The 72,089-nt window shown below is 26.8% G+C and overlaps 5 protein-coding genes across 9 annotated transcripts; 4 read left to right on the top strand and 1 right to left on the bottom strand.

The window, feature by feature from the left end:
* Positions 1-9,680: 9,680 nt before the first annotated feature.
* LOC113557919 lies at positions 9,681-12,199 on the top strand. The gene is made up of 4 exons (XM_026963456.1): positions 9,681-9,716; positions 9,867-10,095; positions 10,157-10,275; positions 12,143-12,199. The coding sequence occupies exons 1-4, from the start codon at positions 9,681-9,683 to the stop codon at positions 12,197-12,199; spliced, it is 441 nt and encodes a 146-aa protein (XP_026819257.1).
* Positions 12,200-14,489: 2,290 nt separating this feature from the next.
* On the top strand, positions 14,490-18,264 carry LOC113559435 (hydroxymethylglutaryl-CoA synthase 1-like). Of its 2 annotated transcripts, none has more exons than XM_026965261.1 (2): positions 14,490-14,581; positions 16,583-18,264. In XM_026965261.1, the coding sequence occupies exon 2, from the start codon at positions 16,629-16,631 to the stop codon at positions 17,994-17,996; it is 1,368 nt and encodes a 455-aa protein (XP_026821062.1). In that variant the 5' UTR covers positions 14,490-14,581; positions 16,583-16,628; the 3' UTR covers positions 17,997-18,264. The 2 variants fall into 2 exon arrangements, with proteins under 2 accessions (XP_026821062.1, XP_026821063.1); XM_026965262.1 differs by having other exon boundaries at positions 14,504-14,585.
* A 3,740-nt stretch (positions 18,265-22,004) lies between these two features.
* On the top strand, positions 22,005-26,256 carry LOC113559436 (farnesyl pyrophosphate synthase-like). The gene is made up of 8 exons (XM_026965263.1): positions 22,005-22,235; positions 22,383-22,551; positions 22,652-22,792; positions 24,979-25,182; positions 25,421-25,585; positions 25,672-25,749; positions 25,811-25,945; positions 26,031-26,256. The coding sequence occupies exons 1-8, from the start codon at positions 22,138-22,140 to the stop codon at positions 26,229-26,231; spliced, it is 1,191 nt and encodes a 396-aa protein (XP_026821064.1). The 5' UTR covers positions 22,005-22,137; the 3' UTR covers positions 26,232-26,256.
* A 2,748-nt stretch (positions 26,257-29,004) lies between these two features.
* LOC113557954 lies at positions 29,005-42,150 on the top strand. 2 transcript variants are annotated; one of them, XM_026963493.1, is made up of 7 exons: positions 29,005-29,150; positions 39,087-39,225; positions 39,946-40,056; positions 40,630-40,707; positions 40,794-40,911; positions 41,108-41,235; positions 41,307-42,150. In XM_026963493.1, exons 1-7 carry the CDS (start codon positions 29,096-29,098, stop codon positions 41,407-41,409), a joined length of 732 nt encoding a protein of 243 aa, XP_026819294.1. In that variant the 5' UTR covers positions 29,005-29,095; the 3' UTR covers positions 41,410-42,150. The 2 variants fall into 2 exon arrangements, with proteins under 2 accessions (XP_026819294.1, XP_026819295.1); XM_026963494.1 differs by having other exon boundaries at positions 29,022-29,150; positions 39,065-39,225.
* Positions 42,151-60,664: 18,514 nt separating this feature from the next.
* LOC113558836 lies at positions 60,665-66,438 on the bottom strand. Of its 3 annotated transcripts, XM_026964405.1 has the most exons (8): positions 66,314-66,438; positions 65,597-65,748; positions 64,146-64,242; positions 61,755-61,832; positions 61,633-61,692; positions 61,021-61,092; positions 60,900-60,959; positions 60,665-60,808 (listed from the first exon to the last, which is right to left on the bottom strand). In XM_026964405.1, exons 3-8 carry the CDS (start codon positions 64,216-64,218, stop codon positions 60,741-60,743), a joined length of 411 nt encoding a protein of 136 aa, XP_026820206.1. In that variant the 5' UTR covers positions 64,219-64,242; positions 65,597-65,748; positions 66,314-66,438; the 3' UTR covers positions 60,665-60,740. The 3 variants fall into 3 exon arrangements, with proteins under 3 accessions (XP_026820206.1, XP_026820208.1, XP_026820205.1); XM_026964407.1 differs by lacking the exon at positions 65,597-65,748 and having other exon boundaries at positions 66,314-66,428; XM_026964404.1 differs by lacking the exons at positions 65,597-65,748; positions 66,314-66,438 and adding an exon at positions 66,002-66,237.
* Between the last annotated feature and the right edge of the window lie 5,651 nt (positions 66,439-72,089).

The following is a 72,089-nucleotide window of genomic DNA, read 5'->3' as shown; positions in this document are numbered from 1 at the left end:
TTTGATTTGAGTGGTCAGATATTATCTTAAAATATTTAAGTACGCCTTTTTTATCCAATCGTTACTAGGTTGGATAACTGTATGGGATGATACCAATTATGATGTATTGGAAATTACAAATGAACCGATAACGAACAACAAGCTATATTTAAAACACGTCAAATTAGACGAGCATTCGATAACTACTATAATTTGTAACCAAAAGTATTTACCACAATTAAGAAGTTTTTATAACTTTTTTTAATGTACTTTTTTTCAGCCATATAATAACAGGCAATACAAACGGTGATATATATTTTTACGATAAATCATTGTGGGTACAATACCACTTGAACATGTTTATAGGCGATCCCATTTTTTCCATAGCAATGCTTGACAATCAAATTTGTATAGAAAATGGTTTGTACTAAAATGAACTGATTTTATGACATATTATATTATGTTTCTGAAGTTATATTCCTAGGTGTAATATAGTAATACTTTACCCTAGCGAAAGGTAATTCAAGTACGTATGACAATTCAGAAAAAGTAACGAAAAACAAAACCTGGCCTGATGACGACTCTATGTCGTCGTGTGACAATACCCCAGAAGTCGGTGTCGATTTCACCACTGGCCAAGATTTTAAATGCAGTCCATTTTGTATAAGTACTGATAATTGATGTTTAAATATACGCTCTGCGTAAATCAACCGGAAGAAATTATTACTCATTAAATTGCTCATTTATTAATGTGTCTTCATTAGGCACGAGTAACTGCAGAATTTATTACATCGATATTTTCAACAAAAGTGTTGATTATATATTTGAACAATGTGAAGTAGAATTCATTACCGCATTGGAAACACACCCAAACCGGTAAAGGGTTTTTGATGTGTATTTATTATGATTTTTAACATTTATAACTGTACTCACAATGCTGTAATAGAAATAGTATTATTCGTTTTATAATAGAAATGAATTAATAATGGGCAATTCAATTGGAGGACTCGTTACGTTTAATTATCGAAAGAAGACAATTATCAATAGGGTTGTTGGAAATCGGGAGACTAAAGAAGACCAACAGGTCACCTGTATAAAATATTCCTCAAATGGCATGTATTATTTGAATGAAACAAACTAAAAAATTACTATAATGTAATTATTATTATATAGTTTTATTATACGAATGAGATGCTCTCTTCTTTTAGGAAAATATCTTTGTTACGGTCGTGTAGATGGATTGTTTCAGTTTATAGATACTAATAGCTTAACGAATACAATGGAAAACACATCATTCAAATGGAACAACTCAGCTGTTAAACACATAACGTTTAACGAGTCTTCAACACATGTTGTTTACACTGTAAGTTTTACTAATGTAAAATTTTATCTAAAATACAATGTACACTGTACAAACTAGTAATTACATAATATAACAAAGTATAAGTATAAGTTAATTATAGGTTGAGAAAAAGTATCCATCACAATAATATTTAAAATATAATAAAATTTTATGTATACCTATTTATATATGTGCATTGTGCATATTATTATAATTTTCATGAACTTATTTACAAGTATAAACATAAGAGCTTAATAAATATTATAGTTACAAACATCAATCAAATATTAACCATTTTGAGATATGGTTTTTAATTATTTTTAAAATCCATACATATATAGTATAGGTGGATATAATAGGGCAGTTATAATGTAGATACGGCTACAACACGTTTGGGCACAAAATCACAACACGTTTCGGCACTCTATATCCCTAAAAAGATACCACGTTTGGGCACTAAAATGTAAAATGTACATACCTTTGTTTAAAAAGTATATAAAATATATACTTACATGCATAATATATATATACAAATATACATATAATCAAAATAATATAAGTAATATAATGTAATGTAAATAATAAAGTAATATAAGTAATAAAAATATACAATAATGTAGCTACAAAGTGTTATAAAATACGTGAGTTATTTATACTCGTGTTAAATAAAAATAAAAATAGTAATATTAAATTAATCAAAATAATGAAGGTATACAATTTTATATATAAAAAAAAAAAATAATAATATATTATGTAATTATAATATTTATATTTTATTTCCTTGATAATGACTTCCCATCTTTTTTAAGTATTCAATTAGTGCTATGTCTCCTTTGTCATAAGCATTCCAATTATCATTCAAAAATTTCCTTTTAAGTTCAGCCTCTTTTCTAGTGTAATTGAATTGATTTTTTTTTAATACTATTTATTTTTAATGCAGTTTCTGCCTGAATGTTAGTTAGAACGTCTACTACATGGTGTATGTTTGGATGCGGATGGTAAAATAGTGCATTGAAATGTTTATGGAAAGCTTCGGGTCCATTGGTTGTCCTAGTATTATTTATGGGAGTTTCTGCCCAAATATTTGGTGGAAATTAAGACTCTTTATTAGTATAATTTTCTAAAATATAATCAGTAAACGTATGGTTATCCGTAGGAGGTATAGAAATGAACCCAACAAAACCATCATCAAATTGTTCAGCTGGTAAGAATGCTAGACCAAAAAAATATTTTAGCCATAACCCTATTTCTGTATTATTTTTATACTGATTAAGTAAATAATTATTTGATTGGATTTTACGATACCAGCTTTGACCCAAATTAAATTGGCACGCAATAATTTGTACAGTTGGAAACGATTCTTCGATTGCAATATGTGCACTTTTTTCAAAATCCAAATGTATTTTGTTAATTTGTATTTCTTTGTTAATTAATTTTTTACAGAGTTCTTTAATTAATGTCGTCCACATTTCCTTAAATTTATCAGTTGATTTCGAATTTAAAAAACAATAAATCAAAGGCAGATAATAATTGTTTTGTAATATGTGGATTGTATATAGTTGATAAAAATATGACGACAATATGTAAAAGTACCATCAGCAAAAATTTCACGTACTTCACACAACATAACTAAATTTGTATAACAAGTGAATATTGGTATGCTTTCATTATTTTTCATAAAACAAAATTGTTCGTTATTATTAGCAATGATATCGTTTTGATTTGAAAACAGTTGATGCTTAGCCTCGTCTATTGATTAAGGAATAGTTAATATTAGTTTTCGACTAGCTTCATATATAGATTTCCTGAATAAACACACATCTGAATGACTTATATCAACAGTAATTTGATCTTTAAGTACTTTTCTGATTATTTTATTTGGTTTAGTATACACATCATCAATGTCCTTTCGTTTAAGTGTAGACATTATTTTTTGTCGATTTAAAATATTTTCAGAAGTGGCCGGATTTGTGATAATTTTTTTGTGAAATTATTAAATCAAGGTTCTCACCAATGATGTTACGTTACATTGACGATTTGTACATCTGAAGTGAAAAGTTCAGACCTTCAATTGTTTATTTTCACTTAGCTTATTTCCCTGTATTAGAACACATCGTCTTTCTCGTTTTGTTACAAATATATCATCTATGGAGTTTATGGTAAGAATATTTACATAAGTAACTACGGCACTACACATTCCACAAGCGACTACGGACTGATTGTCTGATATGAATTTATGGTGAAATAAATATGGATAGGTACCTATTGCATTTTGTTACACTATTAATACAACTTTGGAAATTACAGATAAATAGATTTTTCGATATTTTCGATAACGTTTGTGATTTCGCATTTTATCGCTTTCTACTATAATATTTATTATCGTTGGAAGTCCCGAATGCGGTTATTATTGTCGTGCACGTGTAATGTATGTGACCGCTCCGCTTTTTTTTTTTTTACTTAGCTTCACGGCACTACCGTCGCGCTGGATTAAAGGTATATACAGATATACAGTATATACATACCTATATGATTTTGATATATATGTATATTTGTATATATATATTATGCATGAATGTACATATTTTATATACTTTTTAAACAAAGGTATATACATTTTATATTTTAATGCCCAAACGTTGTGTGGATTTCAAATACTAAACAGGTAAAAATGCCCTAACGTGCTGCACCGTGTAGATACATGTATAATGTATATAATGTAGATAGTAGGTATGTATTAAACATAAATATATATATTCGGTATATCTTATAAACATATTATATAGAATATAATTATGTGAAAATATGTAAAATTTCTTCAGATTCATTCTATTTATTATGTTTGGATATTTTTTGGTCATATTTATATATAGATGGTATTCTGTACGTTTTGTATGTCGTATTATTACTAGTGCCTACCTCTATCTATTACCGTGTTTCACGACCTTTCTATTGTGGCTACTGGTGACGTATATATTTATGGTACATTTTATATACGTGTATTAAATGATCACTAAAAATAAATACTAATAATACGATACTTAATATAGTACAGTGAAACCTCCCTTAACAGACACCTCTAAATAGCGGACATTATTTGGGGAACGGGGAAATTTTTCTATAGGAAAATCTCTAAATACCAGACACTCTGCAGAATTTTATAGCATTTTAACTTTTGATTTTAATCATTTCTATCGTAAATTTGTAAAATTAGAAAATGCATTAACATACGAAATGACTTTGTGTCAAAATACGAAACAATCTAAAGTAATTGATTTATTTAATATATATTGATTTTAATTTTTATATCAACAATTTTTTTTATCTTTTTACCTTCGCATTTTTAAAAATACGTAAAAATAATTAAAATAGAAATAAATTAAATTTATTATGTATAAAATATTAAGCTAATCTACTTAAATAATTTTAGCTATTAACAGGGCTAATTATTGGGGGGGGGGAGAACAAGGGGAACTAACCCCGAAAGTCTTGGTGGGGAGCGCAAAATTACCTTATTACATTGACATAATAGACGGGGGCTAAATTATGAGAGCGAGCTAATTTTATACTCTGCCATGGGTAAAAAATATGCTACATCCGGCCTTGGCTGTTAAACTCCGTTAATTTGCTTTATCATAAATATAATATGTAAGCAGTAAGCACATCTTCAAATAGCTATTTTTAAATTAAGATTCTTATTGCCTTGTTGTTGTTGATATCTGAAACGATTCTGTCTATTCTTGGTAAAGTAGAATTTAATTTGTTACACTGATTATTGTATAATTGTAGAATTTATTCACCATCATCATTGCTCGAAAAAGCTCAAAAATCAAAATAAGCGGAAGAAAGCCCTACAACTTAGATTTTCTCATTTCATCATAGCATTCCTCACACATTGTTTAATTTTTTTTTTTTCATAAATTTAGCAATTTAAGACACACCCATGAATCATGATATACTATAAACATCACTAAAATTAAGTTAAGAGATTTTAGCATAAAGCTACGTCCTTACTTAATATAATTAATTTTGTTATTGTTATGTGATATTTTATTTGTAAAAAAACATATATTTTTATATTTTGAACCCCAATTGGCTTTAGTTAGAATATATTTATTAATTACATTGTATTATTGACTCTAAACAAGGCTAATAGATAAAATGTTTGCGAAACGGCCCATAATAAATAACATAATAAGCCGAGCCGAAATGTTATAAAACAATTATTTTCACTGTAAAAATTAAAAAAGTTCTCTTTTATAAAAATATAATTCCAGTACAATACTATAATTTAAATTTTAAATGAAATAATTTAAAAAATATAAAAATGTTTATATGTACTTTATTTTAAAAAACAAATCTTAGGAGGGATGCGTTATTCTAGACAAAATAAGTGGAAGTATGAAATATGTAAGTTTAAAAAAGTAAAAATATGTCATCCCTCCCCCCTTCGAGTATTACGCACGATATAGAATTAGCGTGAATACGTGATATATTTTATTTATTATTGAGATTTCTACTTATTTCATATTTGTATTGTTTTAAATCATAATAGTGTATACTAGTCGCTGGTAAACGGTATTCCTTATAATAATTAGTTGGTGACTCCTAACTGGAATGAGCAATACTAGTTTAATAAGTACATCTTAAACATATTACAAATTTAAAACTTAAAACATATTATTGTAATGCTGCAGGACAATTTGTGTGGTATATATCTATATGGCATTATAGAACAGGAGGATTCGGACAAATTCATAGTTGAATACTACGGGTGTTACGAAGTCCACGAGGGTATCATTCGAAATATTATAATAACCGAGCACGATAATAATCTATTGATTTACAGTCTCGGGGCGGATCACAGAATCATCGCATTGGATTTCGATAAAACGTAATTGTTATAATATAACATATTACATAATTGTTGTAATAATTGGGCGTTTAAAACGAGCTTATTTAATAGCTCGATTGTAATATTGATGATATAATATTGATTGTCACCATAATATTACATTATTACCATATCAATTCTCAGATGTGAACGTTTTGGCATTTTTACAGAAAAGATAGCGAGCCCCCCAAACTGGTAAAAATGATGAGAACAGAATCGTATAACGAACCTCAATGTATGATGGAATCGACCATCTACAGAGAGGAAGAATTAAATTTTATTATTAGCGGCAATGATGTATATACTTACATGGCGTTTAATCTATTGACTGTTATTTGTTATAAATTACTTTTTTTAATTTATGTTCCTACGGTTTTTTTATAGTTACGTATATCCTTATGGGACGGCAATCGATGCATACGTACCACTCTAGGAGTCAATCTCGAAAAGCCGATTCGAGTAATGAAAGTAAATATCATACTGATAATATAAAAAATATTTATTTATTTATTTATTATTTTTAATATCATATTAACAATATTCAAACGAGCATAATATGGTATCTACATAGGTAGCAGTGTCGAACACACAAAAAAATCAAGTTTATCATTTTTTAAATGATGTTTATTTTATTTCTCAACATTTTTCGGAATCAATAGCAATCATCACTTATCGAGTCACTCCTGGTATTTTTTAAAAATTATTATAAATATGATGATATCCCATGTTAATTGTATTTCATTTGTTTAATCGTCACTTCAATTGCATCAAGTGCTTTATAAAATTATCTGATCTCAGTATTTTGAGACCACAAATTAAAAATAACACTCGTTTTTGTTCGTACATATAATTTTTGAATATTTCATGTTGTTTTTAATGTTACAGTAAGATGCATATCATTATTATTCAATTTAAAATTTGCTATAAAATCTTATCCCACGCCATCATTCTTTTAAATCGTTTAAATCTTATTATTTAACTAAAATTAAACAATTTATAATAGTATTATGTTAACATTTTATTTTCACAAATTAAAGTAGGTATCAAAAATATTTACAACATATTCCTTTTTTCCCCAATCTCGTAATTTCGTAGGTAATGACCGATTTTCTCATAAATTCGCCATAAGTGGGGCGCACTCACGCGTGTAAAATATTATGTATGTATAAGTTCAACTATACTAAGTATAATAGGAAAGAGCTCAGAAATATGTATATAAACATAATTATTTATAATTGTCCCAATCAAAAACCATTCGAAAGTCTACCCGATCGAGCGAATGTTAATATTTTAATAATAAACCTATTCTACCACTGCAAACTATTCGATATGGTTACTTATTATCAAAGGATTTAATGTTGATAATTTCGGATATACACCGATGTTAAAAAAAAAATTATATTTCCAGGAGTTTCCCAAGTTCAACCATAATATATTTTTTTGCACTGACACAGATATTGGAATTTTACGGCAGCCCATCGATGGAAACCCGTATAAAAACGCGGCAGTGCTCTGTTCCGGAACAAAAGTCAGTTGTCCTGTCATAATTATATTCATTTATTTCTACATGCATTTTGAAACTATAAAAACAGTACCTATTATAGATTTCGTGAATGGAGCGAATGTCCATGTGATGCAAACCATTTAAGTCAGTGTTTCCCAACGGGCGTAACACGTTTCCACCAAAAGTGTACCTTTCCTTTTTCCACCAATATCGATTTCCGCCAAATGAGATCCACTTAACGACATTTTTACCAAAACAATTTGTATACTAAGACTGGTTTGAAAAAATAATATATATTATTATGGTATACTTTAACTATATATATTGTACTCATATATATGATTGGTTGATATTTTTTATTTTAAATTGTAGAATATACTTTTCATGAGTTTTTTGGATTAATGTAAAATGTATACACATATATATTATAATATTTACACTATACAGACATATAAATGTATAATCAATGTATATTATACGTTTATCGTGTATTTGATAATATGTTAAACCGTTTTCGTACTTACTTTTTATGTCGATTAACCAAGATAATATTTTAACAGGACAATATTTTATGAACAAGTTAAAAGGTTATACACAGTTTAAATTATGCATTACAACTGTGTATGTTAAAATAAAACGTGTTATAGTTTTAATATAAGCGTAGTATACAAACGTTTTGGTGGAAAAGGGAAACGTCCACTTTTTGTGAAAACTGGCATCGCCCTTGCCAACCTCTTCTATTATACGGTTTACAACCCCTTTTAAGATTTTCAAAAAGCTCACGCCTTTTTCATATAAATTGAAAAAAATTGAATATATTTAGTATAGAATTAAACAAATACAAATTTTACTTTGTAATGACAGCTTGCACCTCCCAACAATATGCACACGCTCCTCAGGTTGGGAAACACTGATGTATATAGTGTAATATTAATAAATTATATTGGTATTTGGTTGCATTGTAGCTACCAATTACAGGCTGTATGTTTTTTGAATTAGCTATTATATGATTAAAATAAACTGTAAATATGTAAAATAATTAATAATTTTAAACATTAATATTATATAAAACGTATTATGTATTTTGTGCAACGAATTTTTTTTTTTTTAGATTATCAATATTGATACTTCAATAGATAGTAATTATATTTTTGTAATAAACGAAAATAGCCCTTCGATGATAATTTGGTCTGTGAATATGAGGTAATAAAATAAATTCTAATAAATAACAATTATATAAGTAAAAATACAAAATTAATTGAATATGTATGCGAAATACATTTAATAACTATGAATAAAAATATACATTTTTTTATTTATTATTTAGTCATTAGTACTCATTACATATATTGTTATACATATTTTGCATTTGAGAGAAATTTGTTTTGCATAATACTTTTATTTTTTCCATGACTTTATAATTGCATCGAATAGATAATTTGGTGTACTCAGTTAAAAGTATGTAGTTTGAAAACATAATTTTAATAGTTTTCATAACTGCTCAACAATGTACAAAATAAAGATAGAAGAAATTTAAATAAAGCATGATAATCATAATCTAAATGACAACCTTTACTTAATTTCCATTCTTAAAATCATTTTTCAAATGTTAATGCAATCATTTACCCCCGTTGCTTTCAATCTTTGTATTTGTACAAATACCTATATACGACTGATACATGCAAGTTAAATTTAATGGTTGACACCTTTTCACATATTTTTGTGAAAATTCTAAAACATGTTTAATTTGTTTTTGTTTTTTGTTAAGCTATTTAGATACATTAGAGAAACACGGCGGTGTTGGTTTAAAAGCATACACTTCTCTTCTAGAAGGCGGCGAAAATGGACCGGAAATTACAGAGTTAAAAGAATATTTTTCTTGTGTTCAATTAGCAAGTAGTCGAAATCCAGAAACCACAGTTATCAGCGATTATGTGGACGTTTACAATGTATCTTTTCTCATGAGAGCAATGGGATATTTTCCTTCTGAAACAGAAGTAAATTTCATCATGGTCGCAGCTCCTATTATTGATTATAAAAAGTCCACATTATAGTGTATCGACTTTTATAGTTTTATCAATTGTTTTTTGTTGTACGATAGCTTAAATTATATAATCGTTTGACACAAAAGTATTGGTTATTTTCAGTTGTCAAATATGCTATACGAAATGTTCACCAGAACAAACGATTCTACCACAATGGCATTCGAAGAGTTTGTTATTTTGTATTTGAATTATAAGCCACAGTTAAAAATTAAATGTGAAGAACTTCGTGTGGCGTTCAACGAATTAATACAAAATGACCAATTTGTAAACGCTTACGGAGAAAACAATATACTGACTAGGGAATCGTTTGTACACATGATGAAAAATAAAGGTCAAATAACGATCATTAGTAAATGTTTTGCACTTTTAAATACGTTATCGTCATAATTTAGGTGAAAAAATCAATCCTCGCGAATTAGAAATTATTTTGAACACATTACTAAAAACAACAAAAGACATATCGTCAGGTTTAAATCATAACGCCGACTTGATTCACTTGATTTTACCGTTCGTACGTACAACGTATATTTATTAAACGCATTTTAAAAATTTCAATATTTAAATTACTATAAGTACCTATGACTATTTGGGTACCTTGATTCATACTCTTCATGCCAATATACTCTATTTAATTATAGCTTATTATCGTTTATTTTTTAGGTACCTAATATTGATCATATTTTCTGGCATAGCCATTCCTTTGAGGCAGGCACGTATTTGAGGGGAGGGAGTCTATCTTAGAATATATCTTATAACTTATAACTTATGTGTATAGGGATGAGAAGTTATAGGAGGAAAAATTGTCAAAATATGCACAAAAAAAACATAAAATATACAAAAAAAAAAACGAAAATATGCCAATAAAATCGAAAATATACTTACAGTTTTTAATTATAAATAAAAATGAAAAAAAAATTAAATAAATGAAAAAAATAAAAAATAAAAAATATGCGTCAAAATGTTAGCACCTAATCGACAATTTCTTGTTTCAACGTCAAAAAAAATTATAAATTTTTGTAAATATTGTGACACTCACATTTAGTTTTTATTTATTTTTCATACCTGTAAATTTGTTAAATTGGACAACTAGAGCTTTTTTAAGACTGTAAATGTGTAATCAACGACGATTGACCAAGAGGATATTTTTATATTTTTATTTAAGTATAATATTTAATTAAAATATTTAATTTAAGTATAATCTTCGATAATATTAACTAAATATGCATTTTTGTGCTCAAAAAAACGTTTAATACCTATGTTAACCTTATAAAAATGTACCCAAATATGCAAAAATATGCAAAAAAACAACAAAAATAAACACGCTAGGTTATGAAACGGATTTATAGCTCACATATAGCTATATAAATAGAAGACATATATAAAAATATACAAGCCCTATAACTTCTCATCCCTAGTTATTAATATTTATTATTAATTATATATAATTAGTCACCCTTTGTATATAAGAGTACACCGGCACAAATGTATTATGGAGGATTTGGACTATTCCTAAAAAAAATAATCGCTCTTCCCAAGACGAGGTTCTAGATATGTGCCTGCTTCGAGAGCATAATATTTCAAGCTATTTGCTCTACAACTTAATTAGGTACTCTTTGTATGTATATTATATATATACCTGTACCAGATTTGTACAGAGCCACATACTAATAGCGGTCTGACTAATGATTAATTGTTAATTATATATATTTTTTTTTTCATACCAGAAATTTAACTTTCAAAGATACATTTTATAATTTGTCTTGTATAGTAATAGAAAATTAAAAACTATTGATTTATATAATATTATTATTGAGCCATATATTTTAATGAATTTACGTCAATAATGTTCGTATATATGTTAAAAATTAAAATACACTATTTGTATAAATAAAGGAAAATATATATTACAGTATAGTGGAGCGTCGATTATCCGCACTAATTGGGACCGAAGGCGGTGCGAATAATCGATTTGTGCGGATAATCAAACCATTGAAAATTTTAATATAAAGTTAAAAACTAATTTACTAGATATAATACTAAATATATTATTCATACATAATATAAAAAATATAATGTATTTATTTGAAATAATAATTAATTTTTCGCCGCCAACCATTTCATAATATAACATTAAGTATATATATATTTATGTATAATATAACATTATAGTACATGATAAAACTAAACTAAATTAAACTAAAAATAAATTTGTTCGCAAAAATTCTGTAGTGCGGATAATCGACGCTCCACTGTATATATTTCCAATTTTTTATAATTACCTAATATTAAACTTTATGCTAAATTCATTAAAAATTTATAATTTAATATAAAAATTGTAATCTATTGAATAATTACATTAGTTTATATTTAAATTACAGACATACACTTTTGAAGAAATGTTCTCAGATTTATTAGGATTCCAAAGCACAGACTGAACAAAAAACGATAATCAAAACATTTCGTACTTATTTATACAATATACACAATTCTTAAATGCATGGTTGTAATAATGATTGTTTTATTTTAATAAATTTTAATTCGCAAGGCCAGAAGGTTTATGCACTAAACATTATTGAAATATATAGGCACTTATGTGCTTAAAAACACTGATATATGCCCTTGTTTTTTTTTAAATTTATAAATATAAGTAAAAAAAAACTTTTAATACAAAAATTGTTATTTCAATTACGTTGACTGGTAGTTAAAAATATTATTTTATTATACGTTTTAAAATTAAATTAAAAATTTCAATAGATAACTTTTAAAATAGAATAAAATAGTGTGATATGTAAACTTTAAACGTAATGCACTTTCCTTGAAAATGCAAATATTGGCTAAAAAACGATATTATATGCTACAGGAGCATTTCAAGAAATATTTTTTTCAATAATAATTTACAATATTATTGTTTTTTAAGACTTGGTTTGGGCTTTTATTGGAAATCATGCACATATCATATACAAAGATTCTATTATATTTGTTGTCTGACAATACAATATGTAATATAAGCAATTAGGTATTTTATAACTAGGTACTTATCATGTTTACAGACGCACAACAAAAAAACATCATTGTAAAATCAACGAATGCATCAAATATCAATCTATTTAGAATCTAAAATTTGAAAATGACTTATTTTAGACGCTCGTGAAAAATATTTGTGGAATTACACTAAACTTTTGTTTTATTATGGTACCCGCCGTTTTTCCTGAATCGAAATTTCCAAAAGAACTTTTCTCGATTAGTATTTTATCCGAAAATCCGAAAACCCTAAACATTTTTTCCCGAACGACTTTATCCCGACGGTTATTGTTCGCGAAATAAAAATGTTGTTATAACTTGGAGCTAAGTGGCTATGTATGCATTATAATTTATCGATTTTAAAATATTTAATGATAACATTACAGTATTTATTATGTTATTATTAATTTTATTTACTAATTTTTATTTTTTATATGCATTATAATTTATCGTTTTTAATATCGATTTAGGTAAAAGGTGTTCGGGAAAAAGTTATTTTTGGAGGGAGGGGGTAATTAAATAATTAAGTAGAGGCACGGGTCCTAATTTTAAATGTCCGACCGGGCCATTTTTTTAGATCCTCCTCTGATCAATGATTTTAGTTATTTTTATATATAATTTTTATTATACATTTATTGTATTCATTATTATAATTCAAAATATATTAATAATTTAAACTTATAATAAAACCTACGTCCTACATTCATACAACATTACGTATTTACGTTTATTGTTACTTACAATATACAATAGAATGTTTAATATATTTAGTTTAATGTTAAAAATATTTATTATTTATACTACGAACCTAATCACACCGGCGATACATGGTACGTACATCAGTTTATTGACTTATTATATTCATAAATTAATAATGGTTAGTAATATCATTTTAAATTGGTAATATTAAGATAATTATTTATAATATCATTAACTTGACGCATAAAAATACATATTGTAAACTGTTATATTTACATAAATAAATAAAAAGTAACATATTAATAGATGATATAAGATGAAGAAAAATAATCAATGACATAACAAATATGAAGAAAAGACCGAACATTCAGTAATAGAAAATCTGCAGTATTATCAAATTAATGATTTTATTAAAATTCAATTACATGTACAAAACCTAGCTGAGTATAGATAGATACAAAATTATAAACTCATAACACGTCAATATTTTGTAATAATAATAATTGGTACACCCGATGATCAAAACATAATTTCGTTTTACTATGTATTTAAAAATGTATAAAACAAATACACATTTTATATTATGGTGATATTACTGATATTCTAAATTATTAAAAAATTTAAAATGATAATCTAAGTACCTAAACTAAACTTATAAAAAAAAAAAAAAAAAAATGATTTTGCATCCGGTATATACCTTAGTGTAATATATTATACCTACTTTTGTTTTATATAAATTTAATATGTAGAATTAACGAATAGGTAAAATAATAATAAATAATATAATAATAATATATAATATATATATTATATATTATTATATAATTGTACGTGTATTTTATTTTGATATATCGCATAATATAAATTTACTTCAGTGTAGCCGCAGCTTAATTGTTGTGCAGGTATCTACTAAAATATGTACATGATCATAGAATTTATTATTTTTATTTTTATTTACTGGCTTCTTCTATTCACAATTCATTTTTTCGTGGTGCACTTTACATTTGAAGTTCAAACTGTGAACATATCTGATTTTTTTTTAGTGAGTTTTCAATTCTTTTACAATTTACTTAGTGAATAAAGAGCTAAATAACCAAGTAGGTATATTTGTATTATAAATTGAATAATTATTAAAAATAACCATATGATGTATTACATTAAGTATATTTTTTTAAATGTTTGTAAAATAATAAAATAGTTAATAAGAAGCTATAGTAATATTGATAATTTTAAGTAAAAAATAATTATATTCATTATCTTTTCCAAGTTTGATAACTAAGAAATAATTGATTAAAATAAATAAGATAAAGTGATTAAATATTATTAATTTTATTAACTAGTAACGAATAGCTGGGTGATTAAAAAACCGGGCTTTATTATGTTTAGAACGTTTAGCCGTTTAAGTACTTACTTAAGTCTAATAAATACTTCATTACTTTATATAATAAATTCATTTAAAATAATTTTATAGGATCTTTAAAAAATATTAATAATTTAAATTGAAACTTTGAACGTTTGAACTATAATAGAATAAATGAATAAACTTAACTATATAATTTATAACTTCATTTTAAAAAGTATTGAAAATATTAACTAATTTATATTCAATACACGTATTAATTTAAAATTTAAAATTTATTATTTAATCGTAATTTTAACTATAGACAACTTTTGATAAAGTAAAGGAAGAATTAAGAGTTCGAGATCATTTTGTTAGAAGTTATCCAAAGGCTTCTAAAACAATTCATGACGTAATATAAATATTATACTTTCCATTTTTTTCGTAAACACAAAATTGTTTATGTTTTTAATACACTTATCTACGTTATATAAACGTATATCACACTTTATAATTGTATATATTAATTTAATATTGACACTATTGACGGGTATACTATAAGTACAAAATACAAAATTTATTTTTTAAATCTTAATTTTAATCATGTACGATTAGTTGAAGTTAGGTTAGGTTATATGACTAACTTGACTTTTTAAACAAAAAAATATTTTGCAGCTATTATTAAATCGTAATTGTGCATATTATAATATTTCTATTTTTATAAAGCGGAATACAACTTATGTATGGTCATTTTTAATACTTATTCTTATATTTTTTTTTACTAAAAATGTGTTAGATAATTATTAGGTATTCTGGTATTCATTATTTTCTTGATTGAATAACACCTTGCACACTTATTGACGTTATAACTTTCTAAAATTGCTTGATATATTTTAATTATATTTAATGTTTATTTTTATTGTTTAAATACTGATAAAAGAATTTAAAAAAGTCTACATATTTATTTTTTTCAATATTTATCATACACTTTTTATAAATATTTTCTGTTAATTTTTAAATAATATATTCTTTTTGCTTTTACACAAATATAAGTTAAAATAAAATTAAGTAAAGTAACAATCATTAAATAATATGTTATTTATTATAAACGATACATAATATATATATATGTATATAAGTATTTATTTAAAATGTAAAGTATTGCATAAGTTTAAAATCGAGAATAGTTCATCAGTGAATATTGAATAATATTGGGTTATAATAATAAAGGTTTAATGTATTGTGATCGTATTTTTCAGCAATCGAAATATATTATCTATTCTGAATCTATAATATATACACCATGGTTATTATAGACTATGGTTGTAAAGGTTATATCCATTTAAAATTATTATAAACTATATTTTACATGAGAAAAGAAACACATTTCTACTTTCTATAGCTATATTGTGTGTGTGTGTGTGTGTGTGTGTGTGTGTGTGTGTGTGTGTGTGTGTGTGTGTGTGTGTGTGTGTGTGTGTGTGTGTGTGTGTGTGTGTGTGTGTGTGTGTGTGTGTACTTACGTTTAGAATATTTTAAATATTAAGAATAACAAGGTGCTTGCTTTTTTACTTACAAATTGAAACCTATCATTATTCATTATATTGTACGCAATGGTTTTGAAATATGTGTATCTATAACAATTGTATATATTATATAAAAATCTCCTTAAAGCAGTTTTATTTTTTGTTAAATAAGTGCGAACAGTGTTCGTTAGTGCAGATTGGCCTCGTTAAAGTTTATTTTTGTTTTGTTTTAGTCGGCAGGTAAATCGATATTCTAAGCGATTTTATATTTTCATCGCGATGGACCATTGGCCAAAAGATGTCGGGATACGCGCTATCCACGTCGTCATACCGTCGTTGTACGTCGATCAAACCGATTTGGAACGATACGACCGAGTGTCCGAAGGAAAATACACCGTCGGTCTGGGCCAAAAGCAAATGGGATTCTGCACGGACCTCGAAGACGTGAACTCGCTGTGCCTGACGGCGGTCAGCCAGCTGATGGAGAACAACGGGCTCAGCTATTCGGACATAGGTCGGCTGGAGGTGGGCACCGAGACCATAGTGGACAAGTCGAAAAGCGCGAAAACCGTTTTGATGAAGCTGTTCGAGGACACCGGCAATTTCCAGGTGGAGGGTATCGACACGACCAACGCCTGTTACGGCGGCACGGCGGCCCTGTTCAACGCCCTGTCGTGGACGGAGTCGAGCGCGTGGGACGGCAGGCTGGCCTTGGTGGTGGCCGCCGACATCGCGGTGTACGCGGAGGGCGGCGCACGTCCGACGGGCGGCGCCGGCGCCGTGGCCATGTTGATCGGCCCGGACGCCGCGCTGGTGGTCGACCGGGGCCTGCGGGGCACGTACATGAACCACACGTACGATTTCTACAAGCCCGACCTGTGGTCCGAGTACCCGGTGGTGGACGGCAAGCTGTCCGTCGAGTGTTACCTGAACGCCCTGGACCGGTGCTACGAGTCGTACCTGAGCAAGTGCCGCGACGGCGATGACGACGCCGTCGTCCGCGGCCTCGGCCGGTTCGACTCGTTCGTGTTCCACGCGCCGTACTGCAAACTGGTGCGGAAATCACTGGCCCGGTTGTACGCCAACGATTTCGTCAACCGCCGCGGCGGCGCGGAGTACGAGAGCGGCTGGCCGGGGCCGGAACTGCGGGAGCGCCTGCGGCTGCGGCCGGCCGCGCTTTTCGACCGGGACGTCGAGAAGACGTTCGCGGAGCGCAGCGGCGCCGTTTTCGCGGACAAGACCGAACCGTCGCTGGCGCTGGCGTCGCGGGTCGGCAACACGTACACGGCGTCTGTGTACGGCGGACTGGCCTCGTACCTGATGTCGGTGCCGCCCGAACGGCTGGCCGGCAAGAGGATCGGCGTGTTCTCCTACGGGTCCGGTCTGGCGTCGTCCATGTACTCGGTCAGGGTGGTCGACAACGGTCTGTCCGTTCTGATCGGCAACCTGAAGAAGGGCTTCGACCGTCTGGACCAACGGACGCGCCTTACGCCCGAACAGTTCGCGGACGTGCTGGACGTCCGACAGAAGTGCCTGCACCGAGCGCCCTACGTGCCGACCGGCGACAGGGACCGGCTGTTCCCCGGCACGTGGTACCTGTCCCGTATCGACGAAATGCGCAGGCGGTACTACGAGAGAAAAGAATAATAATGACAATTGGCGTCGTCGTCGTTTAGAGTGTCCCGTGGCGATCAACACTTTTGTTTTATCGAATAGTTTCATTCGCCTTTATTTTCGTGTGAATTATTTACTGATGTACCAAATTCGGATTCAAACGAGTCGATTCTCAAAAATCAAAATATTTCCATTTTTTTAAATTATAAATGTCGTCAATTGTCTTCCAAACCCGTTGTCACGAACCTATTATCCTATGTTAAATAACTCAAAAAGTTCTTGTTCAAATTTGTAACATTTTCAAAAAAATTGTGCCTTAGTTCGTTTTAGCTTAGATCTGCAACTATACATTTATCATTTAAATGTAATACTTTGTTTCACTTTGAACTAGATATTTTATAATTTTTATTGTAATTGAAAAAGTAAATTCTCGTTTGAAAAACAGAAGTCAGATCTCGACAGGACACACCTTCAGTAGTACAAAAAATGTCGACAGTTAAAAAATACGATCTTCAAGTATACTTAATAATTTTAAAAATTCAGATTTTAAATAACAGCACTGTTAAAGAAAAAATGGATAAGCATTGAGCATGCTTAGTGAATTTCTCTGAATAATAATGTAATATACCCATATACCTTTATATATTCCTGAAATTAAAATGTATTATAAATAACTGACGATAGTCGATATAAATATTATGTAAGTCGAGTTATACTCTACAATAAATTAAGCAAATAATGATTGGTGTTGGTACCTACTTTTTAAAATACATATATAAACATATTGTAAATTTTAAGTAAATCTTGTTAATTTTAATCTTTGTATACGTTTCGATGTTGTATTGGTTTTATATTTTTTTCATATACATATACAGTAGAGATAAGACACATTTAATATTGTTAACTATGTCTTATTTAAAAGATTATTCACAGGTTTTAAAAATAAAATACATTTATATTTCATTAAACTGTTAAATAAATAATATATTCGTATATATATATAAGCGAGCAGAAATTTGTATTTTAAAATTATATTCGTCATGGTCGATTTCAACTTTATAATTCCATAAAAAAGTGGACAAGTCACTGAAAAAAATGTGTTACATTTGAATTCAATGATAAATCATTGCATGCCTATGAAATACGACTGAGCGGGTCTATCACACTTCACGCGGTTATCGTTGTATAATACTACTTGCGTCCGAGATCATTATCAAGAGGTGAGTTGCGTTCTACTAAAAAAGAGTTCAATAAAGATCATAGCTTATTTATAGTGACGAATATTAAAACTATACGCCTATTTTATGAAAATTGGAAATAAAATTAATGTTTTACATATAAAATAAAAAGAGTAAACTAAAAATTTTCAAAAAATATTTTATATTCATACAAAATGTTAAAAATTACGATGCAGAAAATAATTTTTAATTTTTTAGTTAAATATTAATGTTATTGAAATTTGAGTGAAACGTTTTTTAAATATATTTAAGCAGAATTTGTTTTTCTCTAAGTTTTAAATTTCCTTATTTAAATAATCAATGTTTTGGTATAATTTTTTTGATCTATAATTTTTTTTGTTAGTATTTATATTTTATACTATTCATACACTTACAAATGAATACATATATATAAATCTTAATTTTAAATGATTTTAATACATTTATAAATTGATGTATATTTCAATATTTGGATAGATATAACTTACAACTTATAGTATAAATCAATATTATTGTAACATATAATATTTATGGACTCAACTTGGTTATAACTATTATAACAAGTGGGAAAAATAACATAATCTAGTTGCGTTCCCAAAATGAGACGCAAATTATTCCTACTGTATTTTACTAAGTGTCTACAAAATATACTTTTCTGGAACACAAGTAGTATTCATCCCTCTATATTACTAATAAGTAATAGTATATTTGGTTAGGTATTTATTTATATTGCTATTATTATTTTAATATACTGTAATTTATCATGCCTATAAATAGCTCAAAAAGAGTTAAAATATTTTGAAAATTGTATCATATTATACAATAAATATGCACATCGCACGTGTATCTACATGATTTTTTAAGATGCTTTCTTTGGCTAGCCAAAAATAAAACGAAATTGCCAATATATGTTATAAATCTGTTTTGAATCTGCAGTATTTGGTATTTAGAATTTAGATTTTTTTTTAACTTTTTATAAATACATTTTTGCTGTGGCTTAACAATTGAACCATATAATTAATAACTACCAAGAGAAAATGTTAACATGTATTATATATTTTTATATTGAATCTTATTATAAGAACAATAATTTAGAATAATAAATTATTATTACTTATAATAAAAAGACAATTTTTACATGGTACAGTGTTGTCTTTTTTACAAATTACCATCATGTAACATGATTACATGAACTATAAGTCCTAATTGTTAAATTTTGTTAAAAAGAAATCACAGAATAAGTAATTTTCTATTCAAATATTTAAAAAAAAAAAACAAAGTCAAAACATTTATTGTCTTCAATATATTTTGTATTTTAATTTTTTTCACTTGCCTTTGCCTACTACATGACGAATGACGATACACTAGTTTTGGAAAAGATTTAAAAACATTTTAGAACCAACAACTGAAAACCAAAATAACGTGATTAGTATATTTGTATAATAATAATAATATACTATACTAGTCATGTTGAATGAGAATTATAATGTAGATTGACAAAAGATAAAATAAACAACACAAAGTAAAATTATACTTACGGTAACAATAAATAATATTTCACTATAACTAAAACACAAATCTATAAATATGAAAGGTAAATCATCTTTTATAGTACAATACAATGTAAGAAATATGCTCATTTATTACGAGAAATTCATGAGGTAGGTACACATAAACACAATACTAAAATATACAGTTACAACAATGTGTACTTTGTTCGCCTCATTTGTATACAAGTCACCTTACGACCCTATTATTGAAATACATAATCGACAGTGATTTACATTTACAATAACCACGTAATTCAATGTGGTGTCGTATTTTATAATATTTCACAGTTAACTAAAATATTTAATTTAATAAGTAGGTAGATACTATGCGATAAATTCTTTACGTAAAAAAAAATATCCGCGATGCTAATAACCGTTGCTAGGAAATATTGAAACCCAGCTTCACTAATTATCATAGGATTTTATTCTGAGTCTCAAACTCCGTAGTAGTAAATAATAATACTTATATATAACTGTATAATCCCAATAAATATCATTTTTTCTTACCAGAAATATTCCGTGTATCATTCATATTATTTGAGTGATACGCTCTTAAACCTATGGTACTTAACCCTCAAATATTGATCGAAATTGAATTTAGACAGACGGCCGTGGCATACGTTTGCTGTTATGAATTCTCATTTGGGTTTAAACCTTATTATTACCATTATGTCATAATGATAATGATACCCTGGCGCTGTAAAGCCGTAAAATCTCATGATGACCATCATAATGTCATATTCCGGCGCTACAAATTTGTAAAGACGGGACGTCAAACGGTTATAAAAAATTCGAACACAACAATACGATCGCAAACATATGTACATTAATAACACAATATAATGTATCAAATATAATTTCGAAGTCGCCAAAAAGTCTTCTTATTATAATCTTACATTTTTGTGCACGGAATATGTATAATTAAAATATAGTTTATAAGTTAAATTTAATAATGTATTGAAACATAATATGAACAATACCCATGAACATTTTTATTTTTTCCATAAATTGTCGGTCTATAATATTTCTACAGTATTATAATATTATGACCACGAGTCGTAACGCAGCAGGTGAAGACGAGCGCCGCGTATTGGTTGCCCTGCTGCCGCACGCACATTCCCCCGAGAAATTCGAAAACACGAGTGGTTAAATGACATATTTTTGCCGCACTGCCGCGACGCAACCAGTTCTGCCGCGGCCGTCTGGAGTCTGCATTCCTGAAACTTGAACCGGTTGAACGGGGTGTACGACGGTACAGTCGTAATCTGGTCGTCACTCGTCTCGCACCGTACTGCAAGATACGAAAAGTGACTCCGCACTGTATCATATCGAACTTCGATATAAATCGCTGGTATTCATAGACGAATAACGTTCCACATAGGTGTGCCATTTACCTCGATATAAAAGATGAACAAATTACTGAGTACGTTCACGAGAACCCTGAACCGGCCGACCGCTATTTTGCTATTCCGCGCGGCTACAGCGAATCGAGATAATCACTTTCGGTAAGTCTGGAAGCTGCCTCGGTACATAATTATATATTGATATATTATATATATACAAACATCGTAGTGATTATTCGTAGTATAACATAATATATTATACTATAATAATAAATATATATTTTTAAAACGATTTGTCCCATTTTTCAGATCTATGAGCGTGGTTCACTCACCGCCGGTGAGTCCAGTTTTAATTGGTACATCGATCAACAAGGACGAGCTTGGAGATTTCATGGCAGTATTTCCAGACATTGTCAAGGATCTGACGGACAACGGCCTTAACTTGGACGTTCCCGACGTTAATAAGTGGCTCGAAAAAGTATGTGCCGATGATTTTGTTTTATAGTTACATATTATATGTATGTATATATTGTATTTTATGTATATATTATTAATTATTACGTTATCTTGTATTATAGCTGTTGCATTACAACGTACCCGGCGGTAAGAATAACCGAGGATTGACGTTGGTACTGTCATTCAAGATGTTATCTTCGCCGTCCGATCAAACCGATGAAAATCTTAAATTATCCTATATACTAGGATGGTGTGTCGAAATTGTAAGTAGTTTTGGATTGTAAATGTAGAAAAAAAATACTATTTATACCTATATACCATATACCTACTGTAGAAATAATGAATTATTAATTATTATATAAATTCATCTCTGTTGAAGTTGATTAAATTATTTAAATTAGATACAATTTATAATGTTGACTAAATATTAAAAACTAATTTAAAACTAAACAAATTTAATAATGTGACAACTAAAATATTTTGATAATTTAAAATGTGTGTAGATGAGATCTGATGGATCTTAATTTTTAAGATGTCGAAAAATAACTTCCCTGAAATAAGTTTTTATTTCTACAATACCTTCATATTATTTAAGTTTGATTAAAAATTCATTACATGTTATTTCAGTAATTCATGTTTCTATGTTAAATTGTAATATTATCTCAAATAAAAATGATCGAGTTTACGAAAGAATTGATAGATTAGAATACATTTGTTAACCACATTTTATTTTATAACACTTATTTGACTTGACATATTTTCTCCGATAGTAAATCGATAGTAAATATTTTCTAATCTCTTTTATTATGATTATATTGAGAAGAATAATCTTATTTTATAGTTTTTAAGTACATTTATTTGGTTATAATTATTATAATATTTACAATTATAACAGAGCGATACCCACTTGTTCACCTTTTTTTTTTACATTTTATATATTTTGCTGCTTTTACCTTGTTTTAGATTTTGAGCAGAGCGATATAAATGTATTGATTTTACAATAAAATGTAAATAAAATTTTTGTTTCTGTAATTAACTTTTAGGGCGGTATAAATAGTTCAATGTCTAACTTCGAGGATGGTTTCTAGTAAAAAATTGAGTCTAGTTAGTATTTTTAGGGTTTAGAAGTAACTGTAATGGATGTGTTAGATTTGAATTCAATAAAATTATATCTTCATACGAAAAACTATTCTGAGAAAGATGATCTATCACACTAAATATATTGTACGCCATATAAATAAATAAATATTAAATATCAGTTATCATGATATATTTTTTAATATTCATATTAAATAAAACTAATTTATTTTACCATTAATACATAATGGCAGGTCGATTTGATTTTTGTCGAAAACATTCATTATATTATTAATATTTAGGTGTTTATACGTTTATCCCATAATATTATATTATAGTTATTAATTTTTGGGTCAATTAATCAAATACCACGATCACTTACCTCGCCGTAAAATAGTGCAAATATAGTATAAAAATATGAGTAATATTTTAAAATCAATCTATACTTATTTTGAAAAAAATATCTTGCGTATATTATTAGAATTCATAATATAAGTGAAAGCCAACACGAATAATGCTTATAAGTTATAGCAAAATAAAATAAATAAATATACATCGTTTAAATATAAAATTTTGTCAAAATTTGAAGTTTACATTAATTATTTTTAATATTTTTTTCTTACAGATATAATAAAATAAAATAAAACTAATATGCGATCTTCTATTGAATTTTAAAAAATGTTGACAGCAAATAATAGTTAAATTTTAAATATCTATGAATAGCTCAAAAGAGTATAAATATTTTGAAAATGTTATTATATATAGAAAATGATTACACAAATATTTGGTGAAAATTTCATGTATTAACCGTTATTTATTTTTAAATTGAGTTAAGTTTAATTGAAAAATAATAATATGAATATTTTATTTTAATTGTGTGAGTAAAATTTAGTTCATATTATAATATACAAAGTAAATATTTTATATTTCAAAATATAATTAGTCATTTACACTTAATGCAACAATTATTCAATTTTAAAATGTCTATAAATGTATTCGTGTACTTACCTATATTAATTATTTCTGTATTTAATTTAAAAATATTATATAACATAATTAATTACACTATTTATTATTTAATAAGATTATGTATAATATTATTATTATATATTATATTAGGAAATTTAAAGTTTATGAACCTACTTTCATAAATTATTGTGAATATAATCTTAATTTGTTATTGTTTAATGATGTTGTGAAAAATAATTAGACAATTATTAAAGTATCTATTTAAATTTAATAGAGATTTTTGAATTTGTGTTTTTATTATTAATTAGATAATATTATCTTAATTAGTAATTTGATGTGAGCAATGCAACCTATATGAAAAATCAATAAATACATAAATATATTCTATATATTTTTATTTTAGTTGCAAGCCTATCAATTAGTGTTGGATGATATAATGGATAATGCTATTACTAGACGAGGACGTCCGTGTTGGTATCGACATAACGATAATGGACTAATAGCAGTGAACGATGGAATTCTCCTCGAACAAGCCATTTACCAATTACTTAAAAAATACTTCAAGGATAAGCCTTATTATAAACACATTCTAGAACTGTTCTATGACGTACGTAATAATAAAAAAAATGGATTTGTATTAATTTTAATGACGTTCAATTTACACAATTTAGAGTCGATTTTAAGATATTAAAGGGCCTTGGATAAAACTTTTTTATGAAGCCTTCTATTTTTATCATAGAATCAAAATTAAAAATTAATATTTAATTTTTTCTGTAATATCTAAATTACAGTCCCAGTTGTAATTAAAAAATAGTACCTATTAATAGTATTAAGAATAATTATAGGTTACAATGAAATCTGCGATGGGTCAGTGTCTCGATATGTTAACTGCGAAGAGCTTCAAGTCTAAAAAACTTGAAAAATACACCATGGACAATTATACAGCTATTGTGAAATATAAGACTGCGTATTATTCGTTTTTTCTTCCTGTGTGTCTTGCCATGCGCATGGTAAGCACTAAGCACGATACGTTTGTGATTTGATCCTTAAGTTTATAATATATTATGTATTTATGTAATAATAATTAATATTACAGACAAACATCAATGACCAAGACATTTTTAGACAAGCAAAAGCCATATTGCTTGAAATGGGTCAATTCTTTCAAGTTCAAGTATATATTGTTAATTAAAAATCAATTAAAATAAGTAAAGTAAACATTATTTATTTTTTAGGATGACTTTTTAGACTGTTATGGAGATCCGGAGGTTACAGGAAAAATTGGTACGGACATAGAAGATGGAAAATGTTCGTGGTTGGCTGTAATGGCTTTACAAAAAGTCAATTCTGAACAAAAGAAAATTATGGAGGTAACATAATATTATGTTTCTATACTTAAGTATATCATAGATTTATATATTGTTTGGACTTTTAACTAATTGATTATTATTTTAGGATAATTACGGTATTGACGATCCAGCCAATGTTGCAATCATCAAAGATTTGTATGAACAGTTGAAATTGCCAAATGAGTTTCAACTCTACGAAGAAGAAAGTTATAAATTAATAAATACTCGTATTCAACATTTATCACAAGGCTTGTCACAAGACATGTTTTTAAAATTCTTGAAAAAGATTTACAAGAGAACCTTATAATTTTAAATCTACACCAATTGCATTAATCGGCATTCGTACGCATTTATGACGTATTTACATTATATATATATATATATAATAATTATTATATTTTTTTAGATTTAATTAATTAGTTTTCTACAGTTTTAAAAAATCAATATGCTCGAAACATACACAGTGCGTCGAATGTATCATTATAATGTATAATCATTTTTTTATTATTGGATTATTTAAGGCACAGTTTTTATCTACTATTTATAAATAATACTATGAGTTTACCAAATTATAGCCTATAGGTATATTATTTTATTGTATTGCACCTATGTATACATTAATTACATTATACTATATTTCTATATTTATTTCTTAGTAGTTAAGACTACTGTTTTATTGTTTGAAAATTGATAATAATCATTATGACAATGCAATATCCTGATTCCTAATTATCTTACTATCTGTTAACAATATGGAATAAGTGAATAACTCAAATATTTTAGTGTAGCACCACAGCGGACTCCGGTGATCGGAGAATACGTCAACATAAAATATACAAAATATACAAATTGTCTCCTATACTATATGTCTATATACAGTGGCGTAGACATGATTTCTGAAAGGGGGGATAAAAAAAAGCTAAATAGGAGGGGAAAATTGAAAAATCCTCCCAAAAATATTTACTTAGGTCGTAAAATATAGGAGGAAATGAGGAACAATGAATATAATTTGAATTAATTAAATATTTCTATAAACATTAAACTGGCATAAGTGTTAGGCCATTTAGCCGTTCCTGTAACAAATACATTTTCAACAATCCCGTGAGTGTCTTTTTTTAGATTTCAGATAAATAAATGGTAGGTACGTACTATGTACTAGTGTACTATGTATACGCGGTGAACTAAATCCGTAACGATAATGATCTCATTAGTCATTTCTCATAATTTAATAACAACGATAATATCTGATAACATTTTAAACACAGACTCGCAGTGGAAGCATAGCCCTTTTAGTCGAGCCTACATACATATTATTATATATAAAGTATTGTGTCTATAAATAATAAGAATATAAAATAAGCTATAATCAAGTATAAGCATAGTCGTCGTTGATCATTTTGACTAAATAAACATTACTTTACTACAAATAAAATAAAATTATAATGGTATTTAGTCTTGACAAAATTGTCAAAATTTAATAGCTCGATAGATAATAATATCACAAAATATTACATTATAGTGCATACTACATAATGTAAGCAAAAACAAAAAAATAATAAAAAGCCAGTGGGGGGTCTAACCTTCACGTCACCCCCCTTGTATACGCTACTGACTATATAGACCATTAGCCATTAGGCCATAGTTCTATCTTTATCGTAAACCAAAAAAAAAAAAAAAATTAAAAAAAATAATTGTACGAATTGCCTCCTATAATCCTATTAACAATGACATAAGTGATATACACGCAATCCTTAACGTGTTTACTGTCTACATTAATTTATTTAATTTATAAAATTAAAATATTATTATATCTGACATACAAGTCAGGGGCGTGGCCAAGATTTTCTCATGGGAGGTTTGCCAAAATTTGTTGGTAAACTTACCTATATTTATATAAATCCCTAAAAGCTTAGCATTACTCCATGTAGCAGACATTTTTTACACGAATGTATAAAATATAAATATCCTAAGCATTGACATTATAGGTACTATATTTACTAATATAAAGATTTATAATTTATACTTCACCTTTTTATTAATTAAAGTATTAAGCATTTATAATTAGTTATTAATCATTTATTAATCATTTACAAAATACAGACTTTGTTACTAAAGCATATTTTTATTGTGTATAAGTAGGTACTAGTTTATAATATAAAATTAATTAAAAATTAAATAACAAAGTTTAATTTTTATTTTTGTCTTAGATATTTGATTTTAAACTTCTGTTACTGTTATTTCTCGGTGAATATTTCATAATGCCAATCCATTTAATCTATTTTGACTCATTGTATTTCTTAAATAAGTCTTCAACCTACGAAGAGTTGAAAAGGACCGTTCGGCTGTACATGTTGTCACTGGCAATGTTACTAATATTTTAATTACTTTATAAACATTTGGAAATATTAAACTATCACAGACGTCTAAATACTCTAAAATGTTATTAGGTTTATTTACAGACTGTGATGTATGTAAGTCTATGTGATGGCCTGAAAACCAAGATAATTATTTATTTTTATACGATTAAAGCTTTATATTTTATCAACGTATATAATTATACAAATAACAAATACATATTATATAGAATATAATCAAAACTTTTATTAACGAAATATTTGATGGCAAGTTTAATTGTTTCGACAATAGATTATTTTCATGGCATTTCTAGAAAAAATACTACGCCTGTTAAAGTGTAGACAGTGTAGAGGTGGACTGTAGTACACACTGTACACTAGTACTTGGTAATTCAAAGTTGTTGTTACTACATTTCTTCGAAGACGTGACAACCATAGACATAATATAAATTAATTAATTTATTTATTTATATGTCTATGGTGACAACGTATTTAATTGAACGATACCTATTATGAACGTTGTGATATTTCTCCAATGAGAAAAAATATTTACCATTGTTGTTTTCTAAAAACGATTACGTCTCTCGGGATTTTCTATTTATAAATTCCTTATCAACATTCGACGCGATTCCCGTCTGACCGTCTGACGAGTGGTGATGACTGCCGAGTGCCGACACTGGCGACACTATCGCAGACCGCAGTGGCAGTATGCGGTGCACCGTTGCCAGCATTTGGTGTTGCGTAATTACGTTACCGTTCGTTCTTATATCAAGTCTTATTAGTCGTTGCTAATTACTAATATTATTGTTCGCGTACCATGGCCAACGGTGTGCGGACGACTTTATGGCATTACATTAGAATACTACTCAATGGTATGTAATAATATGTATGATTTTCTGCATAATTTGTTTTACTTAAGAGGACACTACATCCGTATATTGTGTTGTCGTTTTACATACAACAATAACAACATGGACGTTGTTCGTCAACAGAAACTATTTTATGTTGTTTGGAGTAAAATTACCAATTATCGAACTTAAACGTACGAATATCATCTAGGCATTATATTATATTAAACTTCTATCGATATTATAATTTTAAAGTGATTAACTTTAAAATGCTCATAACTCGCTTTTAATCTTAATACTAATTAAAGTCTATGTGATGGCCTAGAATCTTAGATAATGTTATTTAAGTTTGATAATAGGTAAATTTATTCTGATAGTTAACAACATAAATCGATTTTGTTGTACGAAAATTATTTGCGTCATTTGCAATGTTATATCGTTATATGTATGTAAGACTGAGACATCATATGCGGGTGTGGCGTTTCTTTGACGGGATTGGGAACGGTGATTTTTTGTTTTTGTCCAACGTACCGATTAATATAATGAAGCGATAAGAATTTTGAAAAGAATAATCCAGAATAAATTTTGGAAGAATAATTTTTATTGGTCGTCCATCCTACATGAGTTTAACTGACCCATATTTTTAATTTTAACTTCTTCAAAAATTAAAATCTGTCAATGTTTTAATATAACGTTTTTAGGATTTTGGGGGTTAATATAGAAAATGTAGGAATCGATCTCAAGTAGACTTAACAACCAATTCAAAATATCTGTTTTCTTAACGCTTCATTATAATATCAATCGATACGTTGGAAACATAATGCGTATATTATACTCCTATGTTGCGCACTTGCGCGTGTGTTGAATATAAACAGAAATAAATTCACCACTTCCGCTCCCCTTATTCGGAATTCAATAATTATTTTTTCTACAAATTAAACCATTTTATTGCACCACGCTAACGCCATGGCCTACGTTAATGCGGCGAAAAACTAAACGGCTTGTACTTTGTCGCATCATGTAGGAGTTGTAGGACATAACGTAAGCGACGTCTTGTGAGTGATGATATAGGTGTATCGTGTATGTGTACTTACTATAATAATTAATAAGTGATAACGGACAATGGTTATTGTCTGTTTATTTAAGATGTTTAAGTTAATGAAATTTAAAAACGCAATTAATCGTCAATTTTTCCCGATAGACCTTAGTGGTTGGATAAAAGCGCAAAAATAATTTTTTTTTCAATATTGTACTCGTTACACTATAAGTTTCAGTTTAAAATGTCCCTTGTCCGCGTGAAACTGTTTTTACCATGTTGTCTCCGTCTTACTCACGTACGACACGGCAAATTTTCGTTCACTAGTTTCAATAGTATGCTGTTGGATTTGATACTAGAGTGAATCTACCTATTATAAAATTTAAAGGTAAAATTATTATTTAGGGCCCCATGTAACCTTTAATTGATATTATTATTTTTAAGTAAGTTATGATATTTTTGAAACTATATTTTAAAATGATCATAACTTACTTAAAAATAATAATATCAATTAAAGGTTGGGGCCCTAGATAATAATCTTACCTTTAAATTTTATAATGGGTAAATTCACTCTAGTATCAAACTAACAGCACACTAATAGTGTGACACTATTAAAACTGATGAATGATAATGTGCTAAATTGTGCATGTGTAAGACGGAGACAATACATGCAGATACTATGTCCTGCTATGTAGGTTCTAGTACTACGATAATTTTATCACAATAATAATTTATATTTACAATGGCATATTTAGGTTTTTCCGCTTATAATAGGCACTTTTGAATTCGTCGCCTATTTAGTAAAATATCTCATTTTACCATATGCCTACGACATATATAAAAAATACATTGTTAGTATATGGATATTACATTTTTCTTAGTATCTTTTCTAGCTATTAACAAATTAATTATCTTTAAAATTATACATTTTTTATTTTACTGTTTTCCTTGGCAAATTAAATCATAACGATTTAAAGTTGACTGCAAAATGGTCAAAAAACATTCTATGTTCAATATTGCCAAACTATTGCACACATTTTTATTATGTGCGTACTGGGGTCCATATTGATTTGCATATAATAGGTATGTGTATAATATTAAGTATAAATAGCTGTTAAATTTTGAGTAAACGGAGTATGTAATATTAATGAAAATAAAATAATAATAAAAATTCTAAAAACAAAATAACCACTCTTTAATTTATCCATTTTTCTTAGAAACCACTAATAATAAGTACTTTTTAATATTTTTCACTTTCCCCTTTCATTTGAGTAGTACCTATTACATATATGGACGTAATTTAATTTGTTCGACTGATATTCTGTAGCAGTGGCGTATTTTCGATTTTTTTTGGGAGAGGGGTCTAATAAATCCGACATAATATAGATAGGTATTAATATAAAGAAATAGTTTTTAATAGATTATAAGAATAAAAAATAGTTGTTTTATTATGTTTTAAAGTACAAAATCCAAACGTCTTTTTTTACAATTATTGATATTTATCTAATACGGGTATTTTATAAAGTGGTAATACATAAAATATAAGGAAAAGTTTAGTTACCCGCAGCGGCGGGTTTTTGAGCGTTCGACCGCGTCCGTTGGTTAATTTTAAGCTATATTTTATATAAGTATTTTGTTCACGGGAAAAATTGCATCGTCCGCGCGTGTCTACATAAATTGGGGTTTGCAAATATGTAAGAATTTTTATTTTATTTTTTTTTTTTAGAGGTTTTTGGGGGAGAGTCCAGGGGTACTGGACCCCCGTAAATACGCCACTGTTCTGTAATAACATCTAAAATGATGCCACCAAGATATTGGTACTATATTATTTAATTAGTTACCCGGTTCCCCGCATAATTGATAAAATTAGCCAGTTTTTGTCTATGAAATTATACAACAAACTAAGATATCTAAAATTCTTGTTCCGCAGATAATACATATACAATTATGTAAATAGGATTTGTGCTTCGATAAAAAAAAAAAAGTAAGTGAATAGTAGTTTGTGAGCGTTTTTCCGGTTATATTATTACTCATTTTATTGAAAAAAAAATTACGCCACTGCCCACTGTAAAGGCGGATTACAGTGGTCCTAAACAGGTGGGCAATTGCCCTCCTTGTATCCGCCCTTGGCCCACTGTAAAATAATAATCTATAATATGTCAATATGGAAAAATTAGGTACCAACATAAAAGTATATAAAATATTAATGTAGAATATATTATTAATATTAATGTAGGTAGATGAGAAATTAATGTTTATCGTCATTAGTTTGACCCACCAAGACGCAACGTGGCAGTCGATTTCTATATTTAATGTCGAATGTTTTTACTTTGATTTATGAATCATTGATAACGTCGTACTCCTATAACATTTTTGCCTATTATTTAGTATTATTAGTAATTACCAATAGCAACTTTAATTTTTATTTATTATTTTATTTTTATTGTTTATAATCCCTATATTGTATGTATATTATTTGTAATATATGTCATAATATGTGCTGCATACAAATTTGGGTTTAATTTTTTTTGTATCGATGGCGTTTATATTTATTTTAGCAGTTCAAAAAATGCACTGGTGGAATTTACATGTCATAAATTCGACCTAAAATCGGTGAATCGATAAGCTGGGAGTTTCACGGTATAAGGGTCGTCCGGGCTTGTCACTACTCAATTCAGTTCGACATCATTTAGTGATGTCGGTACCAGTGTTGGCGATGATTGCAGTTCTTAGCGGTTGCTTGTTCGACATCAATAACGATCACAGCATATGTTTCTGATTCATAATATATTCTGAATTCTGATCGTTCTAAAGAGCAAAATCTTTGTGCAACAAACATTACTTGGGCGTGGTTGAAGGGTAGAGGTGATATATCCCAGTCTTAAGTCAGTTTTTTTTTGTTGACTTTTCAGTTAAACGGAAAAAACTTTATAATTTATTGTTAAAATTTGTGTGTTTTATTTATATTTTTTTGTTATTTTTTTAAATTTTGTATACTTAAGTTAATAAATCAGTTAATACAATAAAATATGTAATAAAGTAATGCAAGTATATTACTAAATACGTTGTCAATATTATTAAGGTGATGATATAATAAATTGATAACTGTTGTAATGGGCGCTAGGGTTGGTAGGGTAGCGGTAGCGTACAAATATTTAAAATAATAGTTTTAGAGAGTTATACTAGTGTTTCAGGATGTGAGAATGTGGTTCTTGTATTCTCCAAATAAGACTATTTTCGTCCATTGTTTTATCTTTTATGCCCATGCATATTGATTGAATGGTAGTACGGTACTATATAATAGAACTATAAGTTTGCATAATATATTAATACTAAAGTCATTACTAAGGACATAAGACTTGCAATTTGTGGCACCACTTACCTACATTACAATAAAATAGGTGTTATTTTTATTTTCCATTTAACTTTTTGATTAAAACATCAATTATATGCACCCACTGTGCATTTGATCAACAAGTAATAACAGATCTCAGAAATGGTTATTTGGAAATCTCAAGTGTGACTTTTCATGTAAACATCTATTTTACATTAATGAAATAATCTACAATTAGATACTGCTCAAAAACTACATCTCTTAAACTATAAATATATGTTATGAAAAAATGACCACATGATAGATATCTGTACAATGTGAACATGTAGTTTTAAGTATATGTGTAGTAACATAGTTATGTTGAATAGAATTACACATGTCTAATATTTGTAATGTTTGAAACTACATACACATTAACACTGCATAATATATAAATATTTAATAATTTAAATATTTTTTAATTTAATGAATATAAATTGGGTTAAGAGGATTTAATTTCTATAATGTATCTATGTAAGATAGAGACAACACATGCGATAAACAATTTTTAATATACTTGTATTATTTAAGTATTCATTTTTTATTAAAATAACAATTCTGATTAGTTAAAAACTTAAGATACCTATAAAGAAGCAGTTGTCTGAAAAGTAGAGATTTTTATTTTTTACATCTTCTACAGAGAACAAAAATTATCAAAATAGTATGACAAAGGAAACTGTTGATATAGATGACAGCAAGTTAAAAATCATAACATGGCCATTTCAGCCTATTGGAATATAAATATAATATTATTTTTTATTTAAAAACTGCATGTATTGTAGAATGTATATATTATAATTACAATTATCACATTAGATAATACAATATATTATTCAGTGGCGCAACTAGAAAACAATTTTTTGTTTTGGGGGGGGGAGTACATTATTACAATATATATATATATATATATATATAAGATAAGTACATTGGTTATTATACTAGGCCACAAAGAAATTTCTGGAGGGGTTACAACCCTTTACCCCCCTGGTTGCATCACTGATATTATTACTTATTTGTACATCAAGTTAAAGTTTAAAAACATCAAGTTGCAGGATTTGATAATGGTTATTTTTTTTAATGCTGGTTCTAGTAGTTAAGATAAACTAAATATTATAAAAAAGAAAACAATAATTGTTATGCATTGATAAATGATATACAATTGTGTAAATATTATAATTTATTTTATCTATTTTAATTGTTAAATTACTTTGTATAAATATATAAATAAAATGCTTAGTACAAGATCTTTATAATCTAAATTTATTTTATATATTGGTAGTTCATCTTATAATCATTATGTCCTTATGTAAAATGTTATAATATGTATCTAATCAGAACTAATATTCAAAATATTAAGAACCTCTATCTATTACTGATAATTTCTTATGTAAAAGTACCTTAGTACCTATACGTCCTATACTAATATGTTTTATTGTTATAATATTAATTAGTAAAAAAAAATTCCATTCTTAAATTCCAATTAATTATACAATAAAAATCAATGCCCGTACCAACCATGCATTTCAGGGGGTGGGGGTTGAACCCCTAAACCCCCTATATACGACACTGTTTGTCCATGTTTATATGTATTATAGTTCATTCTTTCGGAAATGATTCACAAAAAATTAATCCGGACTGTAATATTTGTTCTAATATTAAATTTGCTGCTTTAGCAGTATTGATGCTAAATTTAGTCAAATTAAAAGAAGATTTAACTCTTAATAATTTAAAATCTATATTGTATTTTTAGCTGTTACATAAATAATTAGGAATGATGCCATTCTATAACAACTGATCAACTGCACATATTTATATTTTGCTATAATAGATGTTATTAATTCATCTGTTGTAAAAGCACCAATGTCATATACACAGTTTTTAAATTAATTTTCTCTGAATAACAAATCTTAACTCTATGATATTGAAGAAAAAAATAAAACAGAATATAATGATAAATTTATTTAATCTATAGTACTAAACACAATACATATAAATATAAAAATACAAAACAATCCATTAAATTAACGATTTGAATCACTAAAAAGATTAAAAATGTTTTTTTTTCTACGTCATTAATATTTTTTGGAAATAACACTATGTGTCATTTTGTTAAACATTTTTTTTTGTTGGTTCAAACTTAATACGACAGTAATATTGACCATTGTTTTAGTCAATTATTTTGAATATAGGACACCACTTATAGTATTTATGACCAAACGATTTTGGAACTTTGTTTTAACTCCATTTACAATAAAAAATACTCTTTCGCAGACCGCATTCGCTTAAGGTAAACTCATATATTAAGTGACAATGTACAAAACTCGTTGAAGTCATTTAAAAAAAAAAAAATTGATATATTTTGTACTGATTCAAAAACTACTACTATTATTACTATGCATATAATATTATACAAATTTAAGAAGAAACAATATTATATTGATTAATAATAATGTTATAATAATTGAACTATTTAATTATGAACAACAAGACAGTTAAGTTTCATATTCTCATTTTTTTAATTTTACATACCTATAAATAACATTTAAATAAAATGAACTTTAGAATTTTTTTGAACTTTGTAAACATTTACAAATTGGATTTCTATTTAAGTACCTAATAGTTAATTAAGTTTCTGATTAGTATTAATTAATTAATAAATAAAAAAATTATATTAATATAATATATATATATTATTATTATATATTATTAATATATTATATTATATATATATATAAATATATATTTATATTAATTATATTTATTAATTTTAAAATCTCAACTTTGATAAAGATAATATTTTAAACAATGTATACTGCACAAAATGTTTTAACTAAAAATATAATGAAAATTAAAATAATTTTATTTGCCAAAATATATCCACTGGTAAATTAATGAAATCTTCATCTGGACGTTTTGCTAATGCTATTAGTAAACTCCTCCACTGGTCATCAATTTGTTGAATCTAGGTACAACTATAATCAGTGGAAGTAATATCAGACATGTTTCTCGGTATGATAATGAAAGCACATTTTGTGGCTTTAAAATTGATAGTTTTGATAATAGTTCATCATTAATGTTATATATTATTATTCGCAAGATGTAGTTTGTAAAACATTTTTGCATCTAAAACATAAAGAAATATTTATTTAGGTATTTAATGAAAAAATTATGAACTAAAAACATTATTCTAAATAAATGCTACGATAATTTATTATTGTTAACTGTTATTTAAATTTGTATTTTATAACACATTTACCTCACAACAACACATGATGTAAAGATGGAATATGTGTAGACTCATCTGTTATGTTAAGATGCCCTTAATATGTCTGATAGCTCTTCTTTTGCTATCACACCAATTACATTTTTAACTATTGCACTTGTTTTAGTTCTTTTCATATTTATACCTTGAAGAATTTTTGAATCAGGGAAACATTTTTTTAATAAATCAGGTAAATGGTCAGCAGCACATAAAGGAATATTATGCTCAGCTATGAATGCAGACAATTTAATTTCAGCTCGTTGAATATTAGATTTAAGTTGTGTGTCTGTATCAGTCTGATTAAATGATGTCATTGGTTGTTGTCTTATTGTACCAGCAGCTTCTATTTGTCTGTGTTTGATACTTTTAGCGTGTGATTTTAAGTTAGTCAGTTCAGCAACCATGGTAGTCCTACATTGTTTACAAGATGCTTTAAACGGATTTTTATCCGGCATTAACCAGGTTTTCAGCTCTGGTAAAGAACACCATTCTTGTCGAAATTTTTGTTGTCGGTGAAGTTTTCTTTTTTTTATAACATCTGGACCTCCGATGTTCACTGATTATCTTCAAAGTCACTCATTTTCTACCTTCAGTTATTTTAAAGCTTTAAAATTATAATGAAGTGTTCACAAAATTATAATGTATACGTCAGTGTCAGACAAACAATATCTATACATACGACATTCGTAAAAATAATACTAATACAAAACTATACGTATAAATAAAAATAAATTAAAAATCAAAATTAAATTTTTCTTAATACCCGACAAAGCAAATTTCGAAAAAAATAAAAAAGATTCGATGTTTTTGTCATACACTATTATCATATCTATGCGAATGGCGGGAGTCTGCGGTAACATACACTAGTTGCAGTAGTTCAGTGCAGTTTCAAACAATCATGACCGTTAATCACAAATCATGTTAATGATAACACTGATACTGATAAGAAAAATGACGGTATATTGCGGTTATAAGTATGAAAAATATAAATATTTGAAAATGCTCATAATAAATTCACTTAAAAAATAAAATACCGTAAAAACCTAAAGAAATAATGATATAGAAGATGAAATAAAGATGAATAAAGATAATGTTTTATCTATAAGTTTGATAATATGTTAGGTTAGGTTAAACTAAAAGCATGTTATTGAAACTTGTGGATTAAAATTTACTATGCCGTACGTGTGTAAAACGAAAACACAACACATGCGTGTGCGATGACCTCTTAAACCATTACCCATTCTTTCTTTGTCTATGCCATTATTCATCATTTTTTTGGATTAGTACCACGAATCAAGATCTAAGAAATAATTTTTGTCCATGATGGGCGATGACTTCTTTAATTTTTGTGGATGGAAATTTCATTATTTTTGGTGGGAACAACTAACTCTATTGAGTATTGACGTCGTTAATCTTTGTCTTTGTACTTTGTAGTCGATAGTCCAGCTAGCTATCAAGGGTCCTATCTATAATCAAAGTGAGGTTAGGTAAATGGTTATAACCATGGTATGATGGTAATAAAATTAATTCTATCGTCCCGTCTTGCGCATATCATTGTACCCAGTTATCCCGTTGCCTCTTCAAACAATATATGACTTAACTCATGATAAGCGGAAAACTGGTTACTTACGGACTTACGGTTTTATGCGTATCATTATATTGCCATATCTTGTTTTTTATCATGGTAAAAAATAATGACGAAGTAGTTTACTAAAGTTTAGTTTTTAGTATGAGACGAAAGCATTTAGTACTATCGTCCAAAATGGATTTAGATTTGGCTGAAGATTTATTTTATTTTCAAAATATCGATCGAAAAAGTTTGGAGATTGTGCTCGACAGCGATACAAAAGAAAAATTTTACTTGAACCTTTTAACCGTAAGTATGTTGTATTTATAAATATATGTTACGGAGTAATGAACAATGCTGGTTGTTTCAATGTCATAACCATAAGGTAAATGCATATGTCGAGTTTTAAAATTTAAATATTTCTTACCTTGCATCGCTGATTATGTGTACCTATCTTATACATTTTATTATACAAATTTATTTAATTAGGTAAGACTTTAGGTATTAATATAATAATGGTAAAATACCTTTTTAGTTTTTGCTTTTTAAATAATATTATAGTGTAATCTCTAATTTAATCTGCACTGAGTTCTTAATATTGCTCGTTACTCAAATAATATTTTTTTAAGTAGGTTATATTTATAAAAACTAATGTTAAAAATTTATATTTATGTTATTCTATTAACTTTTATTTTAACAGAAGTCTTTTGCAAATGTATTAGATACACCAAATGATCATTCAATGGTTTTCGCAGTACCAGGAAATACTGTTTATTTTCATCCAAAGATCCCAGCGTTTGATATTAAATATATTGAAGATTGTTTTAAATTCAAAGACTTTCCTGACCCAACAAAATATTTGTGAGTATTGCTGTTATTTTTACTTTGTTTTTTTTTTTAATAATCATAGTTTACTTTCATTAAAAGAATAATCAAATATATCACCATTAATTGCATATTCCTAATAATATAGGAATATACTCAAGCATATTATCTTAACTTGAAATATATTTTAATAGTTAGATAAGATGTTTAAATTTCTGGACAGAGCCTTAAAATACTACTAATTTTAAAGCTAATTTATTGGTCTCTCAAAAAACACTATAGAATGGATAAATAATTAATTAATTCATTTTGAACAAAAATTTTATTAAAATAATGGATGCATTTTTTACATTGTTGAAAATATCAACTGGTTAGTATACCATGCAAAAAAATCTTAATTTTTTATATTATTCTATCAGTAGATACTTTTTCTAATTATTTTAAATATTATAAATATTTAAATTGATTAATTTTTTTTTCTTATAGTAGGTTTTTGAAAGATAATATAATCTAAGATGGCTATTCAGAATAATTTTGTTTATTCATTGATGCACAGTTTCTTTTGATTTATAATTGTCATGAGTGTTATATCTTATCCAGAGTTCTTGATTGCAAGTGCAATGAAAAGTGTGTAATATACAAGTTCATAGTAGAATTTGCACATAATTAAAATGATAAATAATAATTTTTGTAAATAGATTAGTACATACTATGTATGATTATCATCAAATATTAATATTTATTTTTATGTTACAGAATTAAAAACACAAGTAATGAAAATTATACTAAAGATCAAATATTTGATTGTTGGCTGCATCAAAATAAATCATGGTATGATTTAAACTCAGTTTCAGAAAATCAAAAAAAGTAATTATAAAACCAAAACCAAATTTTTTAATAATCTTTATTCTTAAGTCATGAGATATGAATTGTTATTTTTGTATTTAAACTTTATTGTTAGTACAATAGTACATAATAATTATAATTTATGTTTTATTCTAAAACATACATTTGTTGATTATTATCCATTTTGGGAAATGGAACCATATTTTTTGAATTTTACTTAATTATACAATATTGATAACAATTTACAAAATATGGATTTTAATTTGGATATCTATATAGCAAAAGCCAAAAAGCAAACTTTATAAACTAAATAGTATGTAGATTACACTTAGTGAGGTAATGCAATTTTTTATATCTTGTGACAGACAAATACTGTCATTTTATCACTATTTTTATTGTGGTAGGTACATATTAAATTACTTCTCAATAATATGAAACGTACTGAAATATAAGTATATTTAAATACATTTGTCGAAAATAAAAAATAAATCAATAAAAAAATTTTCATTAGTATATATTATATCAATAATTTACATTTTATTTTATTTTTTAATCTTACTTGCAATTATTGACTTAAACAATTTTTTATTTTAGCTCTGATGAGGATTCTGATATGTCTACTATCAATTTCCATATGGCTACTACTTCAATAAGTGATTCATTTTCAAGAATGTAAATATGCATAATATATTTGTCATCAAACATAACTACTTAAGTTATAAAAATGTTTTAATAATGGTCAATTTATTTTTTTGCAGCACAAAAATACCCTATTCTCATAAAGAAGATGTCAGTATTGTTAAATACATTATCAAAAACAAATATGCTTTCAATGTCAATGCGGTATCAATGTGGCGACGTATGGAATATGATAACGTAGGTTGCTGAAATGTATTTAAAGTTATTACTTTAGTGTTAATTATTCGAAAAACTATTTAATCAACTCCACAAATTTTCCATTGTAAATCTAAATTCAATTTGATTCCATTAATTATTTTAATTGTAATAGTATAGTGACAATTGCACTAACAAAAATTATGTTTGTAAAAAGTCATATTTTTCTATATTTCAGGTATGTAAATATCGGTCATGGCAATCAATGAGACAGAGATACATAAAATATATTAAGAACGATTTAATTTCAAAAAAACATCGTTTTCCATTTCTCACTCCAAAAAAATTGCAAATATTATTGGAAGGGTATTGCTTACTTATATTATACATATATATATTTTAATTTATTAAAATATTTTTTTTAATTTATATTTTAGTTTAAGTAATGTAAAAAAGAAAAATCTCAATAAAAAAGCAGACAAATCCAGATTCAGCAGAGCACGGAATTATTATGGGTCATCTACAGACAGTAGTTCCTAATTAAATCATTTAGTAACAAATATAGCAGAGGTTCCCAATCTTTTCACGGTACAACCCATTTTGAAAAATTTTTGAATTTCGACAATTCAATATACTAATGTATATATTTTAAAAAAAGCCGAAAATGCCCCATAATTTTTATTTTTAATACAATTTGGTAATTTAGTAATTAATAAGGTATAATTATCATTTTAATTGGAGTTCATGTAAATAAAAACCGTTGAGTATGCAAAGTAATGGGGAAATCATAATGTCATGCTAAAATCCTGCGGAACAAATCACTTTTTATGTAGGAAAAATAGAATATTACTATGCAATTATAAATGGTACGACAGTTTGTCCTGTCAAATTAGATAATATAATAAATCAGCGTTTCTCAAATAGTGGGTCGCGACCCACTACCGAACCACGAGAATATAATAATATAATACCGGGTTGCAGAATTTAATAAAATTCTCATATTAAATTTTATTATAAAATTCTATGTGGACATTCAAATGTGTTTTATTTTGCCTTTTTTCGCACAATGATAAATATAAAATATATTGGTGGGTTACTAGGGGGAAAAGTACTAATTACCGGGCCAGTTCAAACAATAGTTTAGGAAACACTGTAATAAATGGCTGTAATAATATTATTTTAATATGTACCTATTTATATTTTCCTTACTTATAACAAGTTTAAGCTATTAATACAAAAATTACGAATTTTCAAAAATAAGAAAACAGATATATTTTATGTATAAATATGGGGAACCTCTAATGTAGTATAATTATATATTTATATATGTCATATTTATTTCTGTTTAGCGTTAAGAAGTTTTGATACTAACCTTTTATAATTACAGGTAATTTTTAAAGTTTATGTATGCTAGACATGTAAATTTGTGTGTAGTAATTTACTATTAATGTATGTAAAACAAATAGCAAAGCACTCCTGTATATGGAATATGCATGCATATGTTAATAATGCACAACACGAATATTAATTTTTTTTTTTTTTGTTAAATGTATCAATCTTTTGCCAATTGTAATAACTAACTTATTAACTTATTTATCATGTATAATTTCTGAAAACATTTGAATTTTACACAAAAAAGTATAAAGTATTCAATATTATTAAAATTTTAAAATTCTTAATATTTAAAAATCTAACTTTGAAAGGTTTTTTTTTTTCAAATAAACTTCATAATGAATTTAAATATATTTTTAGAAGTTTTATCCAATGACTAGAATAGTCTGTACCATTGGCATATGATTGGTCTATTTTAGTAGAAATTAGAGGGGATTAAATCCCCAAAGTATTAACATTTTTTGATTGCACTAAATTATAATTTTTAAATGCTTTCAATATCATATTTAAAATGTGCTGCTGTGTTAGTCATAAATAGGGCTTTGAAATTATAGAAATTGCATGGTTAATAATTTTTTCTCGTATATTTGAAATGTTTTCTGTGCTGATTTTGTCTATTTTAACTTTTAAGCTCTAGTCATGAATTCCTAAAAATCTGTTTATAAAATACATTATTTAACAATTATATGCCATGTATATTATTGTATACATACAATATAAATGTAACATATTATTCATATTATTAGTTTTGCGTTACAATTAATAGTGATTTAATGGTTTAAAATTAAGCAGAGTAGTGACATATAGAGTAATTTTGCGTATACATATTTTTTTTTAGTTTCAAATTACTTACCATATTAATGTGTGTAAATCTTATTAAATACTGATAACCTAGACCTTGATGGCCTAAACAGTCAACTTTTGCTGTCCTTTTTTTATGTCTAGTTCCCTATTCAATTAATAGATGATACGGTTTAGCATCATATTACTATCATTGATTTATTAAACTACACTAAAATGATATAAGACTGGAGTATATACTTCTTGTAGGAGTGATTCTTAAAGTTAACTGACAAAAATACAAAAATATGATAAGGAAAAAATATGCAATTACATAGAAATTTGTGCTCTAATCATGAGATTTGTTAAAAAAATGCTTGTTGAGTTTGTTTGTTGGCAGTTGATAGGGATAAGAAATATCGACAATATTTTTTATTTAAAATGCTCATAAAAAGCTAACTTTGCATAAATAATATAATAAAATAAAAGTATATTTTGAGAAAATTCGTAAAGAAAAATACTATATTTATATTTTAATTATTTTGCTTTAAAATTGTGTATTTAGTTTCCCAAAACTAATAATAATAATAAAATAACTGTTTGTGTTTTGCAAGTATAAATGCAATTTTTTTCCTTTATTAGTAATGTTTATTTTAATTTTGTTTTGTAGTATTTATTATATGAACCTAAATGGTTTTATAAATATATAGTATATGCATGATTGTTTTTGTTTGAATTATTTTTATCAATGTATGTGTGAAAAAAACAAATAAAGAAAGAAATTTTAGTAAATAAAAATCTGATCTTGCTAAGAATAATATATTCGTAAGTAATATCATAATATCATTGAATATTTATTGAATTTAAGATTTTTCAAAATTGTAAAAATACCTTTTCAAACCCAATTTAAATTATTAACATAGATTGGCAATAAGTCAATTTTCTACTTCGTCAAAAAATTATTTAGACTGTCATCTGTTAACCATTCAAACAAAATATAAGTACTACGTACATCCAATTTAAATTATGAGATTTACCGAATCAATCACTAAAAATGTGATGAATTTGTAAATTGTTTACAATAACCTGTTATAGGTTTTGATAGGAACAAATGATAAACTGTTTTTGTATGGGGTTACTACAACAATTATGATAATCAACTGTATCGACAAACAATACACCGAATATATTATTTTGAATTTAAAATTTTATGACTGACGAGTACAACTATTGCAATATTCTATTACTATGTAATTCATTAAGGGGATTGCAAACATCTATTATTTCAACCAAAATATACCAATCTTTTGTCAAACATACTGATGGATCTAATGATGCGATTTAACTTCTGAAAAATGTTTTGAATTTAATACAAAATTCAAATTCAATTTTATATGGAAGGTGTATAAAAGCCATTTCCATAAATAATATTAATAACAATTTTATATTGTGACGTCTAGTGTATAAACAATAATTACATTGATTATAGTAAAGTACAAAATAATATCTGTGTGACTGTGTACAACTTAGTATACAACTGCAGTATGTGCAGTATGCATTCAGCCATAACATTGTTTACTGTTTTTTTATCTAACAAATATTTTAAATAGTGTATTTGGTTAAAAAAATGGATAACAATATTTATAAAATTAAAAAGAAAAAAATTAGATTATCCCGAAAAAAAAATCATAAAGGCCATGTATCATCACTCCGTAATTGGCAAATGTCCATAAAAGACTTAACGCCTAAAGATGCTTATAATGAAAAAAAATTAAAGTTCATGGAAGTACAATCAGATAATTTAATTTTAAAGAAAACACACATATATATATATAATATTATTATCAAGTACAAGGCCAACTCCATATAACTAATAGAAAATTTTGTTACTTTATTGTATGGACACCAAAAGGTAAAATAAATATATTTTTTTTAATATAATAATAATAAAAAATAAATAATATATTATTATATATTTTTGTTTCATTACATCATTGTTACTATACAGTATACACATAATACATAAACATAATTCTAAAACTTAACTTAATGTTGCGAGGTAAGATTGCTCTATCATTATGTGTCTATGTATAAAATATGTAAGTAAAAATATATTTTAACTAAATATTCAAAATGGAATACTTTTGATACACGAGTAAATTATTAATTACTTTATTAGCATATATTTATTTTATATATTATTGTTATTAATTTTATTATCGTTTGAGGCAATATGTGTAGCTATTGACTTTCTGTAGAGCAATATGATTCTGTATTTATGATATAAATAAGCAACAGCAGAAAATTAATTAATTTTTTTAAATGTAAAATATAATAATAAAATAATTAAATGTATGAAAAGTAAAATAAAAGTATATATTTCACATGCCATATGCATAACCCATTAAGTAAAAACATAGAAAAATAATATTATTTTAACACATTATACCTTAGAGTATGTAATAGGAAAATATTAAATTAATAAAAAATAGCTGTTCGTGGTAAAAGACATAAAAGTTAAAAAAATATATCTTAGCCGACAAAATTCGTCCACGGTTTTGTTTACTGAAACCAACAGACCAAACGCTGGATTATGGCGTTTTTCTATGATTAAAAGCATTTATTTTATTGATATTTGTTTAGCAAACAGATAGCCCAATGGTTCCCAACCTTTTTCATTCTATGCCCTCCTTGTAAATTTACTAAAATCTCATCCCCCTCTTTCTCCTTGAACTAGAATTTAGGCAATTTTTTTTGTGAGCGGTACAAATAAATGATACAAAATAACTATATATTATAAAATATACAACTATTTACTTTTATTATTTTCATTATTTTAAAAAGTTATTGAATATAAAAACAAAAATTATAATATAAAATATAAATAATATAAGTAAATTTAATAAGTAATTTGATACTGTTTTTTTCTTACCTTTTTCTAAAACTAATATATAGTGATTTCAATTTTACACATTGTAAAATAACATAATTATTTTCGTAATTTTATTCCCCACAGGGGAATTCCCCCGCCCCCCCCATCGGGTTGGGAACCACTGAGATAGCCCAAATTTCTTCATTAGGTATCAAATGTTTCCAACGTTTACTGCTATCAAATTTTATTCATAATACATCATTACAATCATTAGATTAAGAAAATACTATACATTACCTAGGTACACAGTAAGTACACATCTTCTATAAAATATTTTTTATTTAAATTTCGTAGTGTCAATTTTAAACAGGTACCTAATATTTATTTATATTATGTTTTGAAAATAAATTACATGGAAGTTTGATGTAGCAAATAAACTAAGTGTATAGTCATTAACTGTAGTATAATTTGAATTTGTAATCTACGTTGATTTCTTATTTCTATAGTTATGTTTACTACATTTAACACATTTTTTAGTACAATCCTTTTTGGGAAATTATAACGCGTATTTTGAAAACTTATCTCCACTTCATATTTCAAATTGCTCATCGGAATTATGATAATATTTTCTTTGTATATATTATTATCATATATTGTCTTCATATTTGATACTTGTATTTAAATATAATCCAAAATAGTTTACAAAATTAAAAAAAACTAATCCATACTTGTATATAAGCAAGGGCGCCCATGTGGGGGGGGGCAAGGGAGTTACATATCCCCCTGGAAAATTATTTACTGTGATTACATTCTATTTATTTAGATAGATAAAATTTAAAAATTTAATTTAAAATATGAAAATCCATAATAAATTCATGAAAAATAGGTTTATTTACTATGGGCTGTAGCAAACCAGGTTATCAGCTATTATAAATAACAATACGCTTTTTCGTTTTTATTCTATGGATAATAATTAACCTACGACATGTACTGTATAACAATTATTCAGTACATTATCATGAACGTTACGAAGAGTAAAGACATAGACTAGATCTACAATGAGTGAAGATAGATTTGACGGATTATGTATGTTAAGCCTTAAGCATACATTACATAGGGAAACAATTGATGATAAAAAGAATGAATATATAGAACAAGTAATAAATAAATTTGGTGTTAAAAAAAGAAATTTAAAATTTTTATATGTAAATTAACATTTTAAAAATATAATTAATGTTTTAAGTGACCAATTTATGTTATTAATTAAATACAAATTCAAAAAATTACTTTCGTGGTTAATTGGTTAAATCATTTTTATTTCATAATTTTGATATGTATGATGTTAAATTGTAAACCAATTCTTATCTCATAGCCATTCCTATTTATAATGGATTGATAAATTAAAATGTTGTCCCCCCCTTGAAAACTTTCCTATGGGCGCCCTTGTATATAAGTACTTATGAATAAACATATTAATCATAATTACCTAATTCAAATATTAAGTAAAGACAAATTATAAAAAATTGTTAAGTACGCGTTGCATATATAATTTATTATTGGTAAGTTAACTACACATAGGTACCAAATTTCTTAGTGTATCTTATATTGAAATATCTACTGTACAAAGATATTTTTGATATACTTAATACTTATGTTAAATTTTATTTTAAAATATCCTATAACCAAGTTATTAAATATTCTCCTATCATTGAGTAGAAAACTGGGAATTAATTTAATTCTGTGAGCAAATATCTACTTAAAATGATGATAGATATCTGTAAAAATGATAACTAACCTACATATTTAATATTATGCTAACATTCAAGGTTCTTGCACTTATTAGGTTACCCTTCTACCATTGCTGAAGAGTAGGTAAGGGTAGGGCGGGTAATCTCATAGGCGCAAATAGTGTTTGAAATTTGGGGGGGCAGTGTCTCAGTTCTGTACTGGATTTCAAATGTATAATGTAATTAAATCATTATTTTTGGGGGGGCTAAGCCCCACTCTAATTGTGCTTACTTTTGACTCTTGATAATAGTGGAGAAAAAACAGTTGTTTTACTTGTTTATATACTCTAGGACTTAGACTCTAGAAGTCTAGAGTATAAACAGCTGTTTTCTCTAGAGTCTACACCTATAGAGTCTATAGGTAGGTTAATATAATAATTAAGTATCTTATACCTATGTATAATATTGTTGCTAGCCATTTGGTTCTCGATCTAGTGGAAACAATGAACAAAGTCGGAATACATTATTACATAGGCATAAATAGGGGGGGGGGTTTAGAGGCTAATTCGTTTTAAGATTATGTATTTCGTAAATGCACAAATTTTATTTGTCGTGGTATTATTTTTATTATTATTGTACATTGTAGATTTGTAGTCGTAAACCATAATACCTACCAAGAACTAAGAATACTAAGCATTCTTATTACAAAGTCTATCAGTTTATGGTTGCAGGTTTGCAGCTCATATTGAATATTGATATACTATATATATTATATATTACTTGTTAGCAACAAGTTGTTGCTCTAAAGTCTAAAGCCATATTTACAGTCTTAATAATTCCTATTGTTTTCCTAAAAGTTATATGGTGTATAATGTATATAAGTATGTATTTTAAGTATTTATAAATATAATTTGACAACTATTATAAGTAGATTAAATATTACATTTAAAAAAATATTTAGTAATTTTTATTTTCTATCAATATTGTTATTAAGTATTCAGTTATGGTATACCTATATGTTGTATTAAAACATTTTTTAGGTGTCAATTACTTGCATAAATGCTTCATTCAGTAGTAAGGGCTTCAGCCCCCCCCCCCAAATCTCAAACGCTATTTGCGCCTATGGTATTATACTAAATTTAAACAAGTACTTAAAACTTAATAACCTATTATAAATTGCAATTAAACAGTTAAATAGTCGTTACAGTATAGGTATTAGGTATTAGTTATTGGTATATAACCTATAGGTATTAATTAAATGTTGTTTTTTGGTGGAGGAGGGGTTTTAAATGGTATATTTTCAACCCCTTCACTCAAATTCCCGTAAAACCTATAGGCTATAAGCTAGAATCACTTATTGTAATAATATTGAAATCTAATAATTGAACAATTTGAACCACTGTCACCCACTCGTACCACAAGTTAATGAAAAATAAATTTGCTATACATAACAATTATAATAATAATTTTATTTTTAAATGTAATAAACTAATAAATAATAATATGCATTATGTATATTACATAACTAAGAAATAAATATCTAGATTTGTGAATTTTAAAAGTTATCATTAGTACAAATACACAAATCGCATGTTTGTACTTAATTTTTAATAATTAAAAAAAAATAATTAATTATTTTAAACAGGTATTAGATTAATAGATTTTAAAACGATTATGAGTATTCCTTACCATTAAACGTGATCAATGGGCAATAAAGTTTAAAATAATATACTTACACGACCAACGCCTGAAATTATTAATACCGAGTGTCGTAAACTCGTAAACCAAACAATTATTATTTTTAGATTCTGAACGGAGTGTTGAATGTATTGATTTTACAATGATGTGTGGTTTTTTTTTTTTTGTGTCTGTCATCGCGTTTTGGAGTAGTAATAATGCTTTGATTTTTTACTTCAGTCCCTTTTTGAAAAGGAAAATTCATCTAGTTGGTATTTTGGGGGGTCAAAAGTAAAAAATTTCCAGTAGTTTTCAAATGCGTCAGGAAATACCCTGAAAAAATAACGGAAAAACGGGAATTTTTACGCATAACCACTTTTTGACAAAATCGATTTTTTTATTTTGCTGTAACTCAAAAGCGAATTATTGTAAATACTTGAAAATTACACCAAATGTTTATATTAGCGTTATCTATTCATGATTACATTTTCAAAATATATAGAATTTTTTAAAACTATTTATAAACCATTGAAATTTTAGATTTTTTTCTTGAAATGCCGATAACAAAAATTTGGCTTTCCAAAAAATCTTTAAAATTGAATACAATGTTTATTGTAAGTTGTGCTTATCGTAATAAAAAAAAAAATCAAAAATCGTTAGTCACAATTTTTGTTTATAAGCATTTAAAGTTCAAATGTTTATGAGATATATCAAAATTACGAAAATTTGCAAGGAATTTTGAAGTTGAAAATTCATAAAATTTTTGTGATTTATACCTTAGGTTAAAAAAACCCAATACAAGATTATCTATAAGTTTTCCTTTAATTAACTATAAAAAAAATTGCAGCATCAATATAGAAAAAATTTTATGAGCCTATGAAATTTAATTTTTTACGATATAGCGTAAAATAACTATATGTTACAATTTAAATATAGGTATAATAATATAATACATCCTACTAATTATCATTGACTGACAAATCATCTCCGTTCAGAATCGTTTTTCGTATACAATGATACCTTTCATTGCATTCAAATTTAACACATCCATTATAGTGACCAGTGCCTATTGTCCATCTCTTATTATACAACAGAGCGATACACACTTGTCCTCTTTTTTTTTATACTACTTAAAAATTTTTTATTATTGAAAATTACTTAACACAATAACACATTTGTAGACAACTCGTAACATCGATTTCTAGACTCTAAAATTCTCAATTATATAAGTATACAATTAAAGCAACAGCAATTAGCAAGTTAGATCATTGATCACTGAGATTATTTAATATCTATACATTCACGGCAAACCTGCTCAACAATTCATTAAATAGAATTGTCACATATTCATATCTTCACTTTAAACCAACAATAAAAAGTCTAGTAATAATAACTTGAATGATATTGACATATTATACAGCAATATTAACATATTAAGTTAAATTTTGAACGAAATTACTTATTTAAACTATTAATAACAATATTCAATATTTTGTTATATTTAATTCAATACATTATTTGGAGACATACGTTATATGTCAGAGGAAAGGGGTGGTTAACTTGTGGCTTGTGTGTTACTTATAAAATTAAAATGTACTTATTATTATGAATTATTTATTTTTTACTTTTGTATACATTTTTAAAAATGTATCAAATTATATGAAATATATTTGTAAACGTTTTGACTCGTAATATCATTGCATTTTTATTTATTCACGTGGTTTGCCAATATTTTTACTTTGGCCAACTCGGAATTATTTACTTATAACGATTTTATAGGTCGATAAACTGTCTCCACTCAAAATTTTTTGTTAAATACAAGGGGAATTATTGATTCCACCGAAACTACCTGTTTAGGAGAAAAAGGGTTGTATTGATTCCGCCAGCTACTGTTTATAATATCTACATATCGATTCCGTCGAACACTGTTTAGTGTTTATCCCCTTGGCCGCTTGTATTTTAAAGTACATGTACAAGGGAGAGGGATAAACACTAAACAGTGTCCGGCGGAATCGATATACGCCCGTATACAAATACAATGATATATCATTGAATTCGAATGATAATGATTATCGTCACGGTGACCCATTCGACGCTTAGGTATTGTACAATTGTGCAACAGTACCTCTCCACTCTACCACTCACCATTTTCTTAAATTCATTATATGTTTTTTTCCTCCAGACGACTGAATTTGTGAAATACCAGAGTACAGCAGTCCGTAGAGTATCAGGGCCCTAGCAGACAGTTGTTACGATTCTACGTAAAACGCAAACGAGCGCAGACGTATTTTTCGGCGGCAATGATGGTGTTCTCGTTCACGGCGGCAGCGTGGACCTGCCACGACGACAACCACCGTATGGGACCCTATTAACCTCATATCGTTACAAGGGTAAAAAACTAAAAACCGACAACTATATAACACAATGTTTACGTCCCTTTTATCATTTTACTCGAAAAAACGCCATTCGATTGCACTCCATGAGTAATGTAATACAAGACGGTGTTGCCCTTCTAAGGGGCCTTGCTCGTGTCTATTTTAGTAAGGAGTAACGTTTAGGCAATTCGTATAGAGTTGTTCGTTGTCGACCGGCACCTTTTTACGTTAGCCGTAAAAAATTGTTAACGTGTGAGTGCGGTAGGACACACCGGTTCCGTCAACGGCACCCGGCCAATAGGTTGCAGCGTCGTATGACGCAGATATAATAATAATGTATTAATTATTTTGAGCAACATTCATGTGTACTTTGGGATATTTTAGGGTTGTTCTAAAATATTTTATTATATATTTATAGTAATAATAAAAATGATATTGTCTAACAGGGTTAAAAACAGCAGTTTGAATTATTTTTTGAAAAAAAAATACTGCTGCATATATTGTTATAATATAATTAAGATATTGTTTCATACGAAATATTAGCTGCGTACTAGCTGGAAAACGGTATGGAAAGAGATTCGTGGTATAAATAATAGTTTTTTAAATGTTATTGAAAATAGCAATAACTAATAAGCAGGGCTTGAGACTTATAGCATTTAAATCTTTAAAATAAGCGGTTAAAAAATCACTTTAAAACATCATTATAAGCACTCAAAAACGCATTTAAAAAACTTAAATTTGAGCAAAAATATTTAATAAAAAAAAAATTTTCTTTTTACATGATAAAGTAGGTATTATAGACATAATTGGTAACTGTGCTAAAAATAATATAATTGAAGACTACAAAAAATATTGAAACAAAATGATTAGAAAAAGTTTCTAACTGAAAAATCAAAAAAAAATTTATATTATAAAATAAATCAAACTTCACTTTCAAGATATTTTCCCTTATTGTTTATAGATTTTCTGAAAAAGACATAAAAAAAATAGAAAAACTGAAAATAAGCATATTTTAAAAAAAACTGTTGAAAAAAGCAAAAAAAGCACTCAAATTTCATAATTGAACGAGTTTTAACATGACATACACTTCCATAGCACTCTGCTACACTTTTAGTCAATATATAAAATAAATAAATACTATAAGTCCCGAGCCCTGTTAATGAGTAATAACATAAATACCAAGTGGTTAAACTTTTTTTAGTCCTTATGAATAATATTTTTTTTTAATTCGAAAAAACAACTATATAATCGTTATTTTTGGTTTAAAAATGCAATTTTGCAAAATTTGATCTTGAAATAACTATAAAAAACATTGTGTGTATGTATTGTTGTGATTTTGTTTCTGTAGAAACAACTTATTGGAATCCTTGCATTAAAAAATGAAAGTTTAAAGTTATTAAGATTTAAAATTTTTTAAATTGTTAGATACAAAATTTGCACACTTATGAAATCACTAAATTTTGTCAAAATGTTAACTACAAATGCTTTTAAAAATATTTAAATATTGTAGTGTAATATATATATATTATTTTCGGTATCTTTAAATTACTACAGGAACAACTCGTCAACAATCTTGTGTGTTTTTCATAACTTTTTTTATTGTTTTTTCTAACACAATACCATATACCTAATGAGTATGTACATAGTATTTTACATCAAACAAAAAAAAATCTGCTTTACAAAGATCCTTATAAATCAATAAGCTATTTGATTTTTTCTTAATTATCTGTTTGTATCCATTATATAAATTATAAAAGCTAATGGTTTAAATAGAGAAGTCTGTATAGAGTACCGTTTTATTTTAGTATTTTTTTTTTCAATTTTGTTTTATGGTAACAAATAATTTTATTGAAGTAATATAAAAAAAATATAATTTAAAAAAGGGCGGTAGTAAACTCTCCCAATTTTTAAAACTAGTAAATGGGTCTCCTCAGGTCAACATGTTTACCTGAAGTAAATGCTTAAATTCTCCTGGATCAACATTATGGTTACCTGTAGGAAATATGTAAGCTCTCCCGGATCAACATTTCCAGACTGAAATATACATTAAAATTTAAAGTTGAAATAAATTAAAAAAAAACAAGTAAAAACTGTAATACAAAAAATAATGAAAATAACTATATCTCAAAAATAGTAGATTAGAAATAGATACCATAAGTTTTTTTAAATCTGTGTGTTTCTATTATTAAAAAATAAATTTAAACATTTTTATTTTATTATGTATTTTGTATCTTAGCTGATTTATTTTATGAATTTTTATTTTTATTGTATTTTGACTATAATATTATAGCTCATATCAGCTAAAGGCATAATTTATATTATTTTTATTATATAATTGACTATTTTTAAATGAAACTTAAATTTATATTAGATTTATTTTATGATGTTTATTAAATTAAACAAGTACCTAGTACTGAAGACTCAGGAGAGTACATGTTTCCGTCAGGTAGTACTGGAGTAGACCCGGGACTCAGGAGACGGTGTTTACTAGTTGCGGTCAACTAACTAAAAGGTTACTTACTAATTGCGGTCACTGTTTGTGCTTTTATAACTCAATAGTGGGATAAAAGTACAAAAATAAATAATTAATAATTCTTAAATATTTTGTATTTTTATATTTCAAAAACAACAGAAATCGACTTCGGTTTAAGTTTAGTATTATAAATTTATAATTATCATATCGTCTTTTATGAAATAAACTACTGTGACGGTTGATAATCACTTAAGATTACTATACAGTATATTATATAGTATAAACTTACATAACATGGTATTTAATAGCTCTAAAGTCAACTCCAATTTAAAAGCATGGAACTTGTACATACAAAACACAAAAACAATCTCCAGATTGGACTACTTAAAAACCGTGGGCTTCAATTTTCAAATTAATTTTTTTAGGTATACTCATTAAAATATTATATTAATTAATACTAATATATAATTTCAATTCTAAATTTTTTAACTCATTTTATTATCACTGTAAAAGCTCAGTCTTTACTATAACCGCAACTTAGATATTACCTACAATTGCAGTGACCGTAACTGTTATATGTACTTCTCAAAAATCATCCATGACCGCAACTAGTATGCAGCCTCAGGAGAGTTTACCACCAGGAGAGTTTACAATCGCACTTAAAAATTTAAGTAGATTTAAAATACATTTTAGGACAAATTCAAATGTTTTCATAAATTAAATTGGACATATTTATCCTAATCTATTGATTAGAGGCTAGGGTGATGTGCAAAAAAACAAATAATTAATTTATTTTACGTGGCATTTACGTGCAGTTAGACGCAACTAATAAAAGTTAGTAGTTACACACTCACCCACCTATTTTTTTATTTAAAAAAAATCATTCTTTTGAACTGTTGTCTGTAACTGTAATTTTACTCTTAAAATAACTAAAAATAATAATTAAGATGTCTTACCATAGTCCATAGACTATAATGTTTGGTACCTATTCAAGTTATCCAACTGCATACCCACTAGGCACCAACCCACTCATCATGGGTGTACATGCAGTTGCATCACTTGCTAATCTGTTTGGGCGCCTATGTTTACTTGCATACACGGTAAAGCACTCCTTAAAATTGATAAGGTTAAAAAGCTATGTCACACAAATAATGAACGAATACTTTATATACATTTAAATAAAAAACATTCGTAAACTTATAGAATTGTTTAAACTCGAGCTCGGTATTGAATTTCCTTTGCCCATGCCCAGAACCCAACTTAGGAATTTTGGGGGCCGGGTCTAATTTTTTGATGGGGCCCCAAAATTAATTATTATCTAAATTCTAAATTATCAACTTAAATTATAAGTGCTGTCTTTTTGGTAGGTATATGGATTTTTTATATTCAATTTATTTTATAATAATAAGATTATAAATATATTATACCATAAGTCTATAAGTAATTATTTAATGACGATTAATATAAATAAAACAATAAAATTAAATTATAAATTTAAGTAAAACAAGTGTAATCGTATAGAGATAGTTTTTAATTTAAACAAATGTTTACTGATATACATCATGTACATTGTACATAAAAGCAGTGGTAATGCATTTTTCAACATAGTCAATGTAAATAATAAAAAAATTTACATGATTTAGAATTTAAGACAACGGTTTTTTCCAGATTTTAGTTTACTAAACTTTTGAATTAGATCTAAATAATCAAGTATGTTAGTTACTTCGTTTGTGCTATTGATAGTTTTAAAAAAAAAAAATCGTTAATTTAGATAACTTGCTTACTGCGTCTACGGCCGTTTTATATAACCACAAACCACTGAGATAAATCCTTTTTTCTCAGAAATTTTCAAATTTCAATAGTTTTTGGAACACACTACTACACTAGTAACGAACAAAACTCACAAACTCGACTAAAAACTAATTTAATAATTTAACGTCACTACGACAGTCGACAGAATACTAAACAAATACTAACAACTAATATACCGATTGTACTAATGATGCGAAACTGACCAACAAAATGTTTGTAAAGGTAAATTGTAGATTGAAAGGTAAACTACCTACGTAAGCAATAGGTAATATCATAAAATTTCTCAGTACCACTTTAATAATTAAATATCAAAGGAGCCCGGGACTCCAAATAATATCGGGGCCGGTGCTGCAGTCCCCCTAGTTCCCCTCTAAGTTGGGCTCTGCCCATGCCACAAAATTAAGACATCGTTAATAAGTTTTCACTGATGAAAGGTAATCTTATTATCTAAGATTTTGTTTGTGTCAAAAAAAAAGAAATACCAAAATTATAATGATTATTTTCATTTTCATTTAATTATTTGAATTTGATAATAATGAAATAATAATTTATTTATAAATATAATTTTGTATTTTTTCGATTTTTTCAAGGTTTTCAAAAACAAAAGCGTTGAGTAAAAGTCGGAATAATATACCATATGTAACAGGAATTTATGCATGACCGTGATGCCCGATAAACGAATACCTACTTGAATTGCCGCCGACGACGGCGATGATACAGATCGAAACTAACGAACGAGTAGTCCATACGCCCCTGGTAGTCTGGGGGTTTATCTAGAAAAGAATGTAATACTAACACACACACACACGGGCAGTTTGTTCTTTGCTCGCCTACATAAGCGCGTCCACAAACATTTTTCAAGGTACCTATATATACTTATATACTTATATACCTATATAAGACACCTTTACTTACGCCATAGTAAGCCGTTATTATTCATTAAAATATACAATTTCACTGATAATTACAATTATCAACTAAATAATTACAAATGCACTGATTGTAACTGATACAATATAGTATTTAGTGATTGTGTGTATATACACAACTCAGAACGTCACCAGTGTGTGTGTAAATTTTAAAATCAGATGAAAAATAGGAGTGTCAGAGTACATCCTGTCCCCTACCAATGTAGAAAGAAAAAAGTTGGAAAGAAGTCCAAGTAAGTTCTACTTCTAAGTAAAAATCTAGGGTCAACAATTGGTTGATATATATATATATATTTGTTATTTCGTGATTTCGTCATTATTCAGGAAATGCGTTCAAAATGATAATAGAATCGACGACTAGTGGTGCTACTGATAAGACTACTCCAAATCACGATTATAAAGAACTAATAAATAATAATCGTGCTCCAAACACAGAGTTTTGTCTTTAGACATCTTAAGACCTGATATATGATATAGGAACACATAAATATATTTTATTCACGATGTTTACATAAGGAAAAAGGAAAACACCAACAAGTACTACATGCAGTCGTTTAGATGTCGTAGGTATCCTGTGTAGAAGAGACAAATAAGGTACAAGTATTTTGACGATCTTTATATATTTTATAATAAAGTAATTTTTCAAATATCTATACTATATGTCTATATATTTAAAAATATTAATATATTAACACAACAAACATTTTTATTTTCATAATATGTATAACACATGATTTAGTCATGAATTAAAATGTATCATTAAAGAAAAAAATTATACCATTTAGCTTTTAAGAATTCTAATAATTTTTCAGATTACCTTAAATTTTCCAATTTAAGAAGCAAATCTAAAATAATTAGACAAAGAGCCTATAATAATTATATTAACAAAGTTCAAAATTCAATAAAAATAATCTTAAATATTTTTGGAAATTCTTTAAAGGCAAAAAATCTCATAATTCGATTCCAAACAATGTTAATATTATAATTAAGTTATTGCCTACAATGGTAAGATATAGTTAATCTTTTTGGAAAATTTTTCTCAAACGTATATTCTACCTTTGTTAAATATACCAAATATCCATACTATTAAAACACCTTTCTGTATTAACAACTTTGATGTATCATTTGAAGTTTTTTTATGAATTAGATAATCTAAAATTAAATTTGTCAATAGGCCCCGACAATTTGTTGGTTACATTTTTATATGAATACCGTTTTGTCCTTGCATCTCATATTCATTTTCTTTTTAAGTAGTCACTTAATTTTGTATATTAATTCCTAAAATTTGGAAAACTATATTTATTTCTCCTATTTTCAACAAAGGTGAATGCTCTTTTATTGATAAATACCGTCCAATTTCAATAATCTCTATACCTACTTCCAAAAATATTTTCAAAAATAATAAATAAAAAAATGTTTTTTGTATGACACTCAATATGGTTTTTGTAAGGGACATTCTACTATCTACTACCAATTTAGCCATATTCAAACTCAATATAATCAATTCTTTCTCAGCTAAATCCCAAAGAGAAACAGTTTTCACAGATTTCAAAAAAGCATTTGATAGTGTAGATCATTCTCTTATTATGAAATTAAAAAAATTGGATTCTGTGACTCATTACAAACCTGGCTTACCTCTTTTTTAACTAATAGAATCCAACTAGTTAAATTAAATCAATTTGTTTCAGAACCAATTCATGTTCTCTCAGGCGTTCCTCAAAGTGAGCAAATTTCTATTATTTATAAATTATATAAATACGATTATAAAACATTCAAATATTTTATTATTCGCTGATGATGCTAAAATATTTAAAAAAAATAGATTCTATTCATGATTGTATTAAGTTACAAGATGATTTAATAATTTAAATGATTGGTGTTATTTAAATGGTCTGAACCTCAATATCAATTAATGCAAAATATTATGTTTATTTTGATTATAAATTTAGCAATGTTTCTATTGAATTAGTGGAATCTTTTACTGACTTAGGAACTACGTTTGATTCTAACCTATGTTTTAATAAAAACATTGTTAAAATAACTTATAAAGTGTTCCAAAATCTTGGTTTCATTACACAAACTTACAAATTTTAAATAAATTAATTGCCCCTAAAAGTATTTATTTTGCATTTGTCAGATCTCAATTAGAATATGCATCCCTTAATAAATCTTCTAATAACATAGGGATAACTCATAATCTTGAAGCTGTTCAGAATCGTTTTCTTCGTTTTTTAGCACTTAAATTTAAAACTGATCATCCACGATATGATTATTCATTTGTATTAAAACTATTTAATAACTCAATAAATTATATTATACTATTTAATAATATAAATTTACTTAATATTTTTAATATATATTTGCTTAATATAAATATACTTATTGACTAAAACAATTAAATTTTTGAATTAATACCAAATTCACTAGAAATCAAGAAAGTATTTTAATCAATGTTTCTAAAACATACTCGAAATCATCACCTACAAATATATTGTTGACTATAGAAACAGTATGGATATTAATTTTAGTTAATAATTTTTATGGCTGTAAAATTAAATACCTCAAATTATTTTCTTTGTTATAAAATTGATTGTGAATTTTTATATTATTTGTACCTAATTCTATTGTATCTATGTCACTACATAATTTTATATATATATATTGTTTTATAAATTAAGTTTTTCTGTCAATAAAGATAATATTAATAATAATAAGACATTCAATTTTCAAGACCAATATTGTATAAACACTATAAACTATAATTTAATAACCGGTTATTTGATATTATAGTACATATTTAGAATGTAGATTTTTATTAATTTGTTTTTTTTAAATAGTGTCATGAACTTTGGTAGTATTAATGACATATTATGAAATAATTATTAACAAAACTAACTATTGACTTTTGTTGTCAAACCTATAAAATTATTATAAAGACAACACCTATTTCATGGAGTGTAATCATGTTATTTTTTGCAGGTAAAAAAGTAAGTCAAGCGCTTTTGTGTTGCAGCCCAAACTAACTGTGACGAACTGTACGATTAATAATAATAGTATGCGGTGAATGGTGATAACAATGAACAAGAAAAACTTGAATATTTGAACATTTTTAAACTGTTAGTGAGCGATGTATTTCTTTTTTATAAATGTTAATACTTAATAAAGTTTTTATACTTGGCTGCAAAGATATATCAATGATATATAATTTAATTCAATCAAAACAATTTATTATACTTCATAATGTTTCACTAATACCTAAACGGCTTACCAGGCAAGTGATGCCCATTCTACTAACTTTTTTTTTTTTTGGTAATCATTAAGATAAACCAGTGAATACATTTATACGAGGCGATATAAAGGCTATATAATATATAGTAACAGGCACGTATACAGGGGGGGGTTGGGGTTCAACCCCCCCAAATATTTTCGAGTATTGAGGTAAAAATTGTTTAATTATGTTGCGGCACAATTTGTATTGCTAAATTTTGTAAACCCCCCCTCCCACAATTTTTTTTTGTATATGTGCCTGTATAGTAATAAGTAACTGTTAATCGCTCAAGGTGGAAACCATATGGCTCATTTATTATGTTAGAATTGATAGAAAGCAGAATAAAACTTAAAACTAAATGCTTATATAATTTATATCGTATTGAAACAATTACTTAACCCTAACTTAATTTTAATATTATAAGTAATACGAATAAAAATCATCTTAACAATTATCATACAATAAATATGGTATTTAAAACATATTACACATATTTCACACACACAAAAAAAATAGGTTAATTAATATTAAGTATGATTAATAAGTTATAGTTTTACAAATTGTTTTTATGGTACTGCATCTTTTGATGAAGAGCTATCTCCAAAAAGGTTCGACTTTGGTACTACAGAATAACCTTTAAATTATAAAAAGAAAAAAGAATAATTTAATAGTAACTAAATTTGTTCACATAAAATATTTATATTTTTTACAATTTTTATTCTTACTTAAATAATCGGGTTCGTCACTATCATCGTCAATTTCACAATCAATAACTGGACCAACACCTAAAAAAGAAAAAATAATAAAAGAAAAATTAAAAAAAATTAATTATAAATGTAATCTTACCATATGGTAAAAACCTTCTTTTTTTTTTTTGCCGGCGGAGTTTTAGGTTTTTTGGTCTTCTGCGTGCATATGCTACAAAATAAAATGAAAATATTAATCAAAAATGTAATTTGCAACAGGTATATATATATTAACTTAATTTATATGGTACATTCTAAATATCTTATTTCTTATGTTTCAAGTATTAGATACAAATTGTATAATAAATAATCATATTTTTTATTTTTTAGTACTTATACATACAAAAATAACAAAAAATTAAAAATTCACATTTTATTATTTTACTATCCATCATTAGTTGTAAATCTTAATAAAAATAAAGCAACTTTTCAATTATCGAAAAGATAGACATAAATAGAATTATTGGATTAATATAGATTACCAATATAACAAGCAATATAATAGATAATAATTTTAAATTTTAAATACAATTTATAAATTAGGTAGTTTAATGATACATTGTTTCAGTGAAAAATAAGATTTTAAATTTATTTTTAAAAATTAAATTAAATTATTATAGTACCTATGTTGTACAAAAAAAAAATTATATTACTAGTAATTAGTTTAGGTACCTGCATTAAATATTTTTAATTTTACAATTTTTGTTCTTACTTGAATAATCAGGTTCATCATTATCATCATCAATTTCACAGTCAATAACTGGCCCAACACCTAGTAGTAGAAAAAAAAAAATGAAATAGTGAAAAACTAAACAAAATTAAATATATTCTTACCATATGGTAAAAATTCTTTTTGTTCAAGTAGAGAATCTTGATTTTTTTGTTTTGTTTTGTTTTGATCTAGTAAATTTTCTACAAAATAAAAATATCAATCACTATTGTTATGTATAACAAATTGATAATTTGAATATTAACAATGGTACCAAAAAAAAAATAATCATGATAATTTTTAATGCATTTTTTTAAAAACATTCACTTTATAAAAAAATAACAAGTTTAATAGAAATTTGCATTTTAACTATTAAAAGCTATAATAAATATCAAATCTTAATACAATTTATCACTTTTCTATAAATTTCAGATGAAAAAGTAGACATAAATAACATAATTATTGTGAATTTCTGATATAATATTGTAGGTATATAGCATTTCTACCAAAATTAATATTTTTTTTTTTTTTTTTTTTTTAAACTTATTAGTTATTATAATTAATTGAACAATTTAAGCTACTTTAACTTGAATTTGAAATAACCAGTAGTCATAACTATAAGGAATACCTATGACCTATCAATATGCGAGTAATCATGAATTACTTTAATTTTGAATTATTGTAATTAAATTCAAATGTTTTTTAAAAATAAAATTGAAATGATTACAAGTAAATGTGGTTTACATAGTTAATTTGATTTGAATTTCATAATAAACCTGTTAAAACTAATAAATCACAATGATGTTTTAAGATGACCAGCTTACCAATGACATTATATCTACATGTGTTGTTCATAGGCAAACTTTTAATGGTAATTCAATTGTAAAGCAAGTCAAGAGCATTTTAAAATTGTAATATTTTACATAGTTTACACATAGTCAACACATGCCAGTACAACTTCCTCTTAATATAAATAAATTAAATGAAAATGAAAAATAGTAAATTCATTTAACGCTAACTTAATTTAGATCAATATAATTAATATTATGTGATAGAAAATGTTAATGTTAACACTAAAATTTGATAAGATACTTAATTTATAGAAGTATTAAATAAATGTATTTACATTTAAAAACAATGTTAAGTTGATATATTTTATTTTACTGATGACTTTGTAAAGAGATTGAAGATAAAACAAAACTACTGCAGCACTTATATTAATAATGGGTTATCTATAATATTATAATATAAAGAAAAGTCGTTTTTTGACATTATTAGGGGATATTTCTGGATCTACTGAACCGATTTTAAAAATTCTTTTACTAATAGAAAGCCACATTTTTTGTGAGTGTCTCATAGGCATAAATTTAGTCCAATAAAGTTAATTATTAATTGCAAAATTAATTTAAAAAAATTAAATAAAAAAAAACATATCTAAAGTAATTAGGACATATTTTCAGTATTCTAGCAACCGCTTAGAAGAAATAACGAAAAGTTATTAAACAATTAAAATATTATTATATATAGCTATATAAATCCCTGTTACCCTCTTAGAGTTTGAATTTTGAAAAATCCTTCCTTAAATAGATAACTAAAAAAATATATAAAAATTTGGGGTGCAACATCATACATTTTCGATGCATTCCAAAACTACTCAATTGATTTTGATAAAATTATGATCAATGTGTATAATTTTGTCTCCCTCATAAGATACTAGATAGAATAGTTCTTATCCGGAATAATGACCTCAATATATTACATCTTTATTATGTTTAGGGCTATGCGATTAATCGATTATTTGAATAATAAATTATTTTTAACAAATGATACAAAATCGGTTAATTGGTTAAAAAAATGCAATGCTGGGCGGGACAGTTATGTAAAGTTGATATGTCGGAAATATCATCTGTACACCAAATCAGAAAACTAAAATAATTTTTATCCTCACGCTGAATGTTAGCATTAGGCAACCAAACTTAACACAGATGCATTTTGTACGTGTAACAAAGTGCACGGAGACAGCTAGTATTATATATTTTGATCAGTAATCAAAAATACTTAAAAAATGATGAAAGTCCATACAGATTAATATTGCATATTTCAATAGTGGTTCAAACATAATAAACTATTTTTATATTTTTATGTCCATCAAATATGTCTTAACTCTTAATTACTTATAACTTACAAACTAGATAAAATATTATTAAAAATGTTATTATTTTAATTTTGATAGAAATGATAAGTAGATCATTGGACCCAATTCAATTTCTTAATTTAACGAATTTTTAGAATACATTCATGATTCTAATTCTAATTAATCAAGTATTTAACCTATAGTTAAAACCTATACTTTAAATAGCCAATAGTTACCTCTAATAATAAAGATTAAGGAATAACAATATAATATAGACACGTTGTACACTTTACTACCTACATTATTAATTATTATTGTTATTACTAATTATTACAGACACATATAAAAATATTATAAATAAAATATTTTTTTTAATAATTACCTGAAAATTCAACTTTTTGTTCATTAGTTTCTGAAACTGCATTTTGGCCGAATTTACAGTCTTTTTCTTCCATTATTATCTTAATATATAAAACAGCCTAATTACAGAAATCACAAAAATAAAATATAATATAATATTACATATTTTTAATTGTAATACAAGCAAAAAAGATTTTATAAAAATGTTTTAAATTAGTGAATTTTATTTAATACTTTATACTCAAGCAACATATTCCAATACAAAAATTAAGTTGAAGATATGAATGATTCAATTGAGTATAATTCCATCAAGAATTGTCAACACAATTTAAAGTACAAAATGGTCTATACTAGGGCGATTCATTTTCATTTTTCAATTTTATCACCAATGTTATTCAACACATTCTTTGAAAGTGATCAAAGATACTGGGAAATTTAAAAAGTGATGTTATTCAAAATATCTAAACAATGTTGGAGTTGAGAAAGATGATGGAGAATACGGTAAACCAACATATAACCAGGTTTATGTACATAACGTGTACAGAGGTAGATGGCTCAAATTTAAAAGTGGACATTATCATTGTTGAGAAAGATAATTAATTAAAATACCTCAGAGTAAATATTAAATATTAATAGTATAAATATTATGCATGATGAAATAAAAAACAGATTAACAAGCACAAATAAGTGCTACTATGGTCTATTATATTTATTTAAATAAAAAAAATCTATCCTAACAATCAAAGAAAATACTATACATTAGCTACCTAAGGTCAATATTAACATATGGAAGTGAAACTTGGTCAACTTTCATACTGAGTCTAATGATTTTTGAAATAAAAATTAAGAAAAATCCATGGAACTTTATACAATATAGATACAGAATAATAAGAAATATGGCATAATAATGAACAACAAGACTTCTACTGAAGATCAAATATTCTCTCATAAACAAGAAGTAAACAATATAAATGGTTAAGACATGTATTGAGGGCGGTTGACCAAATTATCAAACAAATAATGATAACAGACATTAAAGGTAAAAGACATCTAGGCAGACCCAAACAAATATGGAGGGGCTCTATAATGAAGGATCTAATAACACTACAGAGAGTTCAGTTAGACAGATATACATGGCGTATAATAAAGAAGAATGGAAAAAGTTTGTGAATGTAATGTTGACCTCAATGGCCATTTAAGCTGTTCAGTCTACATGATATTGATGCTTCAATTTTTGAAAAAAAAAAACAGACAGTGAAACCATGAAACCACAAAAAAGCCTTCCCCAAATATATAACTTGTGATAATTTATTTATGCAAGTTAAATAAATTATTAATTTATCTTTTAACTATTCCTACAATTTTATTTAATTATCTACTATCCAATAATGAATACTAACTCTGAAGCATGAGTGAGTTATATCATAATATTAAATAGGTATTAAAAAATAGTTATACTAACTATTAACTTACACATTTAGTTTTTACGAAAGCTATAATATTTAAAAAATATTATCCTAATAGTACCCTGGCTCTTATTACAGTCGGTGTTTCCCGTGATAATAAATGTTATTTAGCTAGCGTTTCCTCAGGCCTGGGTAATTTGCCATAGCTTCTACCAATATCTATAAAGAGAATACAACTAATATTTAAGCAAAATATGAACCCTACTTGTCTATCTATTGAATAAATGAATTAGAGTATTCCCATAACATCTGTTTATATGGAACAAATTAATCAAACCCAAAATATGATGATTAGATATAAAAAAAAGAATATTTTACGACTAGTCTTATTTCTAAATACTTAAAATACACAATAACTAATATACATGGCTAATCGACTAAGTTTATGCAGTATACAATATTATTTACTTACCAGCTACACAGGTATGTTTAACAACTAGACGATTTATGATGACACACACACACACACACACACACATACACGTTAACACCCCGCTCAATCTAATAAACTGGAACGACCCTGAGCTGTCGAAAACTCGTTCTTAAAAAATGATCAGAAAGTCATCGGTACATGCTTCAGATTTATCATTAAATAATTTAATATTAGTTGTGTAAAAAATAGAATTATTTTAAGTTATAATAACTGAATGTCAGAAAATACAAGTGTTTATAAATGTATAATACTATTATCTATAAACCTTGAGAATACAAAAAAATATGGTACCTGTATAAAATGATAATACAAAAGGAATGGACGCGCGTTGAGAGAAAAACCACTATCTTCAAACGAAAGAGAGAGTGATAAAGAACATATTCACCCGCAGTGGACGTAAACAACGTAAAAAATAGTTTTCAATAATTCCATTTGAACAGATGTTTGTGTTGATAAATGATAATACGCGTTCGGACATTCTTGTGGATAATGTGTGCTGCACACAGTGCGCATCGTGCACGGACAGGACGCGCCACAAGTCGGTTCAAGAGTAAAAAATAAAAATAAAATACTCATTTTGGGTTCATTTCGATTTGAAGATTCGTTTTCAATTCATTATTGTATTATATTATCTGCACATTTGTCGTTTACTCGGTAAATTCGGAACAACAAAATATAATTAAATTTCATGCCATCGTTTATTATATTAGTAGTTTATATTGTTACCTATTTTTAAATAATTTAAGATTATTTGTTTAGAAACTTGATCACGTAGGTATATTTATTTAAGGGCAATGGGCCAATAAATGTATTTTAGATTCTCATTATTACAAATAGGTACAGGGGTAATTATTAAATGATTTATATTGAACAGATTTCTTGATTTAATTAAAAACGTCTTGTAAATTATATTGTGTGCATTTAATTTATTTTCGGGTTTTGTAAATAATTTGCATTTATAACTAAAGAAACTGAAATCACCTATTAAACCGTAGACATTAACATTATTAATAAACGTTAACATAATAATGTACATAGTAGTAGTATACTATATTATACATTATACAATAAAAGTTGTTGACTGGTGTTTTAGCTTGAAAAACTGCTTTATTAAAATGTATTGAATAAAAATTAAGTACATTTTAAATACTTATAACTAATCAAATAAATCTCAGTCTAAATATTTTATAAATATAATTGTGTATAGAAAATGTTAGTAGAAGTATAATGATGAAATGTTTCAAGTTTCTATTGATAATATTTTTTTTAATTCAGTTTCAGTAAAATGATATTCATTATATTTGTTTTCAATTATATTATCATTACGAACATTACAAATTACAATGCGTGGGTCTTTAGGCCACCTGGATTATTTTCATTTTGTTGTAATTCACGAAATCGTTCGTTGAAATAATCAAAAATAAAACGTATAAGGCCATTTTATTCATCATCGTATACGGCGCGTCGACGTATGCATGATTTTGAAAACGGTATTGTATCAAAATGTTATCGTATTCGTATAATTGTATGAAGCACATTACATGCGTTTGTCTGTTATCGATTTGTATTAACAGTAGATAACCGATAACAGATTGATTTTTGAACCTCAATATTCAAAATACAATTTCTATGATTATGATTATGATTAATTAGAAAACGCATTACAACAATATGGTATACGTATACAAAGAGCAAAAAATTAATAAAATTAACTGGCAAGTAGATAATATTATACTATATTATAATCATACTTCTGTATAATAGGGTCGAAAGTACTTCACTATTGAGTATTTAAGTAAATCACTGTAAGTAATGCACGTATTGAGTTTGAATACTATAAAAATCGGTTTCAAAGATAATATTATTATCATATTGTAAATTGTAAAGTATTTAAAACTCGAACTCATTCATTTCGCCATCGCTGTTGGTATATAAAATTATAAAAATAAAAAAAATATTTCGAAGCCTAAATTTGTTAAAAACATATTAAATCAATTTTTACTTTGTACATAATAAAAAAAAAATAGCAATAAAATCAATAAAAATTCGACACGAATTTATATTTTATATATATACCTACTGAATAGTGAATAGTGATTTTTATGTAGAACATTAATATATTATGAATTAAAATACAATAAGCGCATTTTTAACTATTCCTCTTAACACGGACAATCCTAAGCCTGTGAAAGTGAGAAGGAAAATGTGCTTATTAGAAAACTCCTTAAACATTTTCAAACTCAGGACTCAGTTAACCATAAAAAAGATATTGTCATACTCAATTTACTTAGCCCTTTTTCACATGTTGAACATTCGCGATACCTGACAATCTCTTGGTCACCAGGAAATCTCGCTGTAATTTTTAACCTTTAACGGCTTTAACCTTTTTTAAAACTATTATTTTTATCAGCGGCAGAGCGGTGAGTTTGATGGCGTCTCCTCAATAATCATATCACGAAAAAATAAAAATTTGTTTTTGAAAAAAATTATTTTTAATTATAACTCGTGTCTCTTAATCAACTATTTTTTCTACATTATAGTGTATATAATATAATATATTATATAAATAATATTGTACACATGCATGTATTTGTATACACGAATCAATGTAAATACAATATACGTTCTGAGCTGTTCTTGGAATTGGCGATATAATGACGCGATAACAATAATACTACGAATCACGATCTGATCGAGTCGTTCGATAAACGGATATGACGACTGAATACCACCGTTCACCGCACACCGAATCAAATTTTATAGATAGAAGGTAAAAACAGAGTTTAGGGAGAATCCCCACGATAATGGTTTTTATCCAGAAGACTAGTCTCACGACTCTCACTGTCTCAGTCACCAGACGACACATTAATACGTTATTGTTGTTATTCAATACGTAAATTTGTGTGGTGCGTCGTAAATTAACTGTTTTTGATGAAATATTTAAATTATGACATCAAAACATTGTACGTTAGATGAATAATTATTGGACGGTGATATATATATGTATATATAAACTAGCTGAATTACCCGGCTTAGCCCGTGTGCAGTTTTTGCTTTTTCAAAATGAAATTCTTAAATAAACATACATTATTGCTGTGTTTTAAAGACGAAAAACATATATTTTATAATTTATATGATTGAGCTAGTCGGTGACCGGTGTTATACGCGTTGGAACAATTCATATCTACACGCCGATAAAATACACACAAAAGAAAGGTCAGGTTACAGGTAGCTGGAAACCCACGAGACGCCGTGCCGTACCGTATTCCCGTTATCGGCCGACTGCTATCGTTATTATTTATGAATATAGATGTAAAAATTTATTTTCACCGATTTCAACCTTTTAAAAACAAAATTTTGAAAGTCGAGCGACGTGGTGACACTCAGGAAGGTATTTGGAACAACTCAGTGAAAAAAAAATTGGAAGAAAGTTAAATAGCGTCGTCACAAAATGGGAACATAAAAAAGGCCTATTCTTTTATAAATATAAGGATAAATATTAATTAGTAGCTTAAATTAATTACCGTATAAAGTTGAATTCACTCAATATAGTTATACACAAAACTCAAGTCTCTCCATAAATTTTATTCACGCACCACTACAAAATACATCATTCAAATAATTATTATTTACCATATTAAACTTACGCAAACGTCGTGACTATTGTGGATTGACCTTTCATTAAATTGTTATTAGTTTAAGTCATATTTTAACATTTCAAACAAATAAAGTAAGGCATGTTTGATAAACCAGGTACGATAGTTCAGATAGTTGACTAAATAAAGATTATTTACGGTCGGGTATTTGTTTATATTATCGTGCATTTCCGTTGAATGCTACATCATCTATGAGTTTCTATAATTTTTAATTGATTAGTAAACATTTAAAAGAACACGAATTATCTATTCTGATTATTACTAAACTATATTATACCAATGTGAACGAAAACAGAATTATTTGATAAATATGACCAGTGGCGTAAGTAGGTATATATAGAGGGTCCATGTGCTATGACTCATATTATGGGCCTTCAGAAAAAAAATTAAATAATCAGTGACATTTAATGTTTCCCACATTCCTATGTAATATAAATATGAACATTTAGTCTATAACTACAGTCCACAACAAATTACATAGGTATTTGATAAATATAGTACTTTACTATTATTATTAATTCATGGAACTTACTTCAATAAATAAATTTTAGTTAAGAGTCAAGTTACATTTATAGTTTATAATTACGTTACTTAGGTACATTAATATGTGAATAAATACATATACAACACTCAATATAAAAAAAAATTACATCTTATAAATTGTATTAGGAACATTTTAAAAATTTGAAAAGCGTGAAAAGTTTACGGAATATCAAATAAAACAAAACAAAATATATTATACCCATGTTATTATTGTTATGATCCACTAAAAAAACGTTTATAACGTTTATTATAATACACTTATATAATTTACTTGATACACAATATCATTTTTTTCCTTAGTATAATTATTTAGAAAATGTATGATACATTATATAAATTTAATAAATACGTTGAATTATGTGAGAAAATATTTTTTTTCTTTACTTTAAATGTGCAGTCATTTATAATTTTTTCAATATTAAGTTTTGATGTTTTTTCTCTTTCGATATTGAGAATTACAATATTTTTGAGTATTTCTTGTGAAATTAAATTACTATTGTTTCTAACATAATAATTACAATACACTAATACACACATACCTCTATATGATATATTTTATAAATACTAGTAGTTATATACTTTTATAAAATATTATTGCCAATTATAGATTAGAGATAGTAAAAAATGTATTTATTTTACATTAGCCCCAGCTCCCCAATTACTATATTTCATTTTCATTATTATTAACGACATAAACGTATGGTAGGTAGTAGATAGGTACTAGATAGGTACTATTAATACATACCTACCTATTTTGAAACTGTAATAATTGCGTTTCTCGTGTTTTGCTATTAGACCATCAATTTTTCTCGACCATAACCCGTGTTTCAGCACACTCGTCGGGGGACCGTATGTTTTCGGGAAAATTTCAACGCGTCGATTTCGAACATTAAACCGATTGTTTAGATTTCTCCCTATTTCTTGCGTTCAAATCGGTACCGCGGACGAGTTGATAGGTAAGTTGTCGTTCGGCGGTGACGCGTCACAGACCGCAACCTATTCATTTTATTTATTATATTATGTTTATGTTTATGTATTATGTAAGACTATAGTTATGATATTCCATATAATAGTCTATACACATCGTTTCGTGATTTAATGTCGATTTATTTTTTACACTAACCATGACCCGTGCGATTTGTTTAATGACACAATTCTATAAAAATTAATAACTGATAAAGTGAATAATATTATGTGTAGTCTGTGACTGTAGTCATCATTAAAACACTTTCATCGAGCTACCTACTCAATACGACGATACGACATCGTTGTCATCACATCATTCATGGTTCAATTGGTACCGAGAAATTGTCGAATTTAAATCGTACGATTATCGTATTTACTCAGAATGGTTTATGTAAAAATATCATTTCAATCGTATTCGTAGTATTTCGCTATTTAATTCTATGTCCGGTTAGGTTATTATGTTATTCGACATAACATGATATTATTCAGCTAAAGATTACAATATATGACATTATAGGATTACGATAACTCAGTAATGTGACGAACTGCAGACAAGCGGCGTAAACGCAGTAAACAGTCAAATAGCTATACAACAGTTTTTTCATTACTTTTTTAAGTCATAATAAATTTTGTTATATTTTTTATTATAACAAAAAATACAATAGTTTGCTGTCAGAAATAAAAAAATTATAAATTACATAAAATAACAATTATTAATTATTTATTATTTTATTGATTTTACAATGATGCGTTGTTATTTTGCATATTGCATATATGTACGAATGTACGATAAGTAATCAAAATAATGTTTTGATTTTCAGCTTTGAGGTTTGATTTCTTATAATAAATTGGGTATAGTTTATACTAAAGAGAGGTACAAGAAATTGGTGGTCCAATAGTAA

This window comes from Rhopalosiphum maidis, chromosome 3, assembly GCF_003676215.2.
Source record: "Rhopalosiphum maidis isolate BTI-1 chromosome 3, ASM367621v3, whole genome shotgun sequence".
NCBI classification, from domain to species: domain Eukaryota; kingdom Metazoa; phylum Arthropoda; class Insecta; order Hemiptera; family Aphididae; genus Rhopalosiphum; species Rhopalosiphum maidis.
The sequence above is the reverse complement of the archived record's forward strand: the minus strand, read 5'-3'. Positions and strand labels throughout refer to the sequence as shown.

What these genes read in the sequence shown, in the direction of transcription:
- LOC113557919 (XM_026963456.1), top strand. Translation starts at nt 9,681, where the DNA reads ATGAGAGCAATGGGATATTTTCCTTCTGAAACAGAA. An exon ending in ACACATGATGAAAAATAAAG is followed by an intron (nt 10,096 to 10,156) that starts GTCAAATAACGA and finishes GTCATAATTTAG; the next exon opens with GTGAAAAAATCAATCCTCGC. An exon ending in TTCACTTGATTTTACCGTTC is followed by an intron (nt 10,276 to 12,142) that starts GTACGTACAACG and finishes TTTAAATTACAG; the next exon opens with ACATACACTTTTGAAGAAAT.
- LOC113557954 (XM_026963493.1), top strand. Translation starts at nt 29,096, where the DNA reads ATGGCCAACGGTGTGCGGACGACTTTATGGCATTACATTAGAATACTA. An exon ending in GTTTCAGAAAATCAAAAAAA is followed by an intron (nt 40,057 to 40,629) that starts GTAATTATAAAA and finishes TTTTTATTTTAG; the next exon opens with CTCTGATGAGGATTCTGATA. An exon ending in AGTGATTCATTTTCAAGAAT is followed by an intron (nt 40,708 to 40,793) that starts GTAAATATGCAT and finishes ATTTTTTTGCAG; the next exon opens with CACAAAAATACCCTATTCTC.
- LOC113559435 (XM_026965261.1), top strand. Translation starts at nt 16,629, where the DNA reads ATGGACCATTGGCCAAAAGATGTCGGGATACGCGCTATCCACGTCGTC.
- LOC113558836 (XM_026964405.1), bottom strand. Translation starts at nt 64,218, where the DNA reads ATGGAAGAAAAAGACTGTAAATTCGGCCAAAATGCAGTTTCAGAAACT. An exon ending in ACAAAAAGTTGAATTTTCAG is followed by an intron (nt 61,833 to 64,145) that starts GTAATTATTAAA and finishes TTTATTTTGTAG; the next exon opens with AAAATTTACTAGATCAAAAC. An exon ending in AAAAGAATTTTTACCATATG is followed by an intron (nt 61,693 to 61,754) that starts GTAAGAATATAT and finishes TTCTACTACTAG; the next exon opens with GTGTTGGGCCAGTTATTGAC.
- LOC113559436 (XM_026965263.1), top strand. Translation starts at nt 22,138, where the DNA reads ATGAACAAATTACTGAGTACGTTCACGAGAACCCTGAACCGGCCGACC. An exon ending in TAGGATGGTGTGTCGAAATT is followed by an intron (nt 22,793 to 24,978) that starts GTAAGTAGTTTT and finishes TTTTTATTTTAG; the next exon opens with TTGCAAGCCTATCAATTAGT. An exon ending in GTCAATTCTTTCAAGTTCAA is followed by an intron (nt 25,750 to 25,810) that starts GTATATATTGTT and finishes TTTATTTTTTAG; the next exon opens with GATGACTTTTTAGACTGTTA.